This window comes from Crinia signifera, chromosome 12 (assembly GCF_055691185.1).
Source record: "Crinia signifera chromosome 12, ASM5569118v1, whole genome shotgun sequence".
Taxonomy (NCBI): Eukaryota; Metazoa; Chordata; class Amphibia; order Anura; family Myobatrachidae; genus Crinia; species Crinia signifera.
In genome coordinates this window covers 21,472,647-21,544,735 of record NC_139228.1, presented here as the reverse complement: position 1 = coordinate 21,544,735, position 72,089 = coordinate 21,472,647, and the positions used below count along the sequence as shown (strand labels likewise).

Below are 72,089 nucleotides of genomic sequence, written 5' to 3'. Positions count from 1 at the left end.
CTTAATCTGTACAATGAGCAAGGAATGGAGGTGTCCTAGAATGTCTCAGACATAGGGGAGGAGGGGGGGGCACTTCCTGCTGGTTCCGAAGGACAAAAGGACAAAGGGTTCCTCCCAACAGTTTTAGAAGGCAACAGCCGTCCGTCAGCAGCACACCAGCCCCGTGAAAATGCTAATAAGCCAGTAAAGAGGCCCCAGTTCTCCTGCAATAATTCTATAGTATGGTTGAGGACCCCTTGCTGTTCACTAAATAAAGACAACTAATTGAGATTTTTTTTCCCTGCCCATTTTGTTCACTGGACTTGTTCAGTTTACTCATTGGCGAGAATGTGGCCTTTCTGACAACAGGGTCTGACTGTTTTGGCAGGTTCCATTCTTCGAATGCTGACATTGAAAGTATGAAAACAATTTTTAATTTTGAAAAAAAAAATTTCAGTTAATCACAGACCTGGGCATTTAATTACGCTTTAAAAATAGACTCCGAATGGGAAAAAAAAAAATCTGTTTAACGCCAAAGCTTTGGTCTACAATAGCATATGGACCTAAATAATATTATTATATCCAGACAAAGATTTCTGTGTCTGCAGGTGACACTTTGATTGAAGCTATAATTAATAAATCAGCAGCTACTCTCATACCTACAGCTCACAGCGGGGCCTGGAAAACACATCTATAAAGGAACCGCTATGTCCTTGTGTAGAGAGAGGATGAGTGACAGAACCACTTGTTGGACTTGGATTTGCTGTCTGGTATCTGACTTTTGACGCTGGTTGTTAATGAACTGGTTTCTTGTAGCTGCAGCAGGTGACATTGCCATTAATCTCTTACTTGACCACCGCGCATAATAATGAGACGGAACTGTGCTTGTGACTCCGCGGTCTGTGTTCGAAATGAGTTCATTAGACAGTCATTTAACCTTACTGGCTGATATTTAGTAAGGCTGTAGGGCAAAACATTGTCTTGCTAAGTGATTTTCGACTACAATATGTATAGACTTTCTCTCAGCATCAGTATTCTCTTAAAGGAGCTGATTCAGACCTGTCCATTCAAGTCCAAATTGGGCCCTGTCTTTGATGTTTTGGGTCACATGACGTCAGTGCCAATTACACTGAGACGGCCCACTGTTAGTAAGTCCTGGCTCACAGCGTAGCGAGGGGATTCAGGTGGCGGCGGTGTGTGTTTGTTCACCGGGGCGGTGTTTACCTGTTTGCTAGGCTGCGAATATACGGCAGGCTTGAATCAGGCCCAGAGTTCCTCAATAATATTATATATTCGTACTTTTGATGATACATGATAGTGGTGGCAGCCAGTTTGTGAGGGCTTAACCAGTAGACATGTGAGTACAGATAACAAATTTACTAGGAACAGGGGTTAAAGTGGGCCGGAATGGGGCAGAACTGCGTTCCGGCAGTTCAAATTGGAGGCGGAACCAGTTCACCCGTGCCAGCCCACCTTGACTGGCCAAAGGCAGCCTGAATAGGGAGGACACGGAGAATTACTACAGCAGTCCTGCTTCCACTGCCCCGCCTCTACTGCCCGCCCACAACAGTGGCAGGCTGCGAGCTGAGGCTGTGTGAGTCTCTCGCAAATACATTCGCTTGGTGTCTAACCCCTACTGAGTGGCCACGTAGGATGTGTCTGTCCCACCCCTGCCAGCCCAACCACCTTGCCAAGCTCTATACACTGCTGAGGGAGCGGAGACTGCTGGCTGGCTCAGGTCAACTTTCTAGCTTCTCTGCCGCCTATATCAGTGATGTGGTAGTGAGTAGGTGGCACAAAAACGTAATCATTTTTTTGTTCTGCCCTGCCTCCTCCATTCCCTCCACTGGCAGGGGACGGCAATGATGACAACATTGCTTATCCTGTTAAATTATTATCATGTCATTTTATCACAGTCAGTCATCAAACTGCAGTGGGTATTGTGTGATGGGCACTGTGCTACTACTGTGGGCATTGTGTGTAAGGGCCATGGTGCTTCTGCTGTGGGCATTGTGTCATGGGCATGGTGCTATTGTGGGCATTGTGTGTAAGGGGCATCACACTACTGCTATTGTGTGATGGGCACTGAGCTACTGCTGAGGGCATTGTGTAATGGGCACTGTGCTAATGCTGTGGGCATTGTGTAACGGGCATGATACTACTGCTCTATTCATGGGGTACAATGCTACTACTGTAGGCATTACATGTGTCAGGCAGTGTGATGGGCATTATCTGTGTAAGGGACACTACTACTTTGGTGGGAATATCTCTGTAAGAGGCGCTACTAATGCAGTGGGCATTATGTATGTAAGGGCATTTTGTCTATAAGCAACACTACTACACTGGTGGGTCTTGTATGTAAGGGGAACTTTGAGGTTTAATTCGAATTAGAGCTACTACTGTGTGGTCATAGTCCTTCTAGTGAGACCATACGCCTATGATGTGCTTACGGCCTTATTCTGATTGACTCGGTCGGATGCGTATTTTCGGACGACCACCGAGTGTTCTTAGCCCCGCCTACCATACGGATCACTCACACTGTCCGAATGCGGTAAAATGCCGAGCGAATGGACCACGAGCGGATGTTTCATGTGAACACCTACCTTATCTATGGAAACCTCCCCCATCCTCTGATGGTCGCCGACCATCGAATGATGGACCTAGTGGTCAGGCAGCACCGAGTGCTCCAGACCACTCGGACATTTTTCCGTATGAAACCAGGGATATGGGCGGGCAGCTGACATCTCTCCAAGACCACTTTAAGCACTGACTAAGAACTATCGATATTGGGTCTGATCAGAAATGACCATGTAAAAGCTGGTTAGTGAGGATACAGATGGTGTGGTGCAGCTGTGTTGGCAGAAATTTCTAATTCCCTCCACATCCTGTCCACATCCGGTAGAGAGGCAAGGGTTCCCCAACCAGACACACAGTGGTGAATTTTACCTGGGGGTGTCCATAGGTAAAAACCGCCACTGATAGTGAGCATGCATGACTGCCCAGCATGGACCTAATACAGCTTTGTTATTTTTGTCTTGCTTCAACTCCATTTAGATCTCCACTGCTCTGGCCACTTAAACCTTCACACAACATTTTGTGAAGGTCAGTCAGTAGTGCCAGTCTCACAGTGCTGCCATCCATCCTGACTATATAAAGGTAGCCATATCCTTTAAAGACAAATGATTAAAGGAGGAAGGTAGGTGGGCGTGTTGAGCTAAGTCTTTGCCCTGGCCAACAGAAAGCTTAGCTTGTCCATTATCGTTAACGATACTGAGTGTGCACACAAGAGGATATAATAAAAGATATCGCTCAGAAAGCCCTTTCTGAGCGATATCTTTTACTATATCAGAGGGGAGGAAGGAAGGAATTAAGGAAGGAAGGAAGGAAGGAAGGATCTTTCTATGTGAAAATTTGTAGAAGTATTACCATTAAATGTTCAAGTGATTAATTATATGGAACTTAAGGGAGATGTATCAAGCATTGTAAAGAGTGAAGTAAAATACCCCAGATTTCTCCTCCCCCTACGACAGGCAACCCCCCCCCCCTACCTTTTAAAAGAAATCCTTCACACGTGTTCAAAGTGAAAACAACCAACAGGTAAATACACATTTTATCTCTCATATGATTGGCTCACTAGCTACACACCCCCGGTTCATTTTCTAGAATGTACTTGATAAATGCTACTGCAAGTCTATATAATACATACTATGGGCAAAATGTAATAGGGTGGAAGAATCAGCAAGTTAGAGTTTTTGGGAGAGTTTTCCCATTTTTTCATTTACATGGCAAAATCAACTTTTTTTTTTCAGTGTAAATTGTTGCTGCTTTAAAAAAATGGGAAATCTCTCACTTTCTGATTCTCACACCCTTTTACATTTGGCCCTATATCTTGTATTTCTTTGAGTAAAGTTAGATACACACTATACAGTTCCTGGGGCTGTGTTATTGTGTAGTGCGCATGAATGAGCGGTTTATCCAAACGGTCCAGAAACACAAATCATATCAGCCAAAAATCTGCCCAGAGACTATCTCTGCGATGGGCAGATTCCTATGGAGAAATCTTATGTTCTGCACTTATTTATTTATTGCCAGTTATTAATATAGCGCACACATATTCCGCAGCGCTGTACAGAGAATATTAGAACATTGACATCAGTCCCTGCCCCAGTGGAGCTTACAATCTATATTCCCTACCATATGTACATGCACACACAGACATTCTATGGTTCATTTTTTGTTGGGAGCCAATTAACCTACCAGTATATTTTTGGATTGCGGGACGAAAACGGAGTACCAGGAGGAAACCCACGCAAGCATGGGGAGAATATACAAACTCCACACAGTTAGGGCCATGGTGGGAATAGAACCCATGACCTCAATGCTATGAGGCAGAAATACTAACCATTACACCATCCGTACTGCCCCACTTTGGAACATAAGCGCCAATTATTGATTTTTCCTCTATGGACTTCTGCGGAAGTACAATTGTTTTGTACATTTTGTTAATTCACAGGAAACATCTACAAAATAAAAGAGAGAGAATGGGAATAACGGCCCTTTCTCCAAAATGCAGAAAATCCCCCCGGTTGTTGCTACTCAGACCTACTTCAACCCCGGAGTCCAGGCTCTCTGGTTTTCTTCTTCTATTCACAACTCTGCAACAACAGTTTTATCTGTACATGAATATGCAGATTTTACCTCGTGTTATTTCCTCTAATGAGATTTCACTTAATCAATTTGACAGACGCCTTTCTTCCTTTTTCCATCGACAAACTAGACATCAAGAGGAATGCGAAAAAATACTTTGAGTCCTTACCAGAATTAACACATTACACAGAGAAATGTGCCAGCAACCTTCTAGCATCCAGGCATTGGTCTCAGATAAACATAAATAATTTTATATATATATATATATATATATATATATATATATATATATATATATATATATATATACACACACACACACGTGTATATATATATATATATAAATATATATACACAGGGCTATTTTTGTGCAGGCTCCAGCAGGAACTGAGGCCCTTATTCTAGTTCACTCTTTCAGACAAAATATTTCTTAGATGGACAAAACCATGTGCACTGCAGGTGAGGCAGGTGTTACTTGTGCAGAGATAATTAGATTTGGGTGGGGTTTTACACCTGCCTCACCTGCAGTGCACATGGTTTTGTCCATCTAAGAAATATTTTGTCAGAAAGAGTGAACTAGAATAAGGGCCTCAGTTCCTGCTGAAGTCTGTACAAAAATAGCCCTGTATATACATATATTTATATATATATATATATATATATATATATATATATATATACATACACACAATTTAGGTTCAGGAACTCTGGGAGGTATTTAAGAAAACATATCAATATACAGATAGAAGAAAAAATAATATATATAGTCACATGATACCTTTATCCGTTTCCACCTTTTCTCTCTACTAGAAGACCCCTTAGCAAGTTAATGTGCATTTGGACACGCCATATTTACCTGAAACTGTCCTGCTGCCCCACCCAGTGTTCCGCGAGAAAGGGGGGCACTATCAACACTGTTCTGCATACTTACATAGCGAATGTACAATGGAGATCTTAGAGGGTTTGGAACCACACCCTTTCCTATGAGGCTCTGCCCCTTTTTCAACCACAAGCACTTTGAGTGCACACGGGATCCCTACTTCTCCATCATTAATGCACGGAGGAATGGCAATGCAGATACATTTATACTTTTTCATGCAAGGTAAATACTGTCTGCTTTCGCATGTTGCCCACAAATGCTGGACATATTTAATCTTACGTTGCAATTTAGACTTGGTTTAACCAAAGAGAGCAGTTACTGTAATTGCTCTTCCTTTCTTTATTCCAGATACCTTCCTCTGGACAAAAAATGCTCATGTTTCCCAGGTCAGCCAGCACGGGCACAGGTGCATTCATTACTCATTGGCACATTTTAAAAGATCCACAAGTGGAGCTAAGTATTTCACATGTGATTCTGTGAGGAGACCTGGAAAACATGAGCTGTTTCTGGTCCTGAGTTTGAGAACGTATACTTTATTCCCAACTCAGAATCAGGCCTATCGTTCTGGCCAACGATATTCAAAGTTCTGCAACCAAAAGGTATTGCACTGGGACTTAAGGCCACCAGCACAATTATTTTTGCAACTGTAAAACTGTAGATCAATAAATATTATTGCTGAGAAGCCACAAGGGGAAGGAGACTCTGCTGAAAGTAATACAACTTGCCCACCAAAATCCTGTTTTTTTTGGGACATTATTCCAATCCAGGACAGACCCCATTTAGACTGGACCATTTACTTTCTATTCTTCCACTATTTGGAGAGTACATAATCTCAAGGCACCAGTGGTCTGGCTTTCCATAGGCTTGTAACGGGACCTACATTGGATGACTCAAGTCACCCCTGAACACTGCACTGTTCTCTGGAACATTCATGGGTCCTGCCCTGTTAGCTAACTGAGTTGGATTCCAAGGTAACTGGACCCATATTCTAGGTCTATTTACCACTGACCTGTGACCCAGGTGGACCTGACAATAACCCCGGTTACATATGTGCTCTGGAGCTCCACACTCTGTACTTCTGAGTGAGTTTGGACAGACCCCTCCCAATATAAATCTCTGCATATTTTAAATCTCCCACCTGCACTGCAGCACATAATGGGGCCAATTCAGAGCAGTTCGCACAGGTCCGAATTCGTCCCCCCGATGGTGGGCGTCTGCGCATATGCCAACGCGCGATTATGCACATGTGCGAACCCCCGCAGCGAGCGCCTTCAGCGAATGTCAGCTTGCTGTCTGATGACAAAAGCAGTGGGCTCGCCCATAGAACGGGCCCGTCAGAAAGCAGGGGTACCCCTTCCTGTTTGGGGCGGGTGGCTGACGTCAACAGAACCTGCCCTGAATTTGGGGGAAACCATATGAAAAGTAAGTCTAGACCTAATTTTCATACCAAGCAGAGGAAAAACCTTTTGCCTGTGCAGTCGGATGAGAGTGGATGTGTAACACCCCGATGGTAGAACTGGGATTCGGGCGGCGGTACTTTACCTTCCCACAAAGCATGAACACCCCACTTTCCTTTCTCTTGAATTGGGAAATCTCCTGAATGTTATATGACTCTTCGAATGATGCAGTATTATAGCATATAGTAATAATAATGTATTAGTAATATTAATAATAATAATAATAATAATAATAATAATAATAATAATGTGGAAAGCAAGCATTTCAACACCAAATTGAATGTGTTACATAAATGCTAACACTGGGTACACACTAGACAATATTAATGATTTTGCCAATACCGACAGGAATAATGTACTCACTATGCGGGTTATGCAGAAAGAATCTGAAAAGCAAAATCTTTCTCTGATGGACAAAACCATGCTGCCCTGCAGGTGGGGCAGATGTAACATGAACTGTGTATATATCCTTACTAAGAATAACATATACATCAAGTACTGAGCACTAATCATTTCTGTATTGTGTTAATATAGAGAGAGAGAGAAAGAGAGAGTGAGAGAGAGCACATCAGAGAGAGAGAGAGAGAGATGGACAAGGAGAGGGACTAAAACGGATTTGAGACAAATGTACAGTATGATGGAGAAAGAGAGACAGAGGGAGCGACAAAGAAGAGAGGTAGAGGAAGACAGAGGGAGAAATCCAGAGGAATGGCGGGATAGAGAGAGATAAATAGAGAGTGATTGAGCAGCAAAGATGACAAATAAAGGAAGACCGGACAATAATAGAGATATGGCAATACAGACAGAATGTTGTGGGGTAAAAGCAGGAAGAGAGGGAGACAAAGACAGAATAGCTGGGAGAGATGTATCAAGTCAAGGAGAGATAAAGTGTCAAAATTGGTCAAAGCATCCACTTAGTTATGTAGCGTAGTCCTTGAAATTACAGAAGCCGATTAGTTGCTTTAGGCAACTTCTTCACTTTTACTGTATCTCCCACTCAGACTGGATTCATCTCTCCATTGAGAGAGGTAGAGAGAAAAACAAGAGAAAGAGAACAAAAAGGAGAGATTGGGGGAGAAAAAGAGAGAGATGACTGGGAGGACAAGGAATGAGAGCAATCGAGATAGTGAGAACAGGGAGAAAGAGGGTGAGAGAAGACGTGAGGGGATAGGGTAATAGAGAGTGAGCGAGGTTGGTAGGTACTGCGGGAAAGAGAGATGGAGAGAGGGGGAGAGAGTAATATACAGTCATTGAAGTGGGTAGGTAAAGCGGGAAATATAGAAGGAGGGAGAGAGAGTAATAGAAAGTGAGCAAGGTTGATAGGTACTGTGGGAAATATAAATAGAGGGAGTAGAGAGAGAGTAATAGACAGTCAGTGAGGTTAATAGGTAACGTGGGAAAGAGAGGGAGAGAGTAATAGACAGTGAGCGAGGTTGATAGGTACTGAGGGAAATAGAGATGGAGAGAGGGGAGAGAGAGAGTAATAGGCAGTCAGTGAGGTTGGTAGGTAACGTGGGAAAGAGAGATGGAGAGAGGGGAAAGAGAGGGAGAGAGTAATAGACAGTGAGCGAGGTTGATAGGTACTGAGGGAAATAGAGATGGAGAGAGGGGGGGGGGAGAGAGAGAGTAATAGACAGTCAGTGTGGTTGGTAGGTAACGTGGGAAAGAGAGATGGAGAGAGGGGAGAGAGGGGGAGAGAATAATAGACAGTGAGCGAGGTTGATAGGTACTGAGGGAAATAGAGATAGAGGGAGTAGAGAGTAATAGTCAGTGAGGTTGGTAGGTACATGTTAAATAGAGATGTAGGGAAGAGAGAGAGAGAGAAATAGGCAGTCAGTGAGGTTGGTAGGTAATGTGGGAATGAGAGATGGAGAAAGGGGAGAGAGAGGGAGAGAGTAATAGACAGTGAGCGAGGTTGCTAGGTACTGAGGGAAATAGAGATAGAGGGAGTCGAGAGAGAGAGTAATAGACAGTCAATGAGGTTGGTAGGTAACAAGGGAAAGAGAGATGGAGAGAGGGGAGAGAGAGGGAGAGAGTAATAGACAGTGAGCGAGGTTGATAGGTATTGAGGGAAATAGAGATGGAGAGAGGGGAGAGAGAGAGTAATAGGCAGTCAGTGAGGTTGGTAGGTAACGTGGGAAAGAGAGATGGAGAGAGGGGAGAGAGAGGGAGAGAGTAATAGACAGTGAGCGAGGTTGGTAGGTAACGTGGGAAAGAGAGATGGAGAGAGGGGAGAGAGGGGGAGAGAATAATAGACAGTGAGCGAGGTTGATAGGTACTGAGGAAAATAGAGATAGAGGGAGTAGAGAGTAATAGACAGTCAGTGAGGTTGGTAGGTACATGGGAAATAGAGATGTAGGGAAGAGAGAGAGAGAGAGAAATAGGCAGTCAGTGAGGTAGGTAGGTAACGTGGGAATGAGAGATGGAGAGAGGGGAGAGAGGGGGAGAGAGTTATAAACAGTGAGCGAGGTTGCTAGGTACTGAGGGGAGTAGAGAGAGAGAGAGTAATAGACAGTCAATGAGGTTGGTAGGTAACGTGGGAAAGAGAGATGGAGAGAGGGGAGAGAGAGGGAGAGAGTAATAGACAGTGAGCGAGGTTGATAGGTACTGAGGGAAATAGAGATGGAGAGAGGGGGGAGAGAGAGAGAGTAATAGGCAGTCAGGGTGGTTGGTAGGTAACATGGAAAAGAGAGATGGAGAGAGGGGGAGAGAGTAATAGACAGTGAGCAAGGTTGATAGGTACTGAGGGAAACAGAGATATAGGGAGTAGAGAGTAAAAGACAGTCAGTGAGGTTGGTAGGTAATGTGGGAAAGAGAGATGGAGAGAGGGGGAGAGAGTAATAGACAGTGAGCAAGGTTGATAGGTACTGAGGGAAATAGAGATGGAGGGAGCAGAGAGAGAGAGAAATAGGCAGTCAGTGAGGTTGGTAGGTAAAGTAAGAAAGAGAGATGGAGGGAGGAGAGAGATAGTAATAGACAAACAGAGAACAAGGTTGGTAGGTAGAGGAGGAATTGAAGGAGAGAGAAAGGACAAGTGTGAGAAAAGGAAGAGAGGGACAATGAGGTTGGGCGTAAGGCAGAGAAGGAAAGGAGAGAGGTGTATATATTTTATTTCTGATTTCAGACACATAACAATGAAATGGCTTATACTCATTATGGTAATGATACATTATTTATACCGCTGGCCTTTCTGTTGTCCCTCCTGTCATCAGTGTTTTGGCTATATTAAGAATGTGGGACTGGGTTGAGGATTAGTGCTGGAATATTTCTTTCTTGCTATCAGAGCTGCTTAGCAGTAATTAGCCAGGACATTGGGTTTTGTACACTCTGCACAGGTCATTTGCCTATGAACAATTCCAATCTTTATAGTAAGACATAATGCATATGCTGTGGGGTACCTTTATACAAGAAGAACTGAATTATCCAGATGAATAATAGTCTGCTACAAGTGTTTCGCCGTAGGCAAAGCTTTTTTATATATTATTTTGCTGCCTTGATGCTTCCATTGCCTGGAGCTTCAACCCTTGGGCGGGATGTGAGTGCCGTTACTTTGTCACATGACAATGATGTAAGAGCAGCCTCTGTGTGTCAGACAAATCTGGATTTAAGGGAATTACAGCAGATGTTGCAAAATGGCAACAGTTTAGCAGGCTCCTTTTATCCCTCTATTGGGAGGCAGGTCCGCTAAGTGTAAAAGACAGAAAGGAATGTTTTATTTGATCCTTTACACTCCAGGGTAGAGAGAGAGAGAACTCTGGTTAGACTTATATTCCCAATCTGCAAACACAATAAAAAGAGGATTTCAGGCAACAGTCAGTAAATTTTGTGTTAGCACTTATCCTGGGAGACGTGCATCTGTCACTATAAATCAAATCTTACCGTATTCACATCATTTTCATCTCCAGACTGACAAATATACAGATAATCATTTGGCTTAGCAGTGAGAGTTGTATTCGTATGGTGTTGGATTGTTTTGATGTCACAATCAATCTTTTTAACGATTCATAGCAAACAGGTGATTAAGTAATGAATGGGTTACATATGCACGTAATATAGACGTTGAAATATAGCAGACCGGTTCATTGTTTTATTATGACACAAAAAAGCTTATAAAAATCAAAGAAAGATCTTTATCGGACAATAATGTTTTTTTTTTTCTTTTGATATACTTACTAATTGTGAGTTGTATTAGTAAATGATTTAAAGATTGAATGATGGGCACATATACGATGATATATACGCTATGGTACAGTAAATTAAAAAAACTATTTGAAAGAGATTTGAAAATAAATTGAATTGGCTAGATAGATAGATGATAGATAGATAGATAGATAGATAGATAGATAGATAGATAGTGTATTATGCAATATATGGCTTCCCGTGACTGGCTAACCAATAGCTGACTATCATACATGTGTAATAAATGGTTGATGTTCATAATTGAATAACAGAAATTTCACAACCGTTATTGCAAAGGTAAATATTGTAACAAGATACTGAATTGAAAAAGCAAACAGTATAATCCTTACAAAAAAAAATAATGCATTCAGCTTGTCCCCTCTTAGAGAGCTACAGATTATACGTCATCCGCCTGCCGAGATGACAAAAAAAATATATTTTTCCACAAGTATTAATACCTTGTATTGGTCTGCGCAGCGTCTGCAGTAGTCCTGCTCGTCAGAGAATAACTGTTAGTAAATTGTCCACCCAGGGTTTAAATGATGAAATGTTTCCTGCGCTGTGGTCTATCTCGCATTGTCCAAAGTTCTTAATTTTAAGTAACATGAAATGACAGAAATTTGATTTCGTTATTTGAGCATAAAAAAGGCTGTAAATGTTTTACGCAAATCTATTTTCACAACTGTATACAAAGGTTTCGGGCCTCTATTATTTTCTTATATATAGTCGTTCACATTTGCAAAATTACCTGGTGTAGATTGTAATCCACAATTGTATATCCTAGATCAAGACAGAGTGACTTCAGGATAAAAAAAAGAATTATGCGAAACATTTTATATTTTTTTCTAAATAGGTCACATAAAAATATTTCTTTCAGTCTGTCTTATACATCATCTGATTACAAAGTTTTCTTGGAAAATATTCATAAACATTAGCCTTTTTTTCAATAATATTTGTCACTGCCTTATCTCTGGCCTGTCAATGTCGCCAATCTTGATGATTTTTTATTGTCCTCGGAACCTAGAATTCTTAACCTTTTTTAGCCCGGAAACTAGATCAAATCATTAAATCAGCTTAGTGGTCCAATTTTTTTCATTTCTGAATTGTTCTTTTTTTTAGTTTTAGACATTTCTGCTGATTACATATCACATTTTTTAAAGGCATTTCATTTTAAATTGGCTATAAAATTATTAATTTGCTAGTATACAGATCATTTGGTTGTCTTATAATGGCAGTAATGGGATATCCCTGCTAGCACAATGACAACATTTGAAACCATTCTATTGATCTTCAATCAGATCTTTCTCTGTGTTAGAACAATCATCTCCCCCATTTACTATGTTTTGGGTCTTAATTATTAAAGACATCATATTTATTTGAATTGGCAAGGTCATCGATCAAATCCTGAAACAAAAATGGCTATCGTGACAAATTCATTTTCAATATGATACATAAGGTCGTCAATGCACAAAAGTGATTGTTGTCTAGTTATCTGAAAGAAATCATATAGATTTGTAGACAACCAAATTGATTGGTTTAAGAAAATATTTATGATTAATAGCTTTAGTGATGGGTCGTAGAGTTTGCAAATGCAGATTGTGGCTCACCAATAAAAATCATTGGGCTTACATTTTTAGAACCCTGAGAAATTAATATTTATTTTAGACCATTATGAATAAATATTTAATTATTGTTTCAGAGTGCCAAAAAAAAACATTTTTATCAGTTTTCTGGATCTCAAAATATTATCAATTGTGGTTTGTTTTGTAAAATCAAACATAATTTTTTTACAGGATTTCTAAATTAGAATTCAACTTTTGTATTACCTTCAGTCTTCCTGGCCAGTGATTAAAATCTACAGTAGGTGCCCGTTATCCATTCTGGGGATTTATAGATGATGATATAAACACAATTACATACTACACAATATCTTCCATATTGTTGCATTGGACATAATCATTATTATGAAAGCCCAACACAGAGATCATGCAAAAAAATTGCCAAAGTGAATAAAAATAAAATACACTGTAAAGTAAAAAATAAATAAAAATTGGGACATTTTGTTTCCTGAACAATTACAATTGACATAGTAGAAAATTATCTACTTGATAGCTATGGCAATAAACTAATAATGCACTGCCAATATACACAGTAGCATTACATAACTACAGAATAACAAATAAATGTAATATTGCAGTGATTGATTGCATGACATTATGCTGTAAATGGGAAACACTGCTGGGATAGACAGACACTGAAATGCTAGTTACTAGATTTACAATTTTTGTGAAAAATATTTTTTTCATTCTATATATTTGCTAAATTTAGTACATTTTACATTCTTGACTATTGTCAGCTAGATTTAGCTTGATTTTTGCGGACACATTGTGGGTAGATTATACCCTAAGTAAATCTAAAAGCAATATAGAGGTGATAAAAGTTAATTAACTCTTTGAGTGCCAACATCTCTGTGGGAGATGTGCAAAATATCCGCTAAAAATGCCGGCGTCGCTCACATTTGTTATATAAATTCAAATAAAAAATGTGTAAAAAATATTATAATTCCTATATAAGGTCAATATTGCAGGCCATTATGAGGAACAAAAATGTTTGCTTGCCCATTTTTTCACACATATTTTGACAAATTCACTTGGGACTCAAAGAGTTATTCAGAAATTCTAGAAATCTGGGGAACCCGAGATTATGTTGCTATTACGAACAATTCAAAATTCATTTAACCCCTACTATACCAGGATAAACTACAGGAAACCTATTACTAAGTATCACATTCTAAGATAAAACAGTGATCTAGCAATAGAACAGATAAGTGTCATTAAAAGTACTCCAATGTGATGTTTCGAGTCATTCTGAAAAACATATTGTAAGAATCACAAATGCGCTGTAACTAATAGCAACCAATAATAATCAGATTTTCATTGATGTGACAGTGTTGGCAATAGTTATGGAAATTATTATATAATTGATATATTATCACTAACTTGTTATTTGACCAGATGTTAAATTAATATAATTACCTGCAAGACAATGTGGCTCACGCGTTATAATTAGTGGGTTGAGGGCCCAATTCAGCTGCACAATCAGTGGTGTGATAGTTCCGGATGATGTTGTATTGTATTCAACTATATTGACTGCCCATTTTGGTGCATTTTAGTACACGTATCTGCAGTGGGGGACCCTGCTAATCTAATCAAAGTTAAATTAATTGATTTTTAATGGAAATTGAACATTCATATTGTTGCGCCATAGTGTTGGAATGAATGTTATTGATTGATCTGGACCTAAGATGACTGAAGAAGCGGTTCTAATTCCAAATATGGGTGTTTAATATATGAGCAGACTTATCATGTAAGGAGTCATGGCATTTGTTTGAACACTTCTGCAGTAATTGAAAATGCAACAATTGTTTAAAAGTTGCATTGTCCGTGAATAGATTTAGTGAGGGATAAGGAAATTTTTTGAACTTAAATACATAATCTGGTGATCCAATTCTCCCCACTGTGTCCATTCCTGTGAAACTTCATTTACTTTCTCCCTATCCCTCAGTAACTCCCCACATCTCCCCTAGCCAATCCTCTAGGTTTCCCGCATTGTTCCAGCCTTTGTCTTTCTATTCTAAGCACAAGAACAACAGATAGGGTTCTGAAGGCAGGGAGCATCAGGAGGAGCTGGAAGAGAATAGTTAAGAAGAGGCTCATACTACAGACACTACTGCCAACAGTTACTAGGGTTTGTGCTGCCCGGTTGAACACTGTTCAAAGAGTTTGCCGAGCTTTGTTCCACTGTGTAAGGATTAGATCTGGCGGTCTGAGAATTTGCCTTCTAATTAAAGAGGATAAAAGATAGAAGTAGCATTAGGCTAAAACATAGCAGTGACACTTCACAGGCTGCTACGTAGTCACAAGACAACGTAAGATGTTATGTCAGATGCTTTCATAGATCATGGTTTTTCTTCCTACTAACCAAAAAATGCCTTAAGTATGCACAAGAAAAATTATTCAAAACAGACATTTTAGAGGTGAACTCAGAAGACGACTGAGCCAATGGCAACGAAATATGGCATTGATTGATTGATTAATAGATACATTTTGTCAATATCAGTTCTATCTGCTAATGCAGAGATTGATTGGCGAGAGAGAGATAAAGTACCAGCCAATCAGCTCTTGAATGTCAGTTTACAAGCTGTGTTTCGAAAATGGCAGGAGCTGATTGGCCGGTACTTCATCTCTCTTCTTCACTTTATAGCTGGGCACACACTATACGACCACATGAACGATATTCATGTTAACGACATCATTGATGAAATTGCTGTGCATATGCGTTCAGTGTGTACCCACTATTTCATTAACAATGCGCACTCCAGTGGATCATTAACGATATGCACGATCGTCTGAACACGTAGTATAATCTGACGATATCCCAAGTGACTGCATGTTCGGTGGGGGCCCCGGTGATGGCTCTGAACGATATTGATAAATGATATCGTTCACTGTTTAGCCGCAGGTCTTTCGTTTTGTGCGGCACCTCCGAAAACCTTAAGGATATTGTGGTGCCACCTATCGTGCTGTGTGTACAGACCTTATCACTCTCCAGGGCTTAGTACATTTGTCCCATAGTACGAACCAATCAGATCCTAACTGCCATGTTACAGTCTAAAAACTGACAGTTGGGATCAAATTGGTTGGCATTCTGGGGCAGATTTATTTAGCTTGGTGGAGTTATAAAGTGTCTGGTTTTTATCACCGGCCAATCAGCTCCTAACTGTGAAGTTACAGGCTTGGTTTGAAAAATGGTAGGAGCTGATTGGCCGGCGATAAAAACCAGACACTTTATCACTTCACCGAGCTTAATAAATCTACCCCTCTGTCTCTTGCCACTTTTTCTCTCTCTGAGTTTTGATGCCTCTTTTCTTTTCCAAAAAATAATTTGAATGTAATAAATATTATTATTATTATTTTATTTATAAGGCGCCACAAGTGTTTCGCAGCGCCGTACAAAGGAACAATACAGGGAGACAAAACTTGGCATAACATTGAATAAATAACAAAAATACAGTACAAATAAAGAGCACCACAGTTCAATACACATTACAGCTTAAATGTAAGTAGTGAGGACCCAATCAACCTACAACTAGAGGCTTGAGGCCAATGATGGAGATGAGTATGAAGATGGTCACTGAGTGTTGGGTAAAGGAGAGCTGTGAGTGAAATGTGAAGAGAAGTGGGCTTTGACAACAGGAGGGAAGAGGGCCCTACTCGGAGGAGCTTACAATCTAGTAGGAAGGGGAGACAGACAGATTACAAGAGGTGCAAGCGAGGGGGTGGTGGTTAGATAGCAGGATGTAAACAGGCAAGGGGTCGGAGAACCAGCTGGTTTATGCAGTGGAAGGGTACGCTTTGATGAATAGGTGAGTTAAATATCATTTAATCCTGGGATGCCCATTGGTAGAACAAGTGAGACATTGAGCAAAATGGGGGTATATTGTGAAAGAATCAAATGTGGTCATGTGATATAAGATAACAAATCAGGAGGCAGTAGAATACAAACAACCAGTCCATGCATGCCGGTGGCATCTGCAGAACAAAACAAAATGGCTTCCTTTTAAACATTCACATGTTCGGAGACAGCCATTTTGTGGGACAGACTAATACTTAAGAAAATGTAGTCAATCATATTAGGAACTAGTGTTATTATAGAGATATAAAAAGCTTGTACACATCATATAATGTGTAACCCCAGTCTGCCGTTCACTAACATTCTTAAATTGTTCCTTGAATTGTGCGGCACGTCCAATGTGGTGCAGTTAGTTACATGCAGCAGGTAACGATACATCGTACATCTATTGTAACATCGATGGGTCGTACTGACCATAAAGTGTGTACCTAGCTTTAAAAATACTATAAAATAAAAATTTGTATATATATAATAAGAATGAAAGGCTGTGCAATCTGCCATGCTCATTCCACTGTATCTCGACTCCTATGGAGTCTGTTTGTGTTAGAGCTGATGGGATTATAACAATCACTTTTCTCCGTCTAATGTAGGAAGAGTTCCATATCAGACTTCAGAGTGCGAAAAGCTTCTCTTAGCTCAGATTGCAGCCACATATAAAGACTTGTCTTGTAGCTCCCACATGTCTCCTATTACAGGGCTAATTTCCACTTCTACCTAACTTACTGCGCCAGTACATAAAAAGATCACAGATTCCAACAATGGCGGATATATTGCTATACGCACAAAGTATGCATACTGCCAATAGCTCGTATTAGTATATAACAACGTTGGGGAGATTGCTGATGAAGTAATTAGTTGTTGCTAGCATTTAATGCAAATAATATGTGTACAAACATAGAACGTATAGTTGCCCATATGTACTGTACAAGAAATGTTTGCAGTTACCATTTTAATTCCTGATGCTTGGATTTAAATCCCCATTTCCTGCAAACACGTGAGCTTGATTGTCTTAAAGGCATGTCTATACACATTCACAGTTGTATTATCCTAACTTTTAAAGACAAATTATACCCTTTTATGAAGTGTTAGGTCCCATTAAATAGCAGATGGGATGATAGGCAGACCATTCCCTCAGGTGCACAAAACCAGTTAGTCTTATCTAGGTGCATTGTTTTGCTAAAAATCCATCCTGCTGTGGAAGACACCAACAATGGCTGGGTGTGGCCAATTATAAAAGTGATGCCATCACCTAGTCACAGAGACGGCAGCCATTTTGTGGGTTAGACCAATAGCATACCCTCCAACATGACCCATTCCAATAGGTACAAAATGCTCTGTTCCTGGACTTCCCTGTCAGTGGCAGTTGCAGATGTGAGCCTGCAGCACAGTCCAATATTCAAAAAGGGGAGCCACACCTAATGCCACTCCAAACATCGCTGTCCTGGACTCACTGGCAGTTGATGTGACTCCCCCTCTTTGAATTTTGGACTGTGCTGGAGCCTCACCTCTGTAACTGCCACTGACAGAAGTGCAGGAACAGAGCATTTTGTACCTAATGGAATGGGTCATGTTGGAGGATATGCAATAGTCAGTGGAATAGAGCCACTTGTGGTGCCCTTGAGGTATGGGCATTAAGTGTAAGAAAAGCGGGAAAATATTGCTGAAAGTAGAATCTTATATTTGAGGTAATTATTGTTTTAATACCTCAAGATTCTGGAGAGGGGCTGCTATTTTTACTATTGGTCTGTGACTTCTTTTTCATTCTATCCATTGGCGTTTCAATAATGGGTACAAGGTCTGTGTAGCACACAGGCCCAAGGGTCCAGGGGGGCCACACCACACCCATGTTTAACAACTTACCATTGGACTGCAGTGGCAGAAAAAAAATCACTGGCAAAATGGCTGCCGCACATGTGCAGTAGGGATTTTGTCTCCACAACATGGCGGGCTCCGTGTTTCCGGAGACCTTTCTCATGCGCGTGAGACTCTGGCACATTGCCGGATTCTACTACGCCGTGAAGAGGAGGAAGCCCGTGTGCAGCCTACGGATGTTGAAAAACCTCTGATTCTATGTTTAGTAATTTTCCTGATTCTGAAAAGTGCAACAGAATATGGGGGTTATTCAGACCTGGTCACAAGGCTGCTTTTTTAGCAAATGGGCTGCACTGTAGGTTGGGCACATGTGCAGAGAGAGTTACATTTTCAGAGAGTTACTTTGTTTCTGTGCAGGGTAAATACTGGCTTTTATTTTACACTGCAACTTTGATTTCAGTTTGAACACACCCCACCCAAATCTAACTCTCTCTGCGCCTGTTACATTCGCCACACCTGCAGTGCAGCATGGTTTTGTCCATTTGAGAAAAAAAAAGGTGCTTTGCGATCAGGTCTGTGTAACCCCCTATGTTTGAGGCAACTAACACACAAAACAAATATTATTATATTTCGAATACCTATTTTAGTAAAAAGTCGCCTGTGCCATTATTTAGATGTTAATGCCAATAGATAGACTGAGATCCTGTATAAAACATACCGTAAGGGAAGAAAGTGTTAGAATTTGTCGGAAGTAGGACGTTAGTAAATCTGTGGATTACAAAGGACAATGCTTCAGGATTCAATGGATTCGTCGTAATTGACCTCAAGGTCAAAGCACCACTTGCGTGATAACTGCCTATTTCTGCTAGATATCATTACTTGGCCAGTTTAATGCAGCAGGTATAGCGGATATCACTTCTACAGACCAGGACTGCATTGAAGAGTTATCTCGGCGAAAGACGTAGGCTGTGCAGCTGTGTGAGGGCAGATCATTCCCTGAACTAGTTAAATCCGTAGTTCCCTCTGACTGAGCCACGTTACTCTTGCCAATTTGTGTTCAACTGGCCATGGAGCCTTTCAGATGTTTACTGCAGGCTCACATCAACTGAACAGAGACCCCACAAATCACAGTAATCTGGATTTAAACCAAGAGTGCTGATCACAGAGCCAGTGATCTCCCTTTTGTAGCAAAATATTGAGGGGTGATTTGTAGAAGAGACCTAGATCCATGAAAGGGATACTATTGCAGCGCAAAGCTCAATCTGAACAAATTTTTTAATTTTTTTTGTCCACAAAATTAAGACCTGTTGGTTAATTGGCGATAATTGCATTTGTTTTATCAACAAATGTCATGATAAATTCCTACTGTACCTACATTTTCACTGGTCTGTGGCAAAACCTTCAGTGTTATTGTCCCAGAGAGTATAGAACAGACATACTAAGCCTTGGATAAAGTGCCAGCCAATCAGCTACTAACTATCATTTTTCAAAGACAACCTGTAACATGGCAGTTAGGTGGCGGTTAGTCAATACTTTATCTCTGTCTCCACTTTATCTTGTTTCAAGGCAGTGGCCAATGTTCGTATTAGTTGCCCGTTGGCAGGATAAATATTGGTGCTCCCCTCCCCCCCCCCACACACACACACTACCTTATATAAATATATATGCATGTGTGTATGTAATGTATGTATGTAAAGAACAGGGCATGGGTTCTTACACAGGGTGTGAGACTTGCAAACATGATGTCTAGAATAAATAACGTGTCATGTCTATTGGAGTCAGCCACAGAAGCAATACGTCTTTCAATGAACTGATTTAAACTCGGAGTGGAGGAGTGGTGCCCCCTTGGGAGCAGGAGACCAGCGGCAGATGACTCCATTGCCTCCCAGAGTTACGCCTCTGCTTTAAGGCTCGCTTGATCCTGTGCATGAGGTGTTTGGACTGTCATAGTTCCAGAAAACAGTACGGAAGTGATGTCACCAAACCACCGCTCTGTACATGCAGTCGCTGACGATATTGTCAGACTGAGCTGCATGTACAGATGACAGGGGGAGTTGTTAATGACCGCAGCCACGCACATTGTTAGAGATATTGACTGTACACACTCAACAATTTCCACGTGATATCATTAACGATATTGATATCGTCCATATCGTTAACAATATATCACCCAGTGCGTTCCCAGTATAACCGTCTCTGCTTTTTTGTTTTGCTAACAGTTCTGAATCAGGACCCTTGATTTGATTTCGATTTCTCATCTATCCATTCACTTTGCATTTTGTTAATGATAGATAGATAAATAGATAATTAATTAACAGATATATAAACACATAGATAGTTAATACCTCCAGTCCAATTACAGCAGGACAGTCCCACTAATTGGATAATGTCCTTCTGTCCTCCCACGAGTCGCAGTGTCACGTGAAGGGGGGGTGGCAGTTGGGGGAGGCAGATAAGCATGGCATCTATCAGTGCAAGTTGGGGAACCAGGGGGCTGCTCAGAGAGCGCTCGGCATGTCCCCCAAAAATGCCGAAAACAGGGCTTGCGGTGCTAGTTCGTAGCACTAGCCCCCCTCCATCCGAGACCTCACCCACCCCTCCAGCGGCCCCCGGACCCTTTTTGGCAGCCGCCATGCCACAAGTCCTGACTCAGCAGAGTCGAAAGTTAAGGGATATCCATAGTTAGACAGATGTATTGGTTTAGCTCAAATATTTTCATTACCCACCATTTACACCATTGTCATGTAACTACTTGTGCATTTACACTGCCCTGTCATGAATGAAGATGTTATATTGAGTTGCTTTGTATGGTGAAAGCTTGTCTGTAAAGCTGTCTCATTGTGTTGGAATTATACTTGGTGAAAGATTGTAAATGTTTTCAAGAGCCATACTGATAGATGCACTCAGCAATTGTGATCAGAGAGCCGTCCTATGTGCAGATCATGTGTACCAGATATTGCTTCCATGGGTTTATGGAATACTTTGTCTATCTGATTTCATTACTTTCCTGGATAGGCTGCAGGTGAGCTAAAAACGGAGATCACTTAGGGGGATATTGAGTGCTAGCCAATATTTCCAATACTCGGAAATATCGGCTAGCACCTATTCAGTCCCGTTTTCGGCCAGGACTTGCCGCTGCAGATCGGGCTCTTTGAAAAGGAAACGGCTGCTAAATTTGGTAATTAACATCCGTTTCCGCCAAAGAAGACGTGGATTTCGATGTCTTTCCGAAAGCTGTAAAACAAAAAGAAGATTGAATAGATTGAATGCTAATTCAATCTATTCTGCGTGAATGTGTCCAATATTGGGGAGGATTGTAAAAATCGTCCAGAATTGACTACCCCCCTCCCCCTTAGACTGCATCAAAAGATGAACTGCGCCCCTCTGGGTTCATTTACTAAGATGGGAGTTTATTGAAAATGGGATGTTGCCCGTAGCAACCAGATTCTAGTTCTTATTTATTTAGCACCCTTTAGAAGAATATTTGATCTGTCAACATTTTAAATGCCGCGACCCACATTTGTATCATTTTTGTGGGCGTGCCCAGCGCTCTTCTATCAACTGAGCAGCCCCCTAACCCTCACTGCCCACCTTCACTGAAGGGATGCCATGAGCAGACACATGGTGATCTCCAGCTCCCCCCCCCCCCCCCACCCGTGGGACAATGCCACCTGTGGAAGGGACATCTGGACAGTCTCCAAATGTCGGCAGGGGCGGATCCAGGATAAAATGACAGGGGGGGCACCATGATAAAAGAGGGTTTTGGTGGGGGTGGGGCAGTGTTAGTGGTGCCAGTGTACATGCTAAGAGAGCGGCAGAGAGAGGGTGGGAATGGGATTAAAAATAGGCCCTGGCATTTACAATACGCAGGCCCACCATGGCGACAAAAGTGAAGGATGTAGTTGTGCGCGCGCCGAAGGTGTGCTCCGAAAAAGGGGGTGTGGCCATTACACATGATGCCAAATGGAGTGAGCCAAAATTCACATAATGCCACATGGATTGTGTCAAAATTCACATAATGCCACACAGATTAAGCCCAAATTCACAATACGCTTCATAAACAGGGACATTGTCCACCAAAGGCACGCATTAAACATTTACACCATAATGTCCATTACATGTTAAGTTACACGCCATTATGTCCATTATGTATTATGCCAAACACCATAATGCCTATTAAAAATTATGCTACATAAGTGCTGCTTATCTACATGCTCATTGCCAAGGGTTCCATGCTCATTGCCAGAGGTTCCATGCTCGTTGCCATGTGGGATTACATGCTCATTGCCAAGGGGGAATACATGCTTGCGGTAAATGGGGGACAGCCGCCGCCAGGCAGAAGTGATAGACACTGATAGTGGCAGAGCGTGGCTGTATTCAGAGCTCTGCAGGTCCCGGCTATTTTAAATAATACCCCTTTCACACCAGAAAATGGATTCCCAGGTTGGCCCCTTTTACACCAGCCTAGTCCCTGCATTTTCTGTTGTGAGGGGGAGAGAAAACCACCCTAAACCCCTTTAACCAGTTATCTCATTTAACCGTCTATATCTTCGGAACCAACTGACCCATTTACATGAGAAAAGTATCATATTGAAGAACTTTTGAGTGGACTTTGAATGATTTTCGTCCAGTGAAACTGAAACGTTTGGTTCCAGAGTAATCTGCCCTCAAAGAACATGAACAGCCATGAAATTACACGCAATATCTCTGGAACTGATTGGCCGATATGGACCAGACTGGTATCATATTGAAGGCCCAACGATTTGGAATTGAATGAGATCAACCACAAGCTTCTGTGATGCCAGGGGGGGAACTGGCAGCCGCCGGAACCGGGTGGGGGTCAGAATTGACGAGTCCCATATTATCCTATGGGGAAAAACCATTACAGCTTTGCCAGGTGATATCTCCAGTTCTCGGGGGGCTAGAGACACGGGGCAGGGGGGCACGTGCCCGGGTCCCCCCCCCCCCCCTAAATCCGCCACTGAATGTCGGGACTGTATCGCTGTAGTCAGGAGAGTTGGGAAGTATGCTATAAATCTCAGCAATGTAGCACCTCTCTTTACAAGCCACTACAGCATGCAGTCTGGAGCCCCTCTTCCTGTATACCCCTATTTCGGCAACACCAGCGTGTTGCCACGACTGATGGCAAGCACTGGCACTGTATCACTGCCGCAGTGTAATCTGCATACAGTAGTCTATACTGAGATGGGAGCTCTGGAAACTGAAGAGTTAAAAGATTATGCTAATGAGAACTATGCCCTGGAGGAAAATCTCCTTTCAGTGTAACCTGAACAATGGAGTTTTTCCAAATTTCTAAACCAGCTCATTTCTTTGTATTATGTGTAGATTGCTCGCCTTATAATGCTCAGTATATGAATTCTTTGATTAGGGCCAGATGAACAATGGAGTGGATAGAGTTACTGCTCCAGGCCTCCACAGAAAAATAGGCCCAGCATCATCAGATAGATGGGATACTAGAGCTCAATTGTGTGCCTCACTTTTTTAAATGGTTGCCAGGTCTATGAATGGTCCTAGTTCATACGAACAGTGGTAAAAGACAGATAGGAACCTTGCACTCAACTATATTGTGGGGTGAGGGATGTCTGTGTAGGGGCACCAACAGGTCAGACGGACCAGTAACAATGAAGAGGGTGTGGCCACGCCCCCGTGAAAAAAAATGAGAGTGAGAGAGGACAGGCTGCTGCTGCGGCACCGAGTAACATGTGCTGAGCTGGGGAGAGAGGCTGTGCTGCGGCGGTGGTAGCCTGCAATCTCTCTCCCCACTGCCCGGCTCCCTGCAATGCAGTGGGGGAGCAGGACCCAGGCCCCTCCAGCAGACCTGGGCATGGGTAAAAATTACTTGCCCCCTTCCTCGATGGTCATGTGCTGTGTGTCCTGATGTGTAGAGTCAGATTAGAGTACCAGGGTGAGTGTGTTTGTGTTCAGAGTAAGGGTGATATGTACTAAGCTTGAAAAGTGATAAAATGGAGAGTGATAAAGTACCAGCCAATCAGCTCCTAACTGCCGTGTAACAGGCTTGGTTTGAAAAATAATAGCTAGGAGCTGATGGGCTGGTGGTTTATCACTCTCCATTCTACCCACTAGGAGGTGTGCAGGAGGCGGGAGGGGTGACCACTCTTCCAGGGTTGCGGGGACTACTCAAAAAATAGCAGGGTCTGGGGAAGTCAGTAAGAATGCATAATAGGCCCTTGAACATTTTCCACCCCAGGAAAGCGAGGCCCTTAATCCAGTCCTGTATACGGTCACTGTTTTCTTATATTATAACTGTTATAAAAGCTAGGGCGGACAAATCATTGCCATTTTCTGTTGCGTTATTTTCATGTTTATGTTCTAGGCACGTTTCGTTACATTTTTACCTTTTTTATTTAACTGCCTTTAAGTCGCTTTCTTTCCATCGTGCCGATGTATATTATTAATATGCAAAAAAAAAATGTTATTATTTTTTTTTTGTCGTTTTCCTTCTTCGTATCCCAAGATCTCCGAATTCCACAACGTCTGGCAAACCCTGTCCAACTGGCATGTTTGTCAATGAAATGCATGAGGTTCCATAATATCGGCAGTGCCGCGCTTTAGCTTCCCTTCTAACCTTTGCCAAAGTACTAGTGCCCTGCAAATTCTCTTCATCTATTTCATTGAGTGCTGTGTGGCGGCCAGCACATTCTTCAGCACCGGTTCCAGTAGGCATGGTAACTGAAAATTACTTGGTGGCTGCAAACATCCCTGAGTGAAAGATCCTAAGCTCCTCTGCATCTTGCTGCTAGGAATTTCTTCTTTCTCTTCCCGTCGCTTTAAACGTGTGTGGAAGTTATCAGCCTCATCTATGTTGTTTGCGTTAAATTGCTTCCTTAATTGAGGTAGTGGTGCATTGAATAAGCAGAACATGTTCATCAAGTCTGTGATTCTGCACTGTTGATAGCTGCAGGTACCTCAGGGCTACTGTACTGATTGCTATGTTGACTTTGCTTAATTGCAGGGGAGGAGTCAGAGAGGCAGTGATGGGCAGCAATAAAAGCAGTGGGTGGCTGGGGAGTTTTGGCATAAGCACACACAGAGCTGAACGGAGTGGCTGTCAGTGTACTGGTGGGCATGTTATTAAAGGAAGCATCTGCAACCAGACCGCAAGTTTCAAATAAGAAGCAATCTCCCCCTGAGCGAAAGAATTACAATCAACTCAACGTTGCAAGTTGGGAATTGGTAATAAAAAGAAGTAAATGAATGTGGACACAATTTATTTATATTGGACTGCACGCAGATTGGATACAGCTAAGTGGCACAAAGTAAATTAATTGCGGAATAGCTGCATTTTCAGACAACAAAATAAAAGTTACATTAAAAGTATTTTTACTTTCTGTTACTTGCATATAGTTATGATTGCACCATATATGTCAGTAAGGACAAACTGATAACAAAGAAGCTTAGAAGACTTTAATAAGTGTAATAAAATACTTGAATGAACTAGATGCCAGATTAAACTGCAAGTCCGTGCACATATGGGCTATTAATATACCCTGTTCCACTAGCCTAAATATCCTGTTTTTTTGCACGGGAGTGAGCAAAACTCGGGATTGTAGGCAGGTGGAAACGCTCCCAGTTGAAATAACCCAGGTCGTGAGAACCAGGATTTGAACCCAGGTCACTGTGCAGTGATGACATCACTAATCCGGCATTATGCTTGGTGGCGACTTAAGTGGAAAAAGGGTCACACCCGGGTTGGAGGCGGGTACAAAATCCCAGATGTGACCCAGCTTGTAGATGGAAAAGGAGTAATCTGCACACACACACCCACATTTGGAGGTTCCTGATAATTGGGTGGCACTTTGGGCCCCCTGGAAAGATGGGCAAGTCTCCGGAATTGCTCACAACTCCCCCTCCCCCACACACTTGGCCACCCACTTACAGAGCAGGAGTGCGCAGTCTGCGGTGACCCAATAATGTGATTCGAGCCGATTCGTATCATCATAGCGCCAGAAAACAAGGCAAGAGCCATAAATGAATATCTTACGACAGTGGTCACAGTCATGTTTTGACATGAGTGCCCGTTAGTCCATTTTTATTATTTCTTCCCCCGACATTTTCATATTTGTTAAATAGGCATCATAGTATTTTTACAATGATCTAATAATTTCAGGGACACGGACAAACTTTAAAAATGTTTAACTTTAATGATTCCATTATTCCGAGTCATCTAGAAATCTGTAAATCCTCTATTAACATCCATTATCACTGGCTGACGTCAAATGGAGAGTGGTAAACCAGCAGCCAATCAGCTCCTGACTCATGTTACAGGCTGTGACTCATGCTATAACTGTAAGAAGCTGATTGGCTGGTGGTCTATTTACACCCAGTATAGGGCTGGTGCTTATGATACCAAGCGTAGCAACGTGCAGGGTAAATACTGACTGCTTTTGCATGTAGCTCAAAAATATAAGATGGCTTTATTTTTACTCTGCAATTTAAATTTCCATTTGAACACACCCCACCCAAATCCAACTCTATATAAGGTTAGATAAAAGGTTTATGTGCATAATATATGGCACTGCTCACAAGTGTCACCGCCACAAGCAGTCGTCATAGATCACACAGGAGTTAATTTTATCCTAAGAGAATATTTAAATGTGCAAGCAAATTATGCGCTGCATAGACGCGGAACCTTATAAAGCCAGAGATTTACCAGGAACTATAAACATGGCTGTAGGCAATCTGCAGGATCTTGCTGTGTCGGACAATTACTTAAGTACATTCTCAGAATAGGTTTAATGTTTCATTTGTCATAATCATTTCCATTATGAGACATTCTTTTTTTTTAAGTGCATCTCCAAAGCTGCCGTTGCTCTAAAGAAGGAACGATGTGCTCCCCTTAGTGTATGTTACTGTTTATTACCCAACAGATCATTTTTGTGCAGTATTATTGGGATCTGTGACATCTCCCACCCAGCTGTGGGTATTTAATGGTTAACTCTTTACGGCCAATGGATACCGCCAATTCAGGTCCACGCCTCTCTGGCAGCAGCTAAAGCCTTTTTTTCTTTTCCTACCATTCAGGTTTTTGTTGACAGCAGCTGAAGATTCTCCAGTGATGAGACGATATCCTACTGGTTGTGTTTGCTCACTGGGAACAGTTGACTCACATACTGCAGTGTACTGTCTATTTCATCTGGAGGAGTCACATGTGCCAGAAAATCAATGCTCTTCCAACTCTGCGTGAGCAGCGGCTGCACTCGTCTAACTGGTCCCTGAACAAACGCTGTCGCTTTGAATGAGGTCAGGCATATTGGGGCAGCTATGTTTATTTTTACCGTATAACTGTAGGGTAAAGGCAGCGCTGCCCCCCCGGCCACAACATAATGAGGGCTGCAAGTGCAGCACGGATGGCAAAATGGTTAGTATACTGAGGTCATGAGTTCAATTCCCACCATGACCCTAACTGGGTGGAGTTAGGTATGAGTCCCAGAGGGGCCCATACCGTGCACACTGCACCCATTGCTTAACACTTACCACCAGAGTCCCACGACAAAGGCAGCAGCGTTGCCAGAATCATCGGAATAATGCCCGCTGCGCCATTTTTCCGGAGGTCTGAGTATGTGTAATAAAGTCGAAGCCCTCTAGTGCTCAGATTCTATTGCGCTGGGTGGTCGCGAGAGAGGTGGGGGCCCAACCGTTGGAGGCAACAGGGGTCAGAGGAGAAGGAAGCCCTGAAGACCAGCAGCACTGCAGGAGATAATTCCCAGGGGTTCTTGGGTATTACAGCGGTGGGGCACGGCACACGCGCGGGGGGGGGCGCGGCACGATGGGGAGGGGGCTGCCGGCGGCAGTGGTAGTGGCGATTGTGGCGCATGCGCAGTACAGAATCATCGTATTTTGGTGAAAAATACCCCGATGGTGGTAAATGAGCCCCTTGGTGTGAAGAAGGCACCAATATTTATCTTGCCTCCGGGCAACTGGGACGAACTTACATCACTGATCCTGGATGATCCTTAACAAGGGGAAAGCAACTAGTCTCAGACCAGCTGCTGGTAAAATACACATCTCAGGAGATCATGTTGGAATTTGCAGTTTAAGAACAAACAGATAGACGTGTTGACTAGCATTAAAATAATAGGTTTAATAAAAAAAAATGAAATTGCAAGACAAAATGAAAGTAAACACGAGCAGTGCTCTTAATTTGCTAATGATGTACTACAGTCTAGTTAACGCTGCACAGCGTGGAGTCTAGTCTACTTATGAGGTCCTTGAATTATTGATAGGCTTTTAAAAATTCAAATTGTAGCATGTAGGTGTGTGAGACCCAGTGGGGGACTGAGACACTACCTTTGATAATCTTTTCCTTCTTTAAACAATTCAGTTTAGGTGTCAAACCAACATACAAAGACCAGATCTCTGTTATACGTGTTTTCAATGTTGCCTTCTCAATGCAAGGAAAATACCAGTATTGGTTAGATTAAAGGCAATCTACGTATTGTATTACCAGTAACTAATAAACTAAGATTAATCCTCCTCTGATTATAAATCTGGGAGAGGCAGATGCACTAAGCTTGAAAAGTGATAAAATGGAGAATGATAAACCACCAGCCAATCAGCTCCCAACTGCCACGTTACTGTCATGTGATCAAAAAATTGCAGTTTGGAGCTGATTGGTTGGTAGTTGATCACACTCCATTTATCACTTTTCAATAGTGATAAATGCACTTTGCACGTTTGCGCGGGGTAACGATTTTTGGTGACTGCGCTTGTGCATAGTTATTTATGTACATGCGCGGCCGCTGTGTACGAGCGGCCAAAGCGCTCAAACACAGAAGTCCGTGTGGGTGACAGGGGGGGGGGTGGTCCGGGGTACTCGCCCATGGGAACGCCCAGCGTTTCATGGGCTTTCCCATAAAAACGCTGGACATTGCCATGTAAATTCCCCAAAGATGCAGTTGAGGGGGGCAGGCAGCTGATTATATGAATGCATATCATCCAAAGTGTACGCAATATATTGTTATCGATGTGCGCTCCCGTGGGTCGTTAGTGATGTCCTCTGTCATCTGTACCATACTTACTTGCTTTTTTTCTTCCCTGGGATAACACTGGAGAAGAGATGCTCATCCTCACTTCAAGGAGTGGTGACGGAACCTGACATCATTAAGCCCCACCTCCATCACAGCCAAACACAGCAATTTTAGCGTCTATGAGTAGTAATTTTAGCCCCACTCCTAGGTGCTTGATCATTTTCCCAGGTTGGGGTCGTTAGTGCCCCCCCTATTTTCAGGAATCTCTTGGCTGTCTCAGGAGGGTAGGCAAGTATGGGTACATGCAGGACGGCGGAGGATATTGCCATGCTGCGGAATGCTAAGTACCGTTGCACTGAGTACTCCATCTAAGGAATACCCAGCTTGAGACTGTAAGCTCTTTGTGCAGGACTATGTAATATCAGTTTTTTTTTATATAAATCCTTACTAATACATTCTTGTGAATTAATATAATGATATATTTTATATATTCTATTACATTTTATTAAACATGAGACATCAAGGTTGGCATTATGGGTAGCACTAGAGCGTGAAAGTACTGAGGTACACTTGTGTAAATACTTTCTCTGTAAAGTGCTATGGAATATATGAACACCATACAATAAATATTACTACATAATCCTAATAGTATAGAAGAAATAGTTCTAGTCTGGGATTTTATTGTTGAAAAACTCCCACAACTTTATTGACAAGAACTGTATGTGTACAGGCGGCTCTGGCACACGATTCTGTGTTGTTAGGAGAATGTGAGACTGAATTAACCACAACGCTGATTGAAGTACAATAGCTGGAGTATATAGCTTCCTTCTGTAATACAGTTCAGAGCCGTGATTGCTTGCTTTTGAGGTTCGTGTTTCTTTTTTAGGATTTGGTTAAGTGTCAGGCCAGTCAATAAATACATTTGTGATGCACCTGATTTCCCCTGAGGAAATATCCTTTGTGCAAATGCCACAAATCCATTTTAATGATTTGCTCCAGTACATGTGTCCTTTCATATAGTCATTTGTAGCTGTATATGTCATGAGGTACAATTTTTGCTGTCTAGAGAGATGGCAGTGATCATGACACATGTAAATATGCATCTCATATGCAAAATGTCAGTGTTTCTGCTATCTATCAAATGGAACCTTGCATAACGCTAATTGAAAGGAAAAACCCAGGGGAATTGCTTTATGTTGTGATAAAATCATTGCAGTGACATCAAAACAAGACAACAGGGGTAAGGTGTATACTTATACCTCACGAGAAAGCTGGAGAGGTGTCTACCCAACATGGAAGCATCAGTTTGAGACTATATTTTACGCTTAAAGGAGAACTTTGCTTTAAGGTTATCTATTGTCAAAACAGATCTGGTTATTTTCTTTCTGCTTAGATGGAACTATTCATGAAGCAGTGGAAAATTTGGCACCAGAATGCCGGCTCCTGCACAGTGACAGTAGCCTCTTGCTGCACTGTAGCATTATGTGCAGCACCCATCTCCTGTCAGAGTCTAGGAGACAGGAATTGGCTGGGGCAGCACGTATCTCCAGGACTTCTGAGATTTTATTAGAACACACAATATTTTTGACATCTTCAACAGTCCAGTTTTGGTGAGTCTTTGCCCATTCTTGCCTTAGTTTGCAGCTCCTAGCTGACTGAGGTTGATCCCAATAAGATCTTCTGCTGCTGGGGTCCATCCATTTCAAGATTCCCTGAGCTGTGTGCTTAGAGATGCTGTTCCAGGGCAAACGCAGAATTTTCAGAAGGGGGTTTCCAGAGAGGGGCGGAGCAAAGCACGGAGATGGACACTTAGGTGACCCAGTATATGCCGGGTCAGTTAAAGTATTATAGATAGACCAAATGTATATAAATAATAATAATAATAATATACACATTATATATATATACAGTATATATATATATATATATATATATATTGAACGAATCACTCGGCACTCAAACTTGAAGTAACCAGCTTAGATGGTGCCTTGGTATTCCGGAAGGAAGAAATATATAACCACAAGCATTCCAGGCACTCATCAGAGAAATCAGCGAAGGATAATGAAATAAATCAGCCCAATACAGTGGGTGCTTTGCCAACGTTTCGGGCCATAGACCCTTTATCAAGACATGATAAAGGGTGCCTGGAATGCTTGTGGTTATATATATATATATATATATATATATATATATATATATATATATACACAGCAGTGTAGACCCCTCGGCATAGCAATGTATTGGGGCCCCTACCTATCCTCAAGTGGTGGGGGTGGGGGGTGCTATGAGCGGAAGCTTTGATGTAGGGGGTATTATATCAACCGCTCAGCATGTAGGGCCTGGATCAGTAATTTCCACTAATTACCCCTTTACTGCACAGATGGTGGGAGATGAGGTGGGAGAAGGGGGCATTGGGCTGAATGAAGGGGTCCTGACACATAGCTTCCAGGGTGGTAGAGGATGTTTAATATGCAGAGGAGGGGTGTATAGTGGAGTTGGCTTATTATTCATCATTCTGGTGGGAGGACAGCTTGCTTGACTGCAGATATATCCGGTTCCGGAACTAGATTTCTTATCTTTTAATGGAATTAAAAACTAGAGAATCCCACCTACCAAATGGTACTGGGGACTAGGGGATCAGAGTTCAGAAGGCAGAGCAATCTGCCAATGAGAATCTAAAACTACATACCAGGTGTGTGGAGCTGGAGCAGTAACCAGCTGCTGGAAGGCTGAGTACAGACAATCTACTAGTGTCCATCAAAGGGGGAGAGTCCCAGCTTTTGGAATATACCCTCAGAAAAAATCTGTCAGACAGAACCTGAAATATCTGAATGGGAAGAGCAATTAACAGGCTTGGATGTGGACTACTGCTTTGAAGTCAGATATCTCCGGTTCCACAGGGCCGATTTTTAAAATGGAACCCATGGAAAGAGGGGACCCTTAGCTTTCAGAATAGGGACCTTAGATTCCTGTGGGCACTCAAAACCCCCCCTGCGTGTGCCACTGTGTTCTGCCATCAACCATTGTTGTGCGAGTGTGAATTATCTACAAGCCTTCCTCTGAGCTGGAACCGTCTGCACATTCTCCTCAAAGCGTTCTCATTAATACCCCATTCAGATATAAACCAAGTCTTGGCTGGACCCTGGACACACAACATGGATTGAAGCTAGGAATACAGCACCCCCCCCCCCCCCCTCATTTAAACCTAGTTGATGGACCAAAGTTATTACCGGGTTGTCACCCTTCACACCAGAAACCCTCTCACAGTTGACTTACTGATTGTCATCCCCAAGCACAACTGACCTTGCCAATGAACTTATCAAGACCCAGCATACCTTTCACACACAAGGCAGTGCACTGTCCCAGGTTCCAAACATTGGGAATAACCCTGGTCGCTTACAAGGTCATAGACCTGGGACTGTCAACCCAGGTCTGACCTTTCAGCCATAACTATGACCCAAGTGCTTGGGATAGGCATATTGATATCCTTACAAACAAATAAGGATCAAATATGATTTGAGGTAACATGTTTTAAAAAGGGGCAGATTAGATGGGCCAAGTGGTTCTTATCTGCCATCAAATTCTATGTTTCTAAGAGTCAACTCACCAGACCCTGGTGAAATCCCAGGTTTTAGCTTATGTCTGAAAAGGGTACAAGTTATTTTTGCCCAGAGAGCGGACTGTTTTTTGCCATGCACAACATATTTAGTAGATGATAGACATTCTTGTGTGGGAATATCACAAGCAGTTGTTGAGTTGTTGTGGTTTTGACAATCATTTTGTGGTTAAAGTCACTTTTATCACATTTCTTCCCCATTTTCTTTTTTCATTAAACAATAACTGAACCTTTTGACCACATGTACAGGCTTTGATGTATTGAGTTGCTGACACATAGTTAACTAATTAGCTATTTACATTAATGAGCAGGGCTACAGTACCTAATAAAGGCCCTTATTCTGATCGGTGCGGCCGGAGCCGATTATGCGGCCAGGACCGTGCGTGCGAAACCCCGCCTTCCATACGGATCGCCAACTCCGTCCGTATGCGGTAAGAAGCTGTCCGAACGGACCGCACGTGTATTTTTCACGGAATACGCCTCCTCCATCTAAGGGAACCTCCCCCATCATTCGATGGTCGCAGACCATCGAATGCAGGACCGAGTGCTCCACCAGCACCCGCAACCTCAGACCACACGGACATTTTTCCGTGCAAAAGCAGGGATCTGGGCGGGCAGCTGACATCCGGCGATGTCATATGTCCTCCCCCTACACGTGCGTCACGGCCGCATTACCATACGTACGCCCAGCGTTTTCATGGGAACTCCCATGAAACGCGGGGCGTATGCATATGGTAATGAGCCCAAATAGCCCTTCACGCCCCTCTCCACCCCCTGTTCGGAGTGTTCACATATCATGCGGGATTTGGCCGTACGCCCCGCTCGCACATGCGCAGAGACGCCTCTGCACATGCGCAGACACAAAACATCGGCGGGCCGAACGCACGCGGATATATCCGCACCGATCAGAATAAGGGCCAAAGTTCCAACACAATGTGTTCAGATATTAATCAAATGAAAATAATATTATACATTCTTACATATGCATTTAACTTGGTTGCAAGTCTCAGCATCTTTTATTATTTATGGAATCCTGCACAGTGTGACTTCACTTCCATCTGCAATTCTCAATATATATTCTTTCAGTTAAGGTTTATTGAGGGAAATTCTACGATAAAGCAATATATTATGTCAGTTCGATGGTGTAATATTCTATCCCAGTTGCTCTCATTTTTTTTCAGCTGAAATCATGCTGCCGCTTAGCAAATAACCACCAAGTGTTGGCGACCCCAAAAGAAGTGGTTCCTAATTAAATGTATTGCATATGTCAATCAAGGGATCCTGAAAACCCCGGTTGATGGCACCAAACCACAAGTTCCGCTATGCTGCTGATACGTAACTGTACAAAAAGACATTATAAAATTGGGCCAGTTTACTAGGTTGTTAAAGACACACAAACAAGGAAATGTAATAGAGTCTCGGTTGACAAAGGTCCGGTATTCTGATACAAACCTGGTTCTGCCTTGTAAAGGATTGCCAATTTACAAATACGAGCAATATTGGCCGAAATCTTGGACCACTGCAAACTCGGACCCTTTTACATTTCGACTACAAGATTAGATTAGATAAAAGTCTTTCGAATTGTGGTTTTCTTTTTAGTTTTCATTAAGAACACAAAATGTAAAGAAAGATAGTTTGTGATATCTTGTTATCTCTAGCTGGTTTCCTCGTCTTTGGCCAGAAATCACAGTGCGCAGACATCAAGCTGAGGAAGAGACATTTTTCCCATAAAACAGCATCTGCCTTCTTGGCACACAGAGTAATCAGTTGCACGGGTGATGTTTGTAGTTGCCTCTAGGTTCCTTGTGTGGCTGTGCTGAACACAGGCATCCAATGTCTGGACTACGTACAGCTGGTCTCCTTACAATACACTTTCTGTCATCAAACAGTGTGATAAACTAGAACAGAAAGAACAACGGACTATAGCAAAACAACTAAAGAGACAAATGCCACACGGTGGTTTAGATGTTCTGTGTTTGCTATTCTATTTGTACTGATTCAGAAGTCTTAAAGGAGCCTTCCACCTGCAACTGACTTGACATGGCATTTCCGCTGGGGATTTATATTGCGATGTTTAGCATGAAGGAGCATTTAGGACAAACAGAAAAGTATCTTACACAACAACTCCTATGGCATAAATGTTTAATTTCAGTTAGAGTACTATAGAGATATTCCATATTAATTAAGGCATGTCAACATGAATGGATCTCCGTGACAAGGAGGATCTGGAATGTTGGGCATTTTTTATTTTTTAACCAACTTCCTCTTACTAAAAAATAAATACATTGTTTTATCCCTTTGGTTTCCATGTGTGTTTTCCAGCCATGTCCTTAGATCATGAGGCATAGTAGTTTATGTTGATTTCAAAAACAGAACTAATTGTCTTTCCCCAGCCAAGGCCCCATAACTTCCACCATATCATCCTCAGGGGAAGATGTATGGAGCAGTGATACAGGAGAAGTGAGCCAGAGGAGAAGTGGCTCATGGCAACCAATCAGCTGCTTTGTATAATTTTGTCATGAGCCAGCAGTGGCTCATTCCTATTACGTATTTCTGTCTGTTTGCATACCATGTTTTCTGGTATATGGTTTTGGCAATCTGGAGCTGCAGCCTGACCCGTGTCCTCAATGTGCAGCTGCTATGTAATTAGACCATTAGCTCTGAGCCTTGTGTGTCAGGCTGCTCACCTGTAGTAAGTCTCCTCGTTAAGGGAGCTTGTCCGCCTCAGGTATTCTGATTGGGAGTGGTCCCTTTATCTCCCATGCTGCCTTTAACCAAGATGCCGGTAATAGCAGATTTTAAGCTATTCAGCTAGCCCTTGGTGTCCCTGGTTTGTTTGTTCCTGTTGTTCCAATCTCTCTACCTTGTCAGCCAGCTTCTGGATTTCCTAGGTCCTGTGAAAACCCTGAGAACCCTGCCTGGTTCAGCCTTGTCTGCCAAAGATTCAGATAAGTGCATTCATTCCCCTGGTACTTCTCAGTATATCTGTGTAGAGCTTTTTACTAGCATACCATTTGTATATTTGTTTTGGTTTACACCTTCATGCATTGTTGCATCTGGAAGCGCTGCACAGATGCATTTATCCATGGCTTAACATCTTCATATATGGATATATGTGCGCCGCACAGGTGGATATATGTGCGCCGCACAGGTGTATATATTCTGTGCGCTGCACAGGTGTATATATTCTTTCAATAACATCTCCATGCATTGTTGCATGCATTATTCTTTAAATAAAATCTCCATGCATTGTTCCATTTGTCCCCACTGCTAGTACCTGGTGCCTATAATTCAGGCATGTCCAAATTATGGTCCTCCAGATGTTGTGAAACTACCAGTCCCATCATACCTTGCCACAGTTTGCTATCAGGGAATGCTAAATATATGGCAAGGTATGCTGGGATGTGTAGTTTTCCTAACAGCTGGACATGCCTGCTCTTATTAGACTAGGTCTTTGGTTCAGTTAGGGCCCTTTCTGTTATTAGTGTGTACGTTAGACTGCTGGGGGAACCTTTACCCAATGGGGATGGCTGTACCACTTTATGTTTTGTTTTCACTTGTACAGGGTTTTTAGTTAGTACTCCTCTTGTCCACAGAGGTATTAGGCACCTTGTTCCCTGTAAGTCCTGGTGTCACCAGTCCGGGGCTGAACCTAATTCAGCCCCACAAACGTGGTTATTATAGGTGAAGCCTTAGTACTACAGGTGCCTATAGCCTCTGGAGGGATTAACAGAGTCAGAGGTGGAGTTGTGGCCAGTTCCCTTCCCTAGTGGTTATACTTGTGTCTCCTAGCGTAGAGGTGTAACAATTTTATATTATGCAAATTATAGATGTTACTTCAGTGCTGATTGGTTGCCTTGGACCACTTCTCCTCTGGCTCATTTCTCCTGCCTTATTACTGCTTCATACATCTACCCCATAGTTAGCAATGTCTCAATCAGCTCCAATGCCTAGTGTCTTCCTTGATTCTACTTTTCACATCTCCTTTTTGCTCCATACTCAGACCCTTGTTCAACCTGAACGCTACAAAAACTCTCATTCAGGTTTTTAACATTACCCACCTTGATTATTGTAGTCTGCTCCTCTCTGCCTCATTCTCCCTGATCTAGCATCTCTCTGCTGTAAGCCTCATTTTCCACTCTTGTTACTACACCTCTACTGCCCCTCTCTGCCAGTCACTCCACTGGCTCCATATACGACTCTGTATTGTGAGGGGTTTTCATTCATCGAACCAAAAAGTAAATGTCTGACCAGCAACCAATTGACTGATTATAATGGAGTGCAAGTTTATATATAAAGTAACAAACAACAGTAATACTGAACTTTTTGTCTACGTGATCATGCAATACAGATGCATCTTCTTCTTAACATAGGGTATTTTCTTTCTAGGAAGCCCCTCAGAATTTAAGGTACTCCGTCATTGCTACTCCTTACTTTTCCAAATGAAAATCTACACACGCTCCCTCCCGAACTCTGATAGTTATTGCCACCTCCCTACCTCGATGATCATCACTTCCTACTCCCACATTGAAGATTTCTCCAGGGCCACCTCCAACATACGGAATGCCCAGCATCGCTGCATTAGACTGACAGCCTTCAAATATATCCTTCACCCATTAAAACCCACAATCTGAAAATGCATATTTTCAAAATATTTATTGATAAACGTACACAAATAATCTAAACATGAATATGTCAATATTTTTACAAATCGGGCCCCAGTTCAAAATGAAGTACTCTATGTGTAGGACATTAGGTCTAGACCAGTGGTTCCCAACCCTGGTCCTCAAGTACCCCCAACAGTGCATGTTTTCCAGGTCACCCGGCAGGTGCACTCATTATTCAGACACATTTTAAAAGATCCACAGGTGGAGCTAATTATGTCACCTGTGATTCTGTGTGGCGACCTGCAAAACATGCACTGTTGGGGGTACTTGAGGACCAGGGTTGGGAACCACTGGTCTAGACGAATACATATGTATGAATAGTATTTTTTGCCTTTTCTCTCTAAATTAATTTCTAACCATTTCCAGGGTACATGTGGAATGACACTAAGGGGTACATTTACTAAAATGGGATGTTTTCCATAGCAATCAATCAGATTCTACACTTCTTATTTATTTAGCACCTTCTAGAAGATAATAGATTCTGATTGGTTGCCCGTAGCAACATCCCATCCTCAGTAGAGATCCCATTGAAGTAAACAAACCCTTAAGTATATTAAAAGGTTGTTACCTACAGGGCAAATTTAATATCCGGGCCAAAATGAATGGCTACGTAGCTTAAGTCATGACAAACTGGGACCTCGCTGAGGATTGAAGCACAATACGACTCATGCCTTACCGATATCACCACTTCCGGAAGCAGCCTCGAGCTTAGTCTGTCAGAGAACTCTACTCAAATTTACATTTTCGGGAGCTGGTCTTCATTACTGTCCAATGATGTGTTTACTCTTTTTTTTTTTCAGAGAAAACATTGGCACAGAGAGGATGTAGGACTTGGCAGCCAGACACTTAGGTTATGTAAGAGTCTCTATGATAAACGTGTCCGGGTGTGTCTGCCAGCATCCACCAGTCATTTCATCTGGCACACAGTTAGGAGTCTATACATCAAAAGAGGACCTTTTGTTTGTTCCATGCAGGAAAATCATTTCGTTATGCATAGTACAGAAAACGAATAACTTTTCAGAGTAGAAAGAATGCAAAAAAAAAATGTAACCAGAAGTAGAGCGGTTTTATTAATATCAATGAACCCATAATACAGTATATATACATGTGTATTGTTGTAAATAAACCACATACTGCAAAGAAATTATATAATGTTGAAATGCACCAATATTGATATCGAACGTTCCATATTTAAGAAGAATTTGATAGAAGATATTCAAAGCCTATGGGGGAGGGGAGAATTCAGCTTTCCTATTGGATGGCCAGCAAGGTGTTCTGGTACATCTAGCACCAAAATAGGTGGGAAGACATAGTGACATACTGTAAATAGTATAACACACCAGACATGACAAATAAATAAAATAACAAATGGGTAATAGAAAACACAGACAAGGTTTGAAGGATTTGAGCAAATGACTTTACAGGTTAGAATAGATTTGATTGTAGGGTACACAATTAAGAGGACATAGAAAGCTAGATAACACTCAAGATAAAACGAGGACCCTGCTCGTGAAAGCTTACAGTCTACTTGGGGTAGGGGAGATGAAATAAGAGAGTGACACAGGGATGGGAGGTATAATATGGATGCTGAAGGCCTTAGTGGATTGTTAGGCTTTAATTAACAGGTAGGCAAGGATGTAGATTGATAGGAAGTTGTGAAGAGGTCACATTGGATTGGTAGGCTTCCTTGAACAGGAAGGTTAGGCACTGGATTGGTAGGCTTTCATGAGTAGGTAGGCAAGGATCTAGATTAATAGGAGGTTATGAACCAGTAGGTTAGGAATTGGATTGGTAGGCTTTCATGAACAGGTAGGCAAGGAGATAAATGGGAGGTTAGGAACCAGAAGGTGTGGAATTGGATTTGAAGGCTTTCATGAACAAGTAAGTTAAATGGTAAATTGGTAGGTCTTAGTGGATCTTATTGAACGTTTCAAGCTTTACAGGCTGAAGAGAAGTCTGAAAGCAGGGTGAGTATTCCAGAGGTGGGACCTGACTCTCAGCTGTACCTGTCTAAGCACTAAAACCAGGAGGGGCATAGAGAGTGACTAATCAACATGCAGAGTTCTCAGATGTTCTTCAGCCACTTGAGCAGAGACAAGGGTAGGATTTTCCCCATTGGCTTCAGTTGACAGGTCCTACTTAAAGGACCAACTAAATAGAATACTAATATATTGATATGAGAAAGCAGAATAACAACGACAAATATGAAAACTAAATCATAACCTGACAGAACCCAAGCACCTTGAAGTGGAAGCACTGACCTAGCTGTAAAGAATAGGGTTGCATTAGTGGCCTGGTCATACAGCATGCAAGTTGCCTGCGCCAATACACCCACGCAGAATTAGGACTACAAGTCCAGGACATTGTCATCAATACAAAAATAAGTACAGTATACAAAGGAGGGAGCACCCAAAATGCGGTACTTTAAATGCTCAGAACATACATACACAGATATAAACTCTGCAAAGCCTTTCTAATAGTGTAATATTAAACAGAATAAAAACATAGACATACTAATACAGCATTCTGTGCTGCAAATAAAAATACTTTCTATTCTGGTGTACATTATGTGAAGCAGTGATAAAAAAAAAAATATTTCAAATATCTTGGTGCAATTACTCTAGGGACAGACATTACTTTTATTTACAGGAAAGAAAAAAAAAAACATGGTTCCCCCAACACACCAAATGATACCAGTAACCAGATTTAAAGACCAGATGTTAGTAGAGTTTAGAGATATTGGTTACATATATTTGCAAATACATTGGTAAGCCCCAAGCCGTCTGTCAAGGCTTCATTGAGTATCGGGGGACCATGTGTCAAGGCATCTCTGAGTATTGGGGTTCTTAGTTGCTATATCTAGGTAGAGTACATGGTGTGGCACACCAAAAATCAGCTCTTTACTTTTATTTCCTTACGAAGTGCAGCTACAATGGGCAAAAGGCGGTGTCCAAAGCACATATACACAATGGTAAAAAATGTATTCTGTAGTAAGGAATTAATTTAACAGCGATGTGCTGTCCCAATATTCAGGCTTGTACATATACGATAATAATGATATTGCTACATCACTTATTTTACTATACACTTCTCTGGGATTTTAGAATTGCCGATGTGGGAGGTTCCAACGATCCAGAAGTCGAAGGCGCTTCGTGGGCACTTTACAGACATCTTTCATAGAAGGATTCAACCCTGGAGCTCATTGTTGCTAAAGTGTTATTAAGGCAGATTTATTGAATGGCCAACTGTTTATCAGCAAAGTTAAATAAATTATTTTCGCTATGTTTTGGACAAATAGAGGTCAATTCAATGAGGGACGAGCGTTTCAAAATGATATTGTAATGGTATGAAAATGCCAGCAACGGTAGCTCATCTTCTGAGTTTAGATTAATTGTAAGTGCCCCATATGCACACATTTACTTGAAGCAGACTCACAGATAACAATTAACTCCATAGGTAATTATTATAGAAAAAAAATTCTATCTATAATAAATTGTTAAATGAACTTTCTAATAGTGGGGGATATTCATCAGACCTGATAGCATGGCCGTGAATCTGCTAGCCTGGCGATTATCAATACACTGTATATGCGTACGGATCATAGCGTGCATGCAAGAGGCTGTCCTTTGATAAAATCCTAATTTTTTTTTTATCACAAGCTGTTAGCAAGTCGGTGGAAAGGAAGCCTGCGTTATGGGATGGTAATAGGACGTTTTCTGGGAGTGTCAGGGAAAATGCAGGCATGCCCAGTCGTTTGATGTGAAGGTGTGTGACATTAGCTCCGGCACCGATCCGGCTGCTTCTAACCCAGCAGCCAAGTCCTGGGCTATGCACAGACTGCACACACTGGGGAAATCATTCGATGGCGAGAGGCTTGCATATGGAATTGCTGCTAATCACTGATCGTTATAATTTTTGCACCATGTTCACATAAATTAGCAGGCATGCATGAGGTTTCACTCTGGCTGGGCAGCGATTACCTGATTGCAGGTCTCTGCAAATTAGCAGCCCTGTGATCAGGTCTGAATAACCCCCAGGGCCTCCTTACAGTGCACAAAGTAGTGTGTACCTTCATCCCAAAGAAGATGGGACTGATTCAAAGATAGACTGAGACTTGGCTGCATTTATTGGCAGTCCAACGTCTGCTCTTCCTAATGCCCGCATGTGAAAGGAACAAGACACTCATGGTCAGCATCCGTAGGCACTGAGATATTGATTGGTAAGGTACACCTTCGGTCACACCATTGACACTTACGTCAACCCTACGGCAAACTCATTCCTCCTCCTGGGTATGGCCTCCTACTGAGCAGTTGGGTGTCTGTATCCACAACCACTATTACTGACATACCCGCAACACACACCCATGAGATTGACCTTCTCTGTGAGTATGTGAAGGCACCTCCCTGTCATCACGCTGCACTTTACCAAGAGGACGTGCCTCTCCATCATAACATGTTTGTGCTTACACACTGCAAACACGTGTCGTAGGCATTTATATTGCACCATAAAAAAAGAATTACTCAACTACATGGCCTTCGGCACTGGGTGGGTACATTATTTTCCACCTAAAGCTACAACATTCATCTGTAGTATTGGTGGTTACCCCATAGCTGGGAGCAAGAGACCCATATGAAACTGGACATCCTCAGTCATTCATACAGTGGCACTGCTGCCGCTTAGGCAACATCAATTTCACGGGTGGAAAGAAACAGCTGAGATCTGCATGGTGCAGAATCACCTAGTACGCAAAGAGGCATATATTCACTAACTGCATATAGTGTACATATGTGGCTGAAAAGTCCTAACTTATCAATTCATCTTTGGACAGTTTTCTATTATTAGAATTCTCATCGGGGGCCAGGTCAAAAGTGACAATTTCATTCTCCGGGGGGTCCACGGACAGATTTGCATTTTCTCGCCTTCCAATTTCAAACCGTCTGTTCTTTACAGTGTGCAGCAATTCCTCCAGCTCTTCCTCCATTACCAGGTGCTCCACACCTTCGCTAGGAAGAGGTGACGTGGACAGTCCTATTTTAATGCTCCGGCCAAACATGGCTTGGTACGGAGACTGGTATATACTGTCATGGTAATCTGTGTTCTTCATTATTTGAACAAAGCGAAGCCCCTCTGACCATTTTGGACTTTTCTCCATGTCCATCCAGGCCAGGAGCATGTTCTGGATATCCTGGTGGGTGGTCTCCACACTAGACGGAGTTTGGCCATCAGGTATCTTCCCGTGAACTACTTTTAAGTTAGGCCACAAAGTCTTCAATTCAGATATTAAACAGTTAGCAAATTCTCTACCACTCTCTGACTGTATAATGGAAGGTGCTCCAAATATGCAAAAGATGTCCAACAGTTGTTTTGCTACTTCACTAGGTTCTTTGGAGGTTAATGGTCTTAACTGGACAAATTTAGTCACGTAGTCTTGATAGACCATGATAAACCGAAATGGGTTATCGTACTGTGACTGCATGTCAATCAAGTCCACCTGACATCGACTCTCCAGCTCGGAGAATTTCACAGGTTTCACAACAATTGTTTTCTTTTGAGAACTGAGCTTCTGCTGGCAGGTGAGACACAACTTGAGGAACAGCAAGACCACCTCCTGAGTCACGTTTTTGTAGCTCTTCTTCAATTCTGCCAGCATCCGATGTTTTCCTCCATGTCCAGTGTTTACATGTGCTTCGTGAAGTACATCATACATATCCTCGTTGGTTATATAATACTGGACGCTAGTGCTAGTTTCTGATAACGGCGCAATGAGCTTCTCTTCATCTCCCACACAACAGATCTGAAATCTTTTAAGACGCCGATAAGAAAGGGATGACTTTTTCTTCTCGAGTTTGGCAATTTTGACTTGCTCGATTATTTCGCCGTACTTTTCAGTTGTCAGATACATGGAATTATCTTCTCTCTTTTCAGAAAGTAAACTCTGAAAGCAGTCATAAAAGAGCTTTTTATCTACAACAGACATGGTGACACCTGCCTGGGCCCATGCATCAATCAACCGGGGACTTTTCTCTCAATCCGGGAGCTTCTAATCTTGTCCCATAAATGCACCTGCAAAGAAGTAGACCCAATTTAATACTTGTTTTACATGTTACAAACTCCATGCTATGAGTATTCTAACAATCTTTAGCACTTTATTCAAATAATATTTTCTTTGTAGGGTCATTTCTCACATTTACCTTTTGCATAATTGTTGCACCTGGATCATCATGAGGAATTAAAATGACTTTGGGATCTAAGAGGGCAGCACAAATGCTCTAACGGTTAGCATTACCTCCTCAGAGTACTGAGGTCATGGGTTCAATTCCAACCATGACCCTAACTTTGCAGAGTTTGTATATTCTCCCCGTGCTTGTGTCACCGAGATCAAAGGTTTTTGGTGACAAAAACCTTTCATTTGGACCGGGGGCACGCCAACTCCAGTCTTCGAGAGCTACCAACAGTTAACGTTTTCCAGGTCTCCTGTGGATCTTTTAAAATGTGTCAGTGAGTAATGAGTGCACCAACTATGTGGTTTGGAAAATGTGAACTGTTGGTAGCTCTCGAGGACTGGAGTTGGTTACCCTTGATCTGGACTATACACCTGGTGTATCGTCCTGATGAAAGGGTTGTGTTAATAAAAACGTTTGATCTTGGTGACATGCTGACACCTAATACAGCTTTGCATTTATGAAGGTCTTCTGAGTGCCATTCTTCTTTGAAGCCTATGGCTTGCTTCCGTCCTCTCTGCCAAGTCTGGTCTTCTAGGTTACTTCTGGGATCGGCGACGCTGTGCCTGCTCCCGTAATGTTCTTAGTGTTTTAAGTCGTTTTTGTGATTGGTGCTGCTATCTTCCTCCAATGCTTTTCGGCCTTAGGGTGGGCCTTCTTCTAGGACAACTCCATAGAAGAAGGCCCACCCTAAGGCCAAAACGTGTTGGTGGAAGATAGCAGCACCAATCACAAAAACTACTTTAAACACTAAGAACATTACTGGGAAAATGAGCGGCTCTGTCGGCAGGGGAGTCAGGTGGCCGGGTGTGTAACGACACCTCCCACCCAAACACTACACCTGTCAGAGGAACCACGCACCCGCCACCGAGGGGGGCATCCAATCCAGCAGCCCTACCCGGCAAGCGGCACTGACAGGCCACCCGGACCCGCCGCAAACCTATGTCCAGAATCCGGGAGCACCCAGGACCTGCCGAACAATATTCCCACAGCCCTCAAACACAAACAGACACAACCAGCTCCCACTAAATTACCACCAACGTCCTCTCATAAACTTTGAACCGTGCAGTATACTGAACCCCAATCCCCATCCCACCACCCCCAACCCTGCACACAAATCCCCACTTCTCCACTTGTGTGCCATATTCCACCAATATCATTATTTATGTATTTATACATATGAACGCAAACTGCATGACCGTTTATGTTATGTAATGTTTATATCAATTGATACTAACAATTACTGCATTATATAATATTGCATGCATTAATTCAGATTGCGTTTAACAGTGATGCATTTTAATCTGATGTTTACAAATTGTATCAATGAGCAATTGTTGTACCCATGTTTTAAATTCCAAGTAAAAACAATTTATTTTTGCACAATACCCACAAATTGTCAGTCTTCAATCACACACACACAAGAGGAGCAGAGCACGGCGCACACAAACTGTATTACTTGTAGCTACCCTAGCCGTTTAGGTCAAAACGGAAAGTGCCGCTGCTAACACCAACTGAGCTTGGCGCACGGACAACCACTCCTATCCTACTTTAAATTTAACAACAACAAAAAGACAGTTAGGTAATGGTAAGAATTATAAGGATAGTACATTTACCCCTATGTGCAGTAATGAACGACATGATTCTGTAAATGACTTTAAAGGCATTACTAAGGGTGACTGTATCTGTGTGCAACCTGACATGTAGAATACATGTAAATAAACGAGTTATATTTACCTGTTGTGCTCCTTATCTCCAGCCTGCCATCACATCAATGCAGCATGCAGTACCTCAGCTCTGCTTGCATTGTTCTGAGACCACACACACACAGGCTGCACAAATCCCTCCTGCCCGGGGATGTGAGGGCGCAGCTAGCTAAACTGTCTCCTGCTGCTGCTGTCTGTGCCTATCACTAAAGTAACACAGTAACACACAGATATACACATACACAGCCTCTCCCTGGCTGCACACCACTTCCTTTCCGGAGACAGGAAACTATTTATTTAATTAGATGTTATAAATACACGGCTCTGATTACTCTGTGCACTGCTTTCTATGACGGCAGCCATTTTGCTGTGGATGAAACCATATAGGCACCTATGAATCCTGCTACAAAAAAATGGCTGCTATAGTGGAGACAATTTCTGGAAATAATCCATGCATTCACAATGAATGAAGTAAAAAGTCATCAATGTAATTTGAATATGAGAAAGTTCTGGTCCCTTGATTTTCCCCAATTTGGTTTCTAGTTATAGGGAGTTCAGTATGTTAAATGTGCTATGGCACAAATTAATGTATTCAGCAGGCTATCCCAGTTTTGTATGGAGTTGAGAAAGTGATCGCATATTAATAATACAATAAGAAATTGACCTTAGTGGTCATTCTTAAGCTCCCCCATATCCTATACCGAAGTATACCATGCAGCCTTGCATGCGAAGATTGATCGCATGCGATTCATCAAATGTGCTGCTTTTGTATTTAACTCATCTTTAATTAATTGACTTGGCTGTGAGCAGCGCTGGTATTTCTAGCGGCTATTTGGCATTCCAAGGGTTAATATATCAATCAGAGTTTACCCTAAACTGCTTTACTGTAAGCAGACTTATTGTTATTTTTATTATTATCATCCTTTATTTATATTTCACCACAAGGGATCCGTAGCGCCCAATAACAGACCACATAAAGTAATAGCCAAAAGAAGAACACGGTGAGTTACATTCCAAAACAAGGTAGGACAGTGTATTGGAAGTACGGAGTATGTAAACATCAACAAACGACACTGAAATAAGTATCAGGGGGCAAGAATACAGAGGGAATAGATGGTGTCAAAGTGAGTATTTAAAAGTAGATGGTTTAAGTAACAGTTGGAAAAGCATATGAGGACCCTGCTCGTGAGACACATTCTAAAGGAATCTGACAGCAACAAATGTACTAGTCATAATTCTGAAAGTACCGTATTTTCCGGCGTATAAGACGACTTTTTAGCCCATAAAAATTTGCCTTCTAGTGGGGGGTCGTCTTATACGCCGGGTGCACGGCGTGATGTCGCCTTATATGCCGGGTGCGGCATATATTCATTAAAGGGTACCTCTCCTCGCCCCCCCCTTCTTATGCATACGGTACCGTACCATAACGTCGGCGGCAGGCTCGGGTATTTTCGGCAGGGCTCGGGGGGACTCGGGAGCGCTCAGGCACACGAGTCCCCCCCGAGCCCCGCCGAAAACACCCGAGCCTGTCGCCGACATCAAATGTGCAATCTGACAGGCCGTTAGGCTGAAGAAAATGCTGCAGACAAATACCATACTGCTATCTTTTATTATTAAGGTACGGTACCGTATGCATAAGAAGGGGGGGGGGGCGAGGAGAGGTACCCTTTAATGAATACCGGTATATGCTGGTATTTATGCCTGGGGGGAGGACAGCGGCATCACTGCAGGGAAGCTGCAGATGAGGGGGTATTAAAACTTTATGTGGTGGGTTTTGCTGGGGCAGGACAAACCTGCCCTGATAGGTTTGTCCTTCCCCAGCAAAACCCACCACTCAAGGGACCAGACAGCTGCTAGTGACAGGGAGGTGTGCTTAAGAGGGGGTAGTCTTGTATGGCAAGTATATAACAAACTCTACATTTTGAGTGGAAATGTTGGGGGGGTCGTCTTATACGCCCAGTCGTCTTATACGCCGGCAAATACGGTACATATTTCACACATACAGGAGTATAGAGAAAACAATCTTTTTTTCTTTGGAAATAATAATGTCCACATTTCAAACAAACAAAAGTACATTTATTCAACCATGCAAAAAATATACATTGAACATACTGGAATACGGCCGATACAATAAAAATATCATGACGGTCTACCAGGCGCCAAATCTGAAGTGAAGTTCAATAAGTTCAGAGAAGAGTTGAAATGTTGGGAGTAATTCTTCCAATGTTGATAAGTTGTAGCAAGTTCCTCAGTGTCACGTGACCCATCAAGATGACTGTGACCTTAAAAGTTTTTGTAGTAAGGGGCGTTATTTACCATGATGTAAGTCATGAGATGTGCAGGTTCATATTTACCCAGATCTCAAAACTGGATCTCAAAATGGGATCTTTTTGGCTATTGGCTGCCACGTGTTTTGGCTCCAAAACATGTGACAGCCAGACAGCCAATAAGTTTCTGTTTTGAGATCCGGGTAAAGCTGGGTAAATCCAAGCATACTTGTGGTAGGTAATAAATGAGCTCATGAATATAAGAGAATGAATTTGTTTCCAAAACAGGTATTATACTGGAAGTCCTCAAAGGGTGGCTTAGGAGATACATCAAATTATATAGAAGAGTAACAGACCAAAATACTTTTAATTAATAAATACACAAACAGCATAGAGAAATAAGTCAAATGAGCATAAAGCCCAAAAAGAAGGGAAAGCTTCGGAACCCCTACCAGAATAAGGTGGTATGAAGGAAAAAAAAGTCTTGGGTCTTGACCATCCTTCTTGAAGCACAGGTTACTGCACCAAGGCTGGGGTTCTTTGTCAATGATACATCCCAGGAGCATCTTTACCATCAAAGGATGGGGCTGTAAGAAGAACTTTTCATGGGAAGCTGAGATTCTTTATCTACAGGTTTGAAAATCTGGAAGAAGTCTCTGGCCTACCTTGAGTGGGTTTATTTTGTTTATTTTTGCATTTTTTTTCCACTCACACATTAATTCATTAACTTTTTGAAGTTTTTTTTATGGTAACATGGTTTAATTGTGTTTTTTTTTATTGCATTTATTCAGGATAAAATAAAATATCCCTAAAATCAATATAAATTATGACATTAGATTCACCCACCAACACTGTATGGTACCTACTGATTATACTAAGCCTTAACTTCTAGTAATAAGAGATAGTGAGAGACATTGGGCCATGTAAGATCACCTTCCTCACCGCTGGTGGAATACAGAAAGAAGCTGTAGTTTGGGACCAGTATGATACTATACTAATGTGCCTTTTAGTGACGGGACTCCATCCCTAATATATACATTAGTTGCCATTACCCACCAGTTTATCCTCTGTGAAGTGACTGGTGTCTGTATTACTATATGAGGCCTTCATGTCTTCCTATATGGCACTGGAGTGGTTTTCAAAGTTGGTCCTCAGAATACCATGCAGGTCACGTTTTCCACTGCCCCCAGCCTCCATGCAGCCCCCAGCCTCCATCCATGAGGTGAACAGATGCCGCAAACAGGCATCCCTGCCTCCGCTGCTGTCTGCATAGTACCGCAGACAGCAGCGGAGTCCGTATGCGGCCCCTGTCCAACCTTCGGACTGACTGCAGGAGGCTGCGGTCTGGAGGTTGGGGCTCCTCAATTGGTGGAAATGGGTCCCCGGTCAGATGACCCGAGTTACCCATTTACACGGCCCCTGACTCCTGGGAAACCCCGTGTCGACCCTGAACATTTGCCCGGTCAGACACCCGGGGAACAGGACCCGGGTTATTTTTTTTACCCCTTTTACACCAAGCCCCAGCCTGGACTGGAGCAGCAATAACCGGGGTCAAGGCTCCGGTGTAAAAAGGGTATTAGTCACCAGGGTTGCTGGAGCAGTGACAAATCATTGGTTGATTTATTCACATATTTACAGCTTGGTCTTTTACAATTAAACAAAAAGAAGATATCAGACTTAATAATGATGATAATATAAAAAGGTGTTAAAAAAATTAATTAAGAAAGATAAAATATTATATTATATGTAACACCTAAGGAAATATTTCCCTGTGTTCTAAGCCGGCTTAGTAGTTAGGTACTTACATGTCTGTGTTATGCAAACGTGCAATCTCAGTACAAGCTTGGGCAGGTTGAAACGTTTGCATGACTTGGCTATCAGCAGTAATGAAATACTCTATGCCAGCATGCATGAGGGCAAACTTTATTGTCAGGGAGAGATTAATTTACTGGGACAATGCAATGGCAATAAAATAGGAATGGAAAAAAAAAAAAAAAAAAGAAAGAAACAGTCTGCCTGATCCCTTTTTTATATTAAAGACCAGGGTTATACATACCAATGGATGTGGTCATTGTATTACATTATTGGGAATTAAATAACATGAAGATCAGAGGTTCACATACGTGGTCCTCAGGCCATCCCAGCGGTTCCAATTATACACGTGGCTCAGAACAGGCGGTTAAATTAAAGGGACTGAGGAGCTAATTAAGGCCCTTATTCTGATTGATGCGGACTTTACCGCGTACTTACGGATCGCGTCTTTATGACGTCTGCGCATGCGTGGAGAACGCTACGCGCATGTGCCACGCATTGACTCCGTACCAGTTCGGCCAAATCCCGTCCAAAACTGTTCGCCGCTATCAGTCGGGAAATAGGGGCGTATTATGGGCGTCATGCGGAATGACACATGGGCGTAGTTTCAAAGTGGGCAAAACGGGGCGGAAACATGGGCGGACACGGGGGAGTACACTTATGTTGGGGGGCGTACATTCGGAAACCACTCCGAATGCACGCGATGAAAAAAGGGCAGAAATGTGCGGTGTCCACAAGTGTACTATTGCTTTGCGGACACCACTCGTTCATGCGGTAGGCGAACGTACGCCTAATGACTACAACCATTAACACCTGAACCCAATAGAATCTACTCCTTTACTCATTACTCACTAATAGGACGCTTGTCAGTGCTTTAATTGAAACCATTGCTGCTTCAAGGAACCCGTACTAAACACCCACATATGCTGTACTTGTCAGACACTTTCAAACTGCTAACAATGGACATGACAGAATATTAATACTAGCAATACACATGTGTATTTGACATGTACTCATGAAACCACACATTTTGGGTAAAGTAAACACATTTATTTATATTCATGTCACAGTCAAGTTTATGAGGATAGGTAATTGAATAAGTGGGTCATGTGATGTATTGCAGAAGATACTTCATAGTGGGTTGTTTGGCGGAAATCCTCCGGTTACGTGCGGTAGCACCGCTTGGCTCCCGTTCGGATGCGGTATTCCCGAGCATACTCTGTAATACTCTGTAATACCGTGACGAATCGGAGTGTTTCTCCCGCACACGCATGATTTGTATGTCGTCCGTAAACACGCCCTGTTCTTAAAGAGTGAGTCCGTCCGAATGCGGAGGACACGTGGGCGTTTCTACGGACGATGGCCGCATGCGGAAAAACACCGTGGCGTGCGGACCGCACCGTAAGAATGCGGGAATATCCGCACCGATCAGAATAAGGGCCTAAGTATGGATATACCTGCAACCTGGACAGTTGGCCATGAAGACCACATTTGGAAACCTCTGCTATAGATGCTTTCCATATGTTTAAAATTGACCTCTGTGACTTTTTGGAAATCCAGTATGCCAAGTAGGGAAGTTTCATTAGAAGCAATGAAGACTACACTCCTTGAGGATACCATCTTCCTTTTGGGTGTAGACACTGACAGACTAACACCCCTACAGTACATCCTGAAACCTGCATTATGCAGCAGTTAAATGCCTTTCCAAGCAATCCATCAATAATCCTCCAACACAACCCAACACAGCTAAGAACTCATTGGTTAAAGAATATTAGAAGAAGAATAATAAAGCTATGGGATATCTTGAGAGACTGGAAAACTTGTACAGAATCCTCAAATACACTCAAAAGTTCAATATCCTATTATGTTCTAAGTATGGCTCAATTTAATGTTGAAGTAGGGCAGTGCCTCCTGAATATGGAGGTGGAAAATAGGAGGAGTGGAGGCCCCACAAATATGCCTACCCCATGCCAATTTTGAAAGGTATGCCCAGATCCTACGTAAAACAGGTCTGAACAGCCAACCAGAACTCCTGCACAATAGCACAGGACCGCATAGAGTGCAGTAGTTTAGGAGAGCACGTAAAGCACTCTGAGTCAGAAGATGCACAAGCTTGACATCTCAAATTTGGAGTATACTATGCCCAGTGGAGCAACTTTAGGCAAAACACACAGTGTACAATCCAGTTACCTGTTCTGGCTATGGATAGGGATGGCTGTCGACCATCGATGATTCAAAATCATTGAGGGTTTAAGATGATTCTCCTCCATTGATGGCATAAGGTGCAGGGACACGGAGCTTAGCTCCATCCTGGCACCAGTGAAGGCCCGCTCCCAGGTTCTGATTGATCCATGGGCCAGTCAGTCAAAAAAAATAGATGACCATCGATAGTTAAAAACATTGATGGTCATCCATTAGATTTTATGCTGCCATCCATGGTTGTTTGTCTTATCGCCATGGATGGCAACCATTGATGGCGATAGCAGTGATGGCCATCCCTAGTTCAGAAGTTTGCAAGAGTCTGCATGCCCCAATGGAAAACATATTGCTATTTGGCCATACCACTCTTTAATTTAGACATATCCTATTTCCATCTAGTATGTGTTTAAAAGAAAGTAGCAGCATTAGGCCCTAAAATCCTATGATGTAATACACCATATATGGCACAGACTTTATCTAGGGGTGATAATTAAGATACAATTGGTTAGCATAACTACAAACTGAAACTTGGGGAACATAGGGAAAGTCAAATGAGGGAACTTCTCCCAGAGTTGGGACAGTGTAAGAACCAAGGAGTCATCATGGTCTGAAAACTGAAAAGCATAGTGGAACCCCTGGTGATGCCAAGTCCACACAATGGCAAGTGCTATCATCTTGGAAGTCTGGATTAGTAATAGTTGGTAACAAAAAAGATGAGTAGGACACAGTAAGGTGGTCTTCTTCCAAGAAATTAAGACATTATTTATAATGGAAGGTGGATATCTAGAAGGATGCTTGTGGAGAATACTTTCTAGATTAATGTCTGGACTAAGTTCCTTGTTCCATGGTATCTTTCATGAATTTCTTATTCCCACCCTATCTAAGACATAATGGTAGCGCATAGTCTTGGAGGGACGGGAGAGTCACTGCACCAAGGTCTGGAGGCTGCTGCAATTTAAACAGGGAAATATGGTGAGAATAAACAGAAGCATTTGTATAGGGTACATGCATAACCCTCCGAGGCACTTATGTATTATATATAGCTTCCCTTCTGGACTTGTAACTGCTATGCTATTACTGGTGCCTGTCCTTGGGTTTCCCCCTATATCCCTATAGATTGTAAGCTTGCAGCAGGGCCCTCCTACCTCCAAGTCTGTCTGTTGTTGCCCAGTTTGTCTTATCACTGTCTACTATTGTAAAGTGCAACGGAATCTGCTGCGCTATATAAGAAACTGTAAATAAATAAATAGGGTAAAGAAATGGAAAAGCGAATCATCTTAAATAAATGCAGCAACTGAGATAGCAAAGAGGGAGATGTTGCCATTTACGAGAAATCAGTCAATAGCTGTTGAGTAAATATCAGTAAGTTAATAGAGTACAACTGAGAAAAGTGGCATGGGATATGGATACCTAATTAATTAAGACCCTCAATAGCCCACTTAAACGGGAACAAGTTTTACCAACCCAACCTGGCCTTCAGGTGAAAAGCCAAAGCCTCGGTTTTGGAGAAGATGCCAGAATTAAAGTAGTGTGTCCAGAGGAGGGGGAACAGCTACATGAGGCGCACTAAAACATAAAATGCACAGTAGCTATAGTATAGAAAACCAACATAAAGACAGTTTAACAAAAATAAACTGTTGTGGTGGGTCCAGAAGGCTATCCAATATAATTGAGGTGCTTATTGAAAAGAATGACTACCCCCATCCATTTAGAAGTGAAGGAGGCAACTTTATCATCTCCAAGTCAGACAGTACATAATGTATTAGGATCTGAGCTGCGCCAATGTTCCTCGTGTAACAGGGCCACATCTGGTTTGATGCATTTGACGTGTTGAAGCATCATAATATTTGGACCTTCTACATTCGATGTGGGAAATGTAATATGATTTTGGAACCTAGACAAGCAAATGTAGATAGAACTCATGTTAATCTATATCCAGGCCATGAAAATTGAATATTCAACAAAAATAAGGGAACTCACCCCAGCGATTGGGTAAGAAAGACAGAAGGCTAAAACAAGCAGTTTTGAATAAGGTCGAAACAGTAATACCACCAGCCTGAAATTGGCATAAACAAATAAATCATTGAACATTTTGTAGAGCAATTGTAAGAGCCAAACCAGACAACATGATATGCAAAAAAAAACAACAATATTTATACAATGGGAAGAAGCAGAAATGTAAAAATAGGTGGACAGTTGGGTTTGGTGCCCCAGGTTAGAAGGGAGAGGAAGGGGAGGGAGCAATAAAGTAATAAAAAAAGGGTCAGAGAGAGAGAAGGCATTAGGAGATTGCAATACCCAATTATGTATTGAACATCATAAGAATATTACTTTGAGGTGTGTGTCCAGCATTGCAACCCTTTCTCTCCATTGTTGTATATGTTCACTTTTGGTTGTTTAGGACTGCACCTCCAGAGATCGAACCACACAGGATTGCGGACAGTAGGCCTTTATTAAAATTTGCAATACAGCAGTGTGAAGACTTTTACATCTTCTCTCAATGTAGTAAACAATAATTATACAATTTAGGTATAAAGTCTTAAAATATGGACAACATTTGTAGAAGGGCGGATTATGCTGTAACATTTAATGAGCCTCATCCATGAAGAGAACACTGTTGGAAGAACAATTGTGTCAAAGAAGTAAGGCATTCCCACATGGGAGACATACAATGTAGCAGGATACATCAAGGCGAAACGTAGGCCATCTCGAAGAGACACTTGCAGATTGGTGAGATTTCTCTCTTTTTTGTTGCTATCATATAGGAAAAGTCCTGGAACAGAAGAAGTCATTCTACTTCATAGGAATTCTAGAATGCATCTTGTGGATTGCAAGCAGCAAGACCTTGTCCACATAATTTAGGATTTGCATGATGACCAGACAAGGCCATCCCTGCTGGTTCTGGCAGCTTGGGCCAACATGGTGGACCCTCTTCACAATTACGAACCCTGAGGTCATAGTGTAACACAACTTCAGGGCAAGCCAACAGAAGACCAGTTTGGGGTGACCAATGCGTTGAATATTACTAACATTTCTATTTTTAGGGTCCTCCAAGTTGTCTTGCAAAGAAACCACAGCAGGCTCTTGGGTAGGTAGCGAGGTTTGCGACACAGTTGTCTCCAAATCACAAATCCACTGTCAAATACTGTAGATGCTGGCCACAGGGTTGGATTAAGGTCTGTGGGGGCCCTGAACAACAATAATTGTGGGGGGCCCTTCCTCTCCCCCCCCCCCCCAGCACTCACCGGAGTAGTTATTCTTGCTGCCCATCGGAGTCGGATCTGCTGCACAGGCACGGCCTCTTCATGGCGCCTGGGACACAGGGTGATAAGGAGGGGAGAGCGGGAAGGGTCCCCCCCAGAGTCAGTGTGAGAGAGAGCAGGGCAGCGGGGAGATGCGGGACTGGCAGGTGAGTGGGCGAACACAGCATCTAACCCCCAGCACTGCTGCAATCCTTCCCTAGGGTGGATGGTCAGTGGCGGGGTCCCTGCAGCCACCGCAGATACCCCATGCCTGCTCCACACTTCCTGGACCCCAGGGACGTGCTGCCCGGACCCCACTGCCTGCCACCCACCTGGAGTGTGGGGGCCCCGGGGCAACCACCCCTAGTCACCCCTTGGTGGATCCGCCACTGGCTGGCCATGATGATTAGGCTGTGATAGGGCAGAGTCCAGTGAATCCTTCAAAGAGCTTTTGATTCTAGAAAAGAGAGGATTTCAGTTATTTCCTGTGTGTTATGAAAAGAAGCAGAATACATCCCAAATGGGAGGGAAACTGAAGCATTACACTGGGCTACTACCAGGTCTAGATGCAGAGGAAGAAGATGTTTCCACAGTAGCAGGAGCTAGTTGCCTCGTCCTCTACTGGTCTGTTTTCAACTGGGGATCCTGGGCTGTTTGACTTGCCTGTTTTATATAGGTTGTGTATGACATACAATACAATACCCTAGTTGGATTTGCAAATTAAGATGGCAGTGTCTGTGAGGTTTGATCAATTGAAGACAACTCTTTAATATTCCTCTCCGGGAGAAGCCCAGAGGGACATGGGCATTTCAGAGGGAGGAGCCAGTATTGCACATCATTAGGCCCCTCCCCATCCTGGTGAATCCAGCAACTGAAATATTTTTTTTTATTTTTTTCATGCAATATCATCACAATTATTAACAGGATGCAGGGAGCAAATATGGAGAAACTGCTTCTATAAGGCTAATATATGCACAGCATATGGATTTCATCTCAACACATTGCTATACTATGACTGGCACACATTAATAAGGAGAAACTTATATCTTATATACCACTGAACATGGCTAGAATTGGAAATATCAGAAATAATAAATATAGGTTAGATTGTTTTCATTACTTACTGCTAAGCCTCTATCTGATCTTTTTCTACCTTTCCCTCGATCCTGATTTCAAGGAAGGAACTTGAATGACAAGGTGCGCCGAGATAAGGACACTTTCACAGCTGCCGAGATAATATCAGTTGTCTTTGGGACAGAGATGAGCAACAGAACAGACGGATGTGCAGGTCGATACATCCCTATCACTGCACATGTGTAATATCTATATAGACACACTTTATTGACACTAGATATGGTCAGGTGAAATGATCTGTGGTCAAGTACCGAAGTGACAACATAATATGTGTGACAGAACACAATAATCATTCAACCTAATGGGCCTATTCCTGATACAGTTCAAATGCTGAGAACCAGGTGAAGGGGGACCTGTTCAGACCTATTCAAACCTGATCCCAGTTGTGCGAATTCGTTGACTGTTTATTGATTGACTGCGCAAAAATAATAAAAACTCCAGTGGTTAACTTGAGACAATCAACCCAAAGGTTAGAAAAAAACAGTTATTAAGAAAAAAGTAAGCCTAGTCATGTGAGGGTTTTAATCAGAGGCAGTGCTGAGCCTCTCCTACAGAGTAAGGTACAGAGGGACAAACGCAGGCTTTCCATGTGGAAATATATATATATATATATATATATATATATATATATATATATATATATATATATATATATATATATATATATAAAAATAAATAATAATAAATATATATTTATTTATAAAACAAGAATATTGGTCTCAGCCTTGCGCTGTGAATGGGGCAGCAGCAACTCTATGACCCCTCCTGTTAGTGAAGGGTTAGGGTAGTACAGAAAAAAGAAATATTAGAGTGTGCTAAATACTAAAACTAAACCTAAAATGTACCAACCGGCAAATAAAACATAATTGAAGATGACAATATATTTGAATAAACAGCTTCACTACAAAAATGGATTCCGCGTCTTGTGTGATCAGATGCTGATAATCGGCACTTGGAAACATCATTGTTGATTTAATGTTATATATTAATTTATGTTTATATCAATTCGGCCCCGCCCTGCAGTTACCCATTTACCAAAATGATACCGCCTTACTGTTTTTTGACAGTGTAATATTCTCCTGTGCAGTTTGCGGCCAGTAATAAAAGGTGGGAGGGGGCCCCCCTGTCTAAGTGGTATATTAGCCCGACAGTCGGGATTCCGACAGTCATTAGTCAGATGTCGGAATCCCGACAGCACAGCATGGGGAGCGCAATGAAGCCCCTTGCGAGCTCGCTGCGCTCGCCACCTATTTTATTATCCCTCTATGGGGGTCGTGGACCCCTACAAGGGAGCAGTCGGGATTCCGATGTCGGAGGATTGACTGTCGGAATCCCGACTGTAGGGGAGCCGTCCGGCACCCGATGACAAGGGTCCGATCCCATCAATCTAGATCCAATTCCGACCGATTGGATGTAGATTGTGTGGTGATTGGGCCCTTTTCTGTCCTGGTGTGGACCGATACCGATCCGATGCGCGGCCACGCCGGTCGGTCGTTCTTCAGATCCTATCTGCTGCAGGTAGGATCTGAAGAACGACCATACTCCCAGGTGCGGGTCGCCATCGGATCGGACCCGCTCACGGTGCACATTGTGAGTGGGTCGGAAGAAACACTGGCAACCCGCTCACGATGTGCTTCGTGAGCGGGGCGTCCTGGTTTGTACCCCACATTAATCCTGTTAACATTGGCAGGTTACTTGTTTGTAGAACATTATAAGATCTAGAGAAGAACCCTCTGGGGGAGATGGTCTTGGGTACAGCCCTCCAAAGAACTGCATCTGTTATTGAAACAAAAGTTAATATACTTAGTACAGTCCAAAATTATGTTCTCAGTAAATTAACCTAATAGAGATTTATTTCTAAGTGACATCTTAATCTTTAGGCTGAAAATTAAAAACTAAACTCCAATTTCCATATATGAAGCCTGGAGGTGAATTCATTGTTAGGTCTTGTGGTGAAATTCCACGTATTTTATTGCAAAGTATACTTTAATTAACTACCCCCTACCCACCACAGCTATAGCCTCCTCCCAGTTTCTGGCACTGTCGGAACTAGACTCATGTCGGACAAAAGCTCAAACTATAAAGCCCAACGTGTCAGTTACACTTGCTGTGATGTCACTGGCAGTGAGCTATGGTAATTAATCAATCTGCAGTCCTCAGGGAGCATTGTTGTTAAACTAGCATTCCGTTTTTAATTACGGGCCTGATTCAAAGTTTGCTGCAAGTTTGCGATTATTGGGAATCTGCGCAGGGCCTGGGGGGGAGGCACAATAGATGCTGCGGCTGTACCAACTTCTGGAAGCTGTGGTGGGGGAGAGAAGTGTCTCTGCAGATTCCATGTGGATGGCATGGAATCTGCTAAAATGGCCTCCGAAAAATGTCCGCTGCCTTCTAGGAGACAGGTGCTGGTGGTCCTATTCAGCATCTGTCAGGGGAATGCAGCATACACAATGCTATCCAAAAGTGAGTATTCCGGGAGTGCTGGTGTGCTTTGAGCAGTAACCCTTTGGCAATGAGCATGTGGCCCTTCTGGCATTGAGTATGTAACCCCCTGGCAACAAACATATAATCCATTGACAATGATCAAGAAACCCCCTGGCAATGAGCATATTTAACCCCTGGAAATGAGCATATGTAACTCCAGGCAATGAGCAAGTAACTCCTGGCAACATTGAAACCCCTGGCAATGAGCATGGAACCCCTAGCAATGAGCATATAGGTAAGAAAAAGTCTAATTTATGTATGGGGGGTTGGCTACTTCTATATGAGCCTAGGCGGCTGGAATAGTCCAACATTTACAAAAGGAAGCCACACCCACTGCTACTTCAAACGTCACTGGCTGGGACACACTGATAGTGGGTGTGGCTCCCCTATTTGAATTTTGAACTGTGCTACAGCCCCAACTCTGCAACTACCACTGGCAAGGAAATTCAGGAATGGAGAATTATGTACCTGGGGAAATGAGTCATGTTGGAGGGTATGCAATAACTGGAATTATCTTCATTTCTATAATGTCACAATTTAGTAAATAAACCCCAATATATTTTGTAATGTATAAAGGTTGCTTCTATGTGCCATAAACAGGACCTTCCATGAACACAAAATATGACTTGTATGACAATAAATGATGTGTGAATAGCCACATCAGCAATAACAGTACAATCGTTCAGAGGCATAACTCTGGAAGGCAATGGAGTCATCTGTCACCGGGCTCCTACTACCAAGGGGGCACCTCTCCTCCCCTTAAAATTTTGAATCAGTAAATTCAAAGCCATTGATATTGCTTCTGTGGCTGACTCCTCCCCCTAGCAGGACAATAGACATCACACTCTCTTTATTCTAAACGCAATTTTTGCATCTGTCACACTCTGTATTAGAACCCATGACCTGTCTTATTGAAGACAGACACCTTACTGATTGACACCAATTTTTTTCTTGCCTCCAGGCAACTGGGACAAACTTACGCCATTGCAATAGGTGTTATACACTGCACAGTGACAATGCAAATGTAAGGTGAAAGACACATCAATTAATGATGATTCGGATAACAATGGCACTTGTAGCTTGGGTCATATTAGTACAACCACTCTAGGCAAAGAATTATTGGTGTCAGTAAATGCTACCGTATTTTACCTGAGTATAGTAAATAACCTGAAGCTTCATTCAGTACCAAGACAAATAATAAATCCTAAGTCATTGTAGCTATTCATAATAACTTTTGGATCAAAAAGGATTTAGCTGCAGCGTTCCAAAAAAAGCGCCGAGGTCACCCACAGCCTGGTCTGTGACAATCGATTTAGAAAAAAAAATGATAGGGGTGGCATCGCCATTTCAATGTCACCGCACTGTTATCCCTTTATTTGCGGAGCACTCAGAGAACAAACCACATTTCACTGATCAAAGATATTCAGGAAACTGCCATGAACATAATCCTGCGACAATTCTGTAGTTCTCTACAAACCGTTCCTTACTGTTCCTGGTGATCTGCAGTGACAACAGTTCTGTCACTATCACTGGGTACAGGAGAGTGGGATATTAAATAGGCTGGGATTAGGGGAGAAGTGGCTTTTGTCACAAAGATCAGTTTTACAGAGAATAAATGACAGAACAGAGAGAAGATCGAATGTGAGGAGTGGGAGCTTATGGGCAGCAAAGCTGTGTGATTTACACTATTGAGGTCAGTAGGAGATATTGACTTTCTAAGAAGTCCGGTGGAATCTGCAGCCAGCTGCTGAGGCCCTGTGCAGTGACGGTAACGCCATATGTTACATATATGTGTATGTAAGTGCAACATTATATATATATATATATATATATATATATATATATATATATATATATATGACACACGTTGTATATATAGGACATACGTGTTTTGTGGCTTCCTCTATATGCTTAAAATATACTTAATTATTTATTCATGTATGTATGTATTCATGTATGTGTGTATGTATGTATGTATGTAGAATGTTTGTTTTCTATTTCTTACATGCAATGAATTTGTTCGTGTTATTAGATTAACAGAATGTAAGCTCTCACGAGCAGGGCCCTCCTCCCTCATGTGGTTTTCCTTCTCTTAAGGCCCCATACACTAGAACGATTTTGCGCGATTTCGGGCGATTACGACTGTTTGAGTCAATATATCGTTTAAAAGTGCCACATCGTTTGTGTTTTCCACATGAGTACGGATGGTGTAATGGTTAGCATTGCTGCCTCACAGCGCTGAGTTCAGGGGTTCGATTCCCACAATGGCTCTGTGTGGAGTTTGTATATTCTCCCCGTACTTGCGTGGGTTTCCTCCGGGTACTCCGGTTTCCTCCCACAATCCAAAAATATACTGGTAGGCCAATTGGCTCCTAACAAATTAACCCTAGAATTTCTGTTATTTGTAAATAATATCTATCTATCTATATCAGGGGTTCTCAAACTCGGTCCTCAGGAACCCTCACATTTTCCAGATCACCCGGCAGGTGCACAGGTGCACTCATTACTGACTGACACATTTTAAAAGATTCACTTGTGACTGTGAGACCTGAAAAACATGCCCTGTGTGGGGTCGAGTTTGAAAACCTGTTAACTATATTTATATCTATAGATCTATATTTATATATATATATATATAGAGAGAGAGAGAGAGAGAGAGAGAGAGAGAGAGAGAGAGAGAGAGAGAGAGAGAGAGAGAGAGAGAGAGAGATATCTCTATATATAAAGGTATCTATACAGATCCTTTTGTAAAGCGCAACAGAATATGCATCGCTATATAAGAAACTGTTAATAAATATCTATCTATCTATCTATCTTACTATATATCCACTAAGATTGGGCAGTACGGATGATGTAATGGTTAGCATTACTACCTCACAGCACTGAGATCACGGGTTCCATTCCCACCATGGCCCTAACTGTGCAGAGTTTGTACATTCTCCCCTTATTTGGGTGGGTTTCCTCCGGGTTCTCCGGTTTCCTCCCACAATCCAAAAAAATACTGGTAGGCTAATTGGCTCCCAACAAAATGAACCCTAGTATGTCTGTGTGTGTGTGTGTGCGTGTACATGTGGTAGGGAATATAGATTGTAAGCTCCACTGGGGCAGGGACTGATGTGAATGTTCAAATATTCTCTGTACAGCGCTGCGGAATATGTGTGCGCTATATAAGAAACTGTTAATAATGAGTGTCGGATATGAGCACCTAGGTTGGTCGGTCTGCACCTGTCATTTATTGGAATCGGATGGAAAAAGGAGTGCTTTTTGAGCATGCGATATATCGTATGCGATATATTGCAGAAGGTTTGACTGATGTTTCCAGTCCCTCTAGCCCCTAATCCAGGCCATCAGATATATTTTACGGTACAACTGTATACCATAAGATATCTATCACGGGATTTATCTCGGCTTGATCAATCGCATGAGATATGTTATGCAAAAAATGACACCAAAGTACAAAATCGTCTGGAATCACTCACAGGCAGGTCCAGAGGGAGGTCAACGGAAATTGCATCCAACTTCAACGTCAGATGTATCTTTGTAGTGTATGGGGGGGCTTTACTTTACCCTTTGAGTGCCAAGTGAATTTGTCAAAATAAGTGTGAAATTTGCCAAACAAACAATTTAATTCATTATAATGACCTGTAATGTTTACCTTATATAGGAAACTAGTAAGCCCACTCGAAGCAAATGCTTCGAAAGCTAGTCTGCTACCTTGTGATTGCCTCTGTGTGCATGTGTGAGCGAGAAAGAGATGTAGTTTCACTCGCAGCCAACAGATGGCAGCGTTTTAGAGACACACAGTCAGACACTAGACATATATATATATAGAGGATATCATTTTTTTTACACATTTTTTATTTGAATTTATATAACAAATGCAAGCGACGTCTGCATTTTTAGCAGGATATTTTGAACATCTCTCCCAGAGATGTTGGCACTGTAAGGGTTAAACCGTCTTCGATGGCAACAAATCCTGTGGTTTTCTACCACCTTGATACTTATGTCGTTGTCCTCTGCTGATGCAGCTGTGGTTATGAACCTTGCACTTGTCCTATGTTGTATTCATCTGTAAGTCACAGTTTCCGGTTTTGCTTATTGGTTTATGTAATTTGGTATTATTATTATTATTGTATTAATGCTGAGAGAGAGAGAGAGAGAGAGAGAGAGAGAGAGAGAGAGAGAGAGAGAGAGAGAGGTGAATGAGAAGTTACAGATGTGAGTTTCAAATGTATTTTTACAAGCAGATAAGGAAAGTAGTAGCACAGCAGCAAATATATTATTTGCTAATTGATAAAGATGCCTTGAATCCAATATGACTAATATTAACAATAATTACTGCCGGAGTCAATGATTCATTGGAGCCTAGTGGTAGAGCCGGTCTACCACTAGGCAGCTTTGGGCAGCTGCCTAGGGTGCCGGCATCTGGGGGGGCGCCACCAAGTCTGCAAATCCAAAAATCAAGGCTGTCTATGAGGATCCTTGGTGGCTGTGGAACTTCTAAGACCTCACCTCTATACTTTCCCTTACTTCCTACATTGCTGCCCCCTCTTCCTTGTACCCTGTTGTGGATGGCAAAGTGGAGGGTGCAGAGGACCTCCAGGAAAAGCAAGGGACTTGGCCACCTTCCCAGGGTGGGGGAGAGGGGGTCACGGGGATTGGATGACCACATGATCTAATTTTTTTTTTGGGGGGGGGGGGGGTGTGGAGTAGGTTGAAGCTTTGCCTAGGGTGCTGAGAAGCCTTGCACCGGATCAGATACCAGAGGATGACAATGGAGTCCACATGTGGAGCACTAGTCCTGCAGTCCCAGAGTACATAATATATCAGAGTGTAGCTAAAATATGAAAGAGGAAATGGTGACGCTTTACAGGGGACAGAAAGATCATTACTGGTTTAAGGTTATTAACCCTTTGAGTGCCAACGTTGCTGTAAGAGATCCTCAAAATATCCGCTTAAAAATGTCAGCGTTAATGTAATACCTCCAAGTACACAAATCAGTTACTAACAACTATGCAGGTGGGACGCCTTCAATGAGCGCAGCTTCCAAGAAAGACTTCAATGATGCATAATCTTATTTATTATTTATTTATTTACAGTTTCTTATATAGCGCACACATATTCCGCAGCGCTTTACAGAGGATATTTGAACATTCACATCAGTCCCTGCCCCAGTGAAGCTTACAATCTATATTCCCTACCACATGCACACACACACACAGACATTCTAGGGTTAATTTTGTTGGGAGCCAATTAGCCTACCAGTATATTTTTGGATTGTGGGAGGAAACCGGAGCACCCGGAGGAAACCCACTCAAGTAAGGGGAGAATGTACAAACTCTGCACAGTTAGGGCCATGGTGGGAATGGAACCCGTGATCTCAGTGCTGTGAGGTAGTAATGCTAACCATTACATTATCCGTACTGCCCAATCTTAGTGGATATATAGTAAGATAGATAGATAGATAGATAGATAGATAGATAGATAGATAGATAGATAGATAGATAAATGATAGATGGATGGATAGATAGATAGATAGATAGATAGATATTTATTAACAGTTTCTTATATAGCGATGCATATTCTGTTGCGCTTTACAAAAGGATCTGTATAGATACCTTTATATATAGAGATATCTCTCTCTCTCTCTCTCTCTCTCTCTCTCTCTCTCTCTCTCTCTCTCTATAGATAGATATAGATCTATAGATATAAATATAGTTAACAGGTTCTCAAACTCGACCCCACACAGGGCATGTTTTTCAGGTCTCCTCACAGTCACAAGTGAATCTTTTAAAATGTGTCAGTCAGTAATGAGTGCACCTGTGCACCTGCCGGGTGACCTGGAAAATGTGAACTGTGTGGGGTCCTGAGGACCGAGTTTGAGAACTCCTGATATAGATAGATAGATAGATAGATAGATAGATAGATAGATAGATATTATTTACAAATAGCAGTATTAATTGGTGCACATTTGTGAACTGGGTTAGAACAAGAGCTGTGTCAAGCTGTACTTTTATTATATGTCAAACTTTGTAGAACAACATGAAAGAGCCTTTTTTGCAGTTTTCCTTCATAGTGAAACATAGTAAGTACCATGTCTGATGGATACTTTGTTTCTAATTTATTCTGCTTTATAAGTACAGTGACATTTTTTCATGAGGCTCTGGCCACTAGGTGGCGCAGGATTGTTATTAATATTATTATTATTTTTTTATGAATTAGGATTTGAATATAACACAGAAGGACGATCCACACTGCACTCACAGACCTTAATAATGCAACACACACGTCTAGTGCCAGACTTGCCTTGTAGTACTCATTGTAGTACTAATTAATACCTCCTTGGGGATTGGACTCCCATTCAAAAACTAAACCACATTAGAACTATGCTATAGTTTGTGGAAGGTTTATGTGCCACCCCCTTTCCTGTCCAATTAATGTTGTATATCCCCTGACAGGAGAATGTGAGACTCATTATAAATCACTTAAATTACAGTCACCTGTTCTTATTCCAGGTTACAGTGAAGCCTTTCCTATAGCTGAGAGGGGGGGGGGGGGGGGGGGTGGTGGTGTATCAGCTGTTTCCTGTATCCCAGTGCAGCAGCAGCAGCCCTTGTCCTGAGGCAGATCCTATACTAGTGTTTAACGCTTTGTAAATTCAACTTCATGACAGACCTCTGAAATACCCCATCATACTTATCCCATCCCCTGTATCTTTCCCATTCAGGCTGGAAGACAATCAGCCTTGAGTCAGGGAAGGCAAATCATCCCATTTCCCAGGGCAGTGTAAGGAAATGCAATGCACCAGCTGAACTTTCCGCCAGCCCACCCCTGGGCTCAGTGACCCCAAAATAAGAACCCGCATGACAGTAGCAAAGCATTACTTTGGGCGCCCCGGTATACTGAACCCTGGTGTCAGATGTTATTGCTGCATTAGGAAATAATGACAGTATCAGGGTGACTGCACCTTACAGTGTCTTTAATAATAAAAATAAAGCAATTTTCAGGAAATAAGACTATCAGCCCGGAGCAGAGTCGGGGGTCGTTCTGAGACCCTGTGATCACGTGACGGGCCCTCTCCCTGGGGTACCAGTTTGGGCTGTGAGAAGCAATTTCAGCCTGCAGAATAGAGTCATTGAATGGTTAGGTGGGTTCCTGGCTCTGTGCGCTGCATTCTGGCTGATCCCAGCAAAAAGAGATTTCTACCTGCTGGTTTGGTGTGTTATAAAGGCAGATCCAGGAATAAGTTCTGCTGCCCCATACTGGGAGACAAAGCTCTATTCCCAAAGACACCAAACTCCGTGGAAGTATATGTCTTCACAGTTAGCTGTGTGCCTTAGATAAGGGCTGAGGAACCAGTACATATTAGGGCTGAGGAACCAGTACATATTAGGGCTGAGGAACCAGTACATATTAGGGCTGAGGAACCAGTACATATTAGGGCTGAGGAACCAGTACATATTAGGGCTGAGGAACCAGTACATATTAGGGCTGAGGAACCAGTACATATTAGGGCTGAGGAACCAGTATATAGTATGGATAATAATGATGATGATAATAATATCAGTTATAATAATAATTATACTAATACTAATAATAATCATACTAATACTAATACTAATAATCATACTACTACTACTACTACTATTATTATTAATAATAATAATAATAACAACAACAAGAAGAAGAATAAATAAACATACTAATAATAAACATACTAATACTAATACTAATAATAAACATACTAATACTAATAATAAACATACTAATACTAATAATAAACATACTAATACTAATACTAATAATAAACATACTAATACTAATAATAAACATACTAATACTAATAATAATCATACTACTACTATTATTATTAATAATAATAATAATAACAAGAAGAATAATAAACATACTAATACTAATAATAAACATACTACTAATACTACTATTAATAATAATAATAAACATCATACTACTAATAATAATACTAATAGCAATAATAATATTACTTTTGTGTATTGTATTATTTCTCTTTAACTGTAAAAATGTAATAAAAAAAGTTATTATAAAAAATAATCATACTAGAAATAATACTAATAATCATCATACTAATAATACTAATAATAATATTTGTTTATAGATAGATAGATATAAAATATATTATGTATATGCAATATATATTTATAATATACACATATATATTTATATATACAATTTATATAGACACTCACACAAAAACACACACACATACACATATACAGTGTGTGTGTGTGTGTGTGTGTGTGTGTGTGTGTGTGTGTGTGTGTGTGTGTGTGTGTGTGTGTGTGTATATATATATATAAATTCAAGACTGTTGCACAGTAAGGGGGGGCAGGTGATGTACACTTACGCTTTAACTGCAGATTAAAATACAGTGTACTCTGCGCTTTACTGGAGCAGGTTTTGCTTTTATCTAGAACTATTATGATTGTTTGTATGGGTGGAATAAAGGGAACTATATTATATGTGGTTATAAAGATAGCAGCAGAAATAAATATCTGCTGGCTGATAGGTCCATGCACCATACAGTGCCCAGACAGAGGAGAAAGTTTGCGCTGACTCGTGCGCCCAATGTATTACTACGCAGCTACAGACAGAACAGAACTGATATTACACTGTAACTTCCCCACGGCAGATGTGAGTGTGCCGCAGTGTCCCCGGCCAGGGAGCCCCCGACACTTTCTGCTGACAGTGATGGGTTTTATTAGCGTTAATAGCACCAGGCGGCTTCTCGTATTAATTATCTTTGTGTTTAAATAAACTATGTAATCTTCTCTTCTACTACACCATTAAGATGATTGCCCCCTATTCAATTAAGAGATGAGCAGAGCCCCAAGCCATTTTTCTATAAAAAATGGGAGATGTGCGAGATATATATATATATATATATATATATATATATATATTTATTATACACATACTACATAACCCCACACATAATTACACACACACACACACACACACACACACACACACACACACACACACACACACACACACACACACACACACACACACACACACACACACACACACACACACACACACACAATGTTGCACCTTACTGTGTGGCTGGAGTCTGAGAGAATGGCTAATGTATATATTTTCTGGAGGTTTTTAGCAGACACAATGGTATAATAGTGACACATCTACATGTCAATGTGGTGTTTAGCAGGCAGGATTATAAGCAGATCTCACTGTTGTCCAACACAGAATTTAGAAGCCAGAAATCCTGCTTCCTACCCAGTGCTGTCTGCTCTGCATCTGGGAGCCTGGGTCTGTGTGTGGGGTGCTCTGTATCTGGGAGCCTGGGTCTGTGTGTGGGGTGCTCTGCATCTGGGAGCCTGGGTCTGTGTGTGGGGTGCTCTGTATCTGGGAGCCTGGGTCTGTGTGTGGGGTGCTCTGCATCTGGGAGCCTGGTTCTGTGTGTGGGGTGCTCTGTATCTGGGAGCCTGGGTCTGTGTGTGGGGTGCTCTGCATCTGGGAGCCTGGGTCTGTGTGTGGGGTGCTCTGCATCTGGGAGCCTGGGTCTGTGTGCGGGGGTGCTCTGCACCTGGGAGCCTGGGTCTGTGTGTAGGGTGCTCTGTATCTGGGAGCCTGGGTCTGTGTGTGTGTGTGTGTGTGGGGGGGGGGGGGGTGCTCTGCATCTGGGAGCCTGGGTCTGTGTGTCAGATGCTCTGCATTTGGGAGCTTGGATTTGTGTGTTGGGTGCTCTGCATCTGGGAGCTTGGGTCTGTGTGTGGGGTGCTCTGCATCTGGGAGCCTGGGTTTGTGTGTTGGGTGCTCTGCATCTGGGAGCCTGGGTCTGTGTGTGGGGTGCTCTGCATCTGGGAGCCTGGGTTTGTGTGTTGGGTGCTCTGCATCTGGGAGCCTGGGTCTGTGTGTGGGGGTGCTCTACACCTGGGAGCCTGGGTGTGTGTGTGTGGGGGGGGGGGGGTGCTCTGCATCTGGGAGCCTGGGTCTCTGTGTCTGGGTGCTCTGCAGTTGAGAACCTGGGTCTGTGTGTGGGGTGCTCTGCATCTGGGAGCCTGGGTCTGTGTGTCAGATGCTCTGCGTTTGGAAACCTGGGACTGTGTGTCTGGTGCTCTGCATCTGGGAGCCTGGGTCTGTGTGTGAAGGGGGTGCTCTGCATCTGGGAGCCTGGGACTGTGTGCTGGGGTGCTCTGCATCTAGGCGCCTGGATCTGTCTGTGTGTGGGGTGCTCTGAATCTGGGAGCCTGGGACTGTGTGTCTGGTGCTCTGCATCTGGGAACCTGGGACTGTGTGTCTGGTGCTCTGAATCTGGGAGCCTGAGACTGTGCGTTGGGGTGCTATGCACCTGGGAGCCTGGGTCTGTGTTGTGTTGTGTGTTAGGGAACTGGAAAGCGCTAAACTGACATTTAGGAAAACAGATTTCCCTACAGCATTGCGCGGATTCACCACTAAATAACACGTAATTTAAAAGTCACAATTTAATACAAGTATGCATTTTATAAACTTCCCACTGCATTCAGAATAGCTGTCACATTGTACACGGCATCTACACTTATTTATTTATTTATTATTTATGGCAATTTCCCATACAAAAGTTTGAACCGTCTATCGATTTTACCAGCGATTTCTCCAAAGTTCCGATATAAAATGTGGTTAAGCCAGACGAAAGGTATTTTTTGTGTGTGTGTGTGTGTGTGTGTGTGTGTGTGTGTGTGTGTGTGTGTGTGTGTGTGTTGAAGTGATGTTATACATACTCCCATCGTCATCTAGTTATATCTTTTGAGAACATCTTTTTGCAATTCACCATAGATATTCTCACATTTCTCAGTCACCACTGAATAGTATAATATAACAATGATGCACAACTACACCTGCTACTCCCTGATCGCCACAACATCTACTGCAGTCAATGACACACTTCTCCTTTTGTATATTCAAATGTTCTGTTTATTCCTTTGAAATCTACTGAGTTTAAATATCCGCTCGCTTTGCTAAACCGGTGCATTGATAAATAAGTGAAAGATTTCTTCAAAATGCATCGTTATTACATTGCAAATCATTAAGTGTCATTTTATTAGTAAATAAAATAAAGCAATAGATCCCCATCCACCATACAGTATATATATTACCGGTCCCTATAGTACCACGATTCTCACTGCATGGGATATAATGCTTCACCCAACGAATACGATCATTTAAGAAATTAAAAAGCTACAAGTTTCGACGAACTTTTTCGTAATGAATGTGACTTACAGCCTCTGTGGGGTTAGATCCACACAAATCATCTCCCCACCACTGTCTGGTCCCATCAGCTTTTGATAAATCGCTATACAACATCCACAAGACAGAAATACTGGAGGTTACAGGCGTGCGATAAGATTTGCGGAGAAGTTAGCGCCAAGCGTCTCTCTTTCTCGTGTGTCGCAGAAAAGCTGGAACCCCCAAAATAAATGTCAGCACCAAATTCCTTCAGAGGGACTGTTGATCCCCTCGCTCGGGTCTTATTGGGATCCCTGGAGTAGCACAGAGCTCTGCAAAAGGAGAGTTCTCTGTGATAAACCAGTGTTCCAAGCTTCTGGGTTTTAAACCCTAAATCTATATTCAAATCTGGCTGAAGGTGTGTACAGGGATTTATAAAAGCCTCTTAAAGGGGTATATTTACTAAACCGTGACAAAATCATAGCAGTCTTACTTTAGACATCTGAAGTGGATGAGAATTTTAAAGAGAGACTTGTTTATTTAAGTCACTGTCCATTCCTACATGTTTTATTGACCGCACGATTATAAGAAACTTATTAAGCCGGGTGGACAGAGAGTCACTGACTTGCACCCTCCTCTATCACCAAGTACACACTGGCTGATCCCAAATCCAGAGCTGTTGTGTTATGTTATACAAAAACCAGTATCCCCATATGCCAGTGTGCTATGTTCCCTGACACTGTCATACATGTTCACCGACTTGGTTACAGCGATTTTGGAATAAAATACATGTTTCAATGAATAACCCCTATGGATAGTTATACTTTTTTATTTCATGTATACAGGGTCTGTAATATAACCATAATGGCTACACACGTTCTAAAATTGCTAGAAGGAAATATATTGTTTATGGTTGAGCATCTGATTACATTTTGTATCCTAGTACAATGAATGATTCAGCTCAATTACGTCATTGTACCACTGTTAGCTGATAAGCAACGCACTCAGGGTGACGTGTAATACCCATGACGTCATCTTTGCAACTCATACACTCAGATCAGTGACTGCAATAGAACCTGTGCTTTCTACTATGGGTGCACTGACTGTGTGTATGTCTGGATTACTGTGATTGATGAACACAATTAAAAGTCTCTAGAACCAAGGTTGGCTGTTTGGTTCTCAGTCAAATTGGTTGGCACCAAAGCCAACTTTTCAAACTGTGTGTGAAACACCCCCAAACACAAGATTGGTAAATGTCATGTATGGACATGTATAGGGGCAATATAAATAGTGCTGGCTGCTAAATTAGGAAGGGGGGTTACACAATAAATCAGATCTGTATTTGTTCTAATAGAAGTTTGAGGTACTGTACATGGCTTACATATGTGGATGACAGGTGTACAGCCCAAATACCCCAGTACCCAATGCAACCCCTTCAAGGCTGCAGCCCTCCCACTGCCTAATACAATATTTGATTAACCAGCAAGACATGAGTTGCACTGCATTGTATATAGCGCACGTCATAGCCGTTGCGCTGCCATCTGCTGCAGCCGTAACCCCAATATACAGCCTTTCGCCCAGGATCACAGAGCTGGGGCTCATCCACCGTTCTCTCTGTGCAGTTACTGTCTAATCCTAACATTTTCTGGCGCAAGATCAAACTCCTGCCATTAACATTAACCCTTTCACATGCAGTCCAATTCTATCCTATAGATACAGTGTGTGTGTGTGTGTGTGTGTGTGTGTGTGTGTGTGTGTGTTTGCATATAACACATATGTGTGTGCCAGTGTGTTCAGTCACAGGCTGATATGATTGAACATATTTTCTATATAAGATAAAACGATTGATAATGGTGTGTTACGCCTAGCTGGTGTGTATATAAAACATGTGTGCATTCATACATTAGCAGCACCTAAATGCAGGCATTGTGTATATGGTGTCATTGGAGCTGTTATTTGTTGCCTGATTGTCCTTCTGGAGCGGTAGTGGCCTGTTCCCCTCCCACTGTTGTGTGTTGTTTTTATTTTATTTTTTTTTTTTCCCTCCCTCTGGCTTAGACGTGTCAATCACTCCTCTTCTGCTATTGGCTGGAGAGTT

General features: G+C 42.3%; 1 protein-coding gene across 2 annotated transcripts; it reads right to left on the bottom strand.

The window, feature by feature from the left end:
• Nucleotides 1-38,734: 38,734 nt before the first annotated feature.
• Nucleotides 38,735-70,371, bottom strand: KRABD2 (KRAB domain containing 2). Of its 2 annotated transcripts, none has more exons than XM_083167669.1 (2): nucleotides 70,046-70,371; nucleotides 38,735-43,781 (listed from the first exon to the last, which is right to left on the bottom strand). In XM_083167669.1, exon 2 carries the CDS (start codon nucleotides 43,693-43,695, stop codon nucleotides 42,520-42,522), a length of 1,176 nt encoding a protein of 391 aa, XP_083023795.1. In that variant the 5' UTR covers nucleotides 43,696-43,781; nucleotides 70,046-70,371; the 3' UTR covers nucleotides 38,735-42,519. The 2 variants fall into 2 exon arrangements, with proteins under 2 accessions (XP_083023795.1, XP_083023794.1); XM_083167668.1 differs by lacking the exon at nucleotides 70,046-70,371 and adding an exon at nucleotides 45,677-46,021.
• Between the last annotated feature and the right edge of the window lie 1,718 nt (nucleotides 70,372-72,089).

Excerpts from the sequence above, each read along its gene's own strand:
- KRABD2 (XM_083167669.1), bottom strand. The coding sequence starts at position 43,695 with ATGTCTGTTGTAGATAAAAAGCTCTTTTATGACTGCTTTCAGAGTTTA.